The 66451-nt window shown below is 41.0% G+C and overlaps 2 protein-coding genes across 2 annotated transcripts; one reads left to right on the top strand and one right to left on the bottom strand.

The window, feature by feature from the left end:
* Positions 1-16060: 16060 nt before the first annotated feature.
* Positions 16061-16901, top strand: LOC109219742. Its single transcript, XM_019384215.1, has 2 exons — positions 16061-16265; positions 16381-16901. Exons 1-2 carry the CDS (start codon positions 16061-16063, stop codon positions 16899-16901), a joined length of 726 nt encoding a protein of 241 aa, XP_019239760.1.
* A 31758-nt stretch (positions 16902-48659) lies between these two features.
* LOC109219743 lies at positions 48660-51008 on the bottom strand. Its single transcript, XM_019384216.1, has 3 exons — positions 50351-51008; positions 49467-49788; positions 48660-49356 (listed from the first exon to the last, which is right to left on the bottom strand). Exons 1-3 carry the CDS (start codon positions 50904-50906, stop codon positions 48903-48905), a joined length of 1332 nt encoding a protein of 443 aa, XP_019239761.1. The 5' UTR covers positions 50907-51008; the 3' UTR covers positions 48660-48902.
* Between the last annotated feature and the right edge of the window lie 15443 nt (positions 51009-66451).

Here is a 66451-nt window from a genome sequence, read left to right as displayed (position 1 = left end):
GAAATCATCCTCCCGGTTACCGTGGCCGGCACAACTCAAGATGCCAAGTTCCATGTCATCGAGGGAGATATGAGATATAATGCCTTATTCGGACGACCCTGGATACACTGCATGAGAGCAGTACCATCCACCCTCCATCAGGTGATAAAATTTCCAACAAAGGATGGGATCAAGACCGTCTGCGGGGAACAGCACGTGGCAAGGGAAATGTTCGCTATACACGATGTAGTACCAGCGCTCACACTTCCACCCCCAAATGAAACCACGATCGGACCAGGTCTCGCCCCCGGTCGAACTTGACAAAGCAAAGTAAAAAATTCGCGCCGCATCTCCGCCCCCGGTAAGTTATAATAGGCTAAGTCCCGAGACGTCGCCTACACATGTAGCTTTAAGGTAACACTATTCCTTTTCGTATGTTATTTTTCAAATCCGAGATTAACCCTCGCGCAGACACCCAAACCGGAAGATGCCTAGACGTTAGTACAGCTACGGAACCCCGAAGCCCCAATGGCGCACCCGTTGCACTCTTTTCCTTCGACCGAGTTTTTATCCTAAAAAGAAAGGTTTTTACCGGCAAGGTTTTTAACAAGGCAACGTCTGCAAGCCACCAGGAGGGGAACTCCGCAAAATATTTAGAACAAACCCCACAGCTGTTGAAAAAGCGAGAAGGCATTACCCCCGAAAAACGGCCCGCTCATGGGAATTTTGGAAAACACCAGACAAGGTTTCCTGTAAGAAAATGATGCATCAAAACACCGGTGTATTCAGGCCTCGTCGGCAAAAATATGTACTATTGTATCAAACAAATCAAAAAATACTTTTTGGAGGAGGGAACTCCTTCCCAGAGTAAAAATAACGAATCTTTCCCCTGAAACATCCCGAAAAACGCAGGAACAGGTGCCAACAGTTCAAAGCTCCCCAAACGGCCTCCAGGTCGAGGCTATGAAACTGCAATGTTCTTCAGGCGGGACAAACCCGCAAGCAATCAGCCTTGGCCCGATATAGGTCGGGCCAACCCTATAAGGTATATTGCGCCAACGGAACAAAGGACGCCTTCCAGCACTCCGTTCTCCGAACGGGGAAATCACGGTGTATTCCCGGCAGGGTTCTCTTCACCAAATGCATCCCGAAATACTCGGAGACTTAATGCCTGCAATTGGGCACTCGCGTAACTTCAGGACCGGAACTCCGGGCTCGTAAAGCCCTGAAAATGCAGCTCTGAGTTTGCAAGAAGCAGTCTTCACGCTTAAACAACTTGATGACTCGGAGACTGACGACAATCGCCATGCTACATCACCGAAAAAACTGTAAGACCTCAATAGGCATGACAAAGCTGTAAGACCTCAATAGGCATGACAAGCTGTAAGACCTCAATAGGCATGACAAACTGTAAGACCTCAACAGGCATGAAAATCCCGAAGTTTAGGCTAAACGTCGCATTTGTAAGAATCCCGAAAGGGCATACCCTCGATGTAGACGCCTAAACTATCACTCGGGATCAAAAATGGCTACGGCCAAATGCACATGACTACGGTCAAAACGGCTGATACATCCAAAATAACGCGACTCGGGGACGCTCGACCGTCGCTAAACAAAAATCGTAGGCCACTACTTCGAATATACTTCGGAAAGAACCGGTTAAAACAGGCTTCCCTCAACAGGCAAACAACGGGCTATGAACCTTCCGAGGTGCTCAAAATATCGCCGATAACGACTTGAAATCGAGGTTCTTCCAGAACCGACGACGGGTCAGGCAAAAAATCTTTCAAAAGACCTTAACAAGCGAAAACCAAGCCTACGAAAAGCCCACGGGCAAAAACAGCGTAAGAGCCATTGTCGCCAACTAAGCAAGCCTACGGGCCACATATCAAAAGGTCTCTGCGACCAAAAGGCGTAAGAGCCATTGTCGCCAGCCAAACTGACAACTTGAGGATTAAAGTGAGCTCGAATCGTAACTCGATTCGGAGACCAGATCCAAAATAGTTAACTAAACAAGCCTACGGGCCACATATCAGAAGGTTTCTATGACCAAAAAGCGTAAGAGCCCTTGTCGCCAGCCAAAAGTGACAGCTTAAGGATCAATTAAAGCTCGAATCGCAACGCGATTCGGAGACTGGGCCCGAAATAAGTTAAACTACAACATGCCTAAGGGCACGGCGTAAGTGCCGCTGTCGTCGTCCGAGTAAAGCCTCCGGGCTGCCCACCCGCATGGTCATTTCGACCCAAAGCATGAAAGGCCATTGTCTTCCGCCCATACAGGCAGGAAAAAACTTCGGGGTCGATTAAATCTCGAATCGCAGCGCGACGTGGAGACTGGACCCAAAATAAGTTGGAACAACCAAACGCCCAAGGGCGAGAAATAAAAGCCGTCGTCGCCAACCCAGACGAGCGCCAAATCTCGAGGGTAAATTAAGCTCGAGTCAGATCCCGACTCGGAGACTGAACCCGACAACGATTAAAGCATACAAGCCTTGGAGCGAGTCCGGGAACGAATCGACCCAATTGAAATTTCAACAAGTAGAAATACAAAAGATATAAGTTGCGGGGTTCCCCCTCTTATCGCTACAGGCTGACAACAAGGAGCAACCCCAACCTGCGTAGAATATTGAAAACTGTGTATACATAACAAAGGAGGCAAGAAACGATCACTCCGCTTTTTTCCGGCAGTCATAGCCCAGCGGTCTCCTCCTCATCATCCTCGGCATCGGACAGCAGGGATTTGGCATCATGCTCCTCTCCTTTGGCTTGCTCGATCTCCCTCGAAAGATCAAAGCCCCTTTGCGTGAAACTCCTCAAAGATTTCCCTCCGATCCGCACCTTACGTACTCTCTGCTATTTTTGGCACGATCGAGGGTCTTTCGCAACTCAACTTTAGCAGCATCGGCGCTCCTCGAGTAAGCGCCATTTTCTGCCCCGACCTGGTATCATTCATCACAACCTCGGCTCGAACATTCGCCCGCACCAGCACAAAAAGATCAAAGGACAGGCAGGCTCGACAAAAACCTGACTCAAGGCCTGAAACAGCTAGACAGAACGTAAAGGTTCCGACGCCTGCTCACGTCAGCAAATCGCCGCTCAAAGGTCCCCTGACCTAAATAGATCGGTTCCGAACCCACGAGGGTCCCGCCGAAACACGGAAACCAGTCCGCCGGATCAAAAGCAATACAGAGGAGGTAAAAATTCATGACTCCTCTCATTTTTTATGTATATGTATATACGATGCGCTCTCCGTCTACAAGCATAGTCTGTAAGAGGCAAAACACAGAGTGGCAAGGTCGACGATCCAAAAAATGGTGGCCTATCGGCCCCGGCCTCGTTCTTCAGGGCATCAGCCGTAAAAGAGACGGGCACCACGCCCGACTACCTTCGCTCAAGCAAATTCTTCTGGAAAAACGATACCCCCGGCATAAGTCCCTGCAAGCAAACACTCCCTTCGAAGGCCCGCTCCGGCCTGGCTCAAATCATCGGCGATAAATCACCACTCCTTCACTATCCTCGAGCTTAGTGCTATGCCAGTCCGGGCACCGGCTGTTCTCGATCCGGACTCTTCGAAGAATCAAGGCACAGTTCTACAGCCATATCGACTCAAATCGAAGCTCAAAGATCCAAGATGCGGAGGGATCATGCCGAAACCCACCACAAAGCGAAGCCGGCAAAGCCTACTCAAACGACCAAACACCTTCCTAGTAGCCCAACCCTTGTTGGCCTTATGGAACCGCCGCTCCAAAAAAAACATCAGGCTCAGACAACGCACTCTCCTCAGAGGCACGGGTCAGTCTCGCCCCAATAAAAGCTACCTCACGAGTATGCAGCATATATCTCATCTATCGCCATGCCCGATTTATGCCATACCCCGAATAAGCAGCTGCTAAGGGCATGATCCGCCAAGCGCCATAAAATCAGCAAGCTCCGGGAATCCTAGGACGGAAGCAACTTCACAAGCGCATAAGAAAAAGGCCGGAACGAGCCAGCGCCAATCAAAGGCACCGACCCCCGACACCAACTCCGAACCTAAGGACTTCCGCCATAGCGAGACAATGCCCAAAGCAGACCGACAACGTCTCCACCAAATTGTCATACAGCCCCAGGAAGCCTTCGCCATAGAAGGTTGATTTACAGAGGGGGAGGCGTACTTAACAAACCCCCGTACAAAACGGGCTCCGGGTAATGACCAGGACGGCCCGAAGCACAGCCAGATCTCCATTCAGAGATCACCTCCGGGAAGTTACCGGTGTTCCGAGACCACGAATCCTCAGACGAGTCTCTTCTCAATGGCCATCGCGAGGCCCGAAGGCCTCGACCATACTTTCGCGCGGAGAAAGGGCCCCGGCAGCCCAAGGTTGTTGGCCCAATTTGGGCCCGGTTGGGGGAGTCACAAAAGGACCCCGCACGCAGCCAGTTCGTCAATAGGAGGCTGGATGCAACACTCGCGTCCGAGGCCAGTATCGCAGATGACATAACAGGACAATGCACTCGAAGTGGCCAAAAAATATAAAGGAACGCAGCAAATATCGAAGGAAAAAACCAAGAAAATGTCTTTTGTATTTGCACAAGTATTGACTTACAGCAATTCTCGAAAGATCCTTACATATGATTACATTATACACAAAAGAGCAAGAAATACAAGTAATATGCAAGCCTAAGGATCTAGCCTGTTTATGTTGCGCTTCCATTATCACCCTCTCAGACGTATGACCTCAGAGACAATATCTTCCGTGTCTGATCCCCTCGGGGATCTCATCCTAAATCCTCCTGAAATGGCATCTCCAAAAGGAAGGGTATAGAAGAAGGAGGCGGAGGAGAAGAGCAAAATGACGAAGAGATGCCGGAAGAAGACGGGAAGTGGCTGGGCGAAAAATTTGGCTAGTACGAACTCTGCCAGTACCACCATCTCGAAGCCATTTCTTGAAACGTTGCCTCGGCCCGGGAGGCAACAACTAGCGGAAACCGTCACCATACCCCTCAGGAATCCAAAGAGGATGTAACACACCAAGCCGAGGGAGGAGGGTGAGCAGCGGTGTGTAATCCGAGACCCCTCTTGAGCAGCGGTGCATAATCCGAATTTTTCCCCGGTTCGGAGGAAATCGACCTCCTACTCCATCGCTCCGAGCCAAAGGGGATAGTAACAGCAACAGCAGCAACAACAACAACAACAATAACATCACGGCGGCACAAATTCGTCCAACCAAAAAAGGATCGAGAGTTGGAGCATGGCATATATGGCATAAGATCTTGAGGCCGTGGGCCTCAAACATAGCAAAGACTAAAAAGTGGCAGGAAAGGAGAGAAGGATGGATATCGAAGGAAGTTTGAATGAAAAGGTGATCACAAGAAGCCCCATATATAGGGGGAGTGCAAAGTAACCGACGGCGCCATTACTACCCTCGAAAAGCGTAACAACAGGCGCAATTAATGCGTTCATGGAAGCTAAATCAATAAACAACGATATGACCCCGAAGAGCAAGGAGTCGCGATATTTATAAATGACCCTGGAGGAACGAAAAGGTGAAATGCCTCGACATTTGTGAGAGGGGCTACGCCATCGGCACGATGTCATTTCAAGAGCCCGTGGAATGGGGTGTTAAAAACATTTCTTATCGCTACCCTCTAAGAAACGCGGAGACTATCTGTGCACGGTGAAATCGGAGGACCGACTTCTCATTAGAAAAATGCTTCGACAGATCACTCCAGAGGTCCGGGATCTCGAGCCGGCCATTTCCCCTCGAGATATGTCGACATCCAGCCGAAGGTAACATCGACCGAAACCCCGACGAACGCAGAAAGTTCCCGAAGAATGTATCCGGGGTCGACTAAGCATGTTCGAGCAGCTCAACGTCGGCCCACGCACACGTCATAAAGCTAGTTGGCTGTCCCATCTCCTTTTCTCTATCACGCAACGTCTCTTGTACTAAGTTTGGGCTTCCCCTCCCCCCTTTATAAAAGGAGAGTCATTAATACCCTGTAAGGCAGAGCTCCAATAATTCTACAAAAGTGCAATAATATCTTCTCTCTCTCTTCTCTCTAAAAGCTTATTGGCTCCCACTGATCCGAGGATACCTCGATATCCTTCGCCTTTATATGTGTTCTTCATTTTTATATGTGTTATTCATCGTATAATTTAGTTTCGGCTATAAAGAGCTTTATTTGATCGTATCTCTAACTGTTATACTACCCTCGAAGGTCCCCGATAGCCCGAATTCGATCTCGAGGTCGACCCCGAAGCCCCCATCGACCAAACCTACATTCGGGTAGCAGGCCCTTCGGTTCGATCATGATCTCATTTTGACTCACGCTCCATCGTTAAATTTCATATTATTAGCATCATCTGCTCTAACAACTAGCTCGGGAATAGATCACGTATTTTTAGAGTCCCATTTTACAAATTCAATTGTCGTTACCATTTTCACGGTAAACAATGGAGTTGTTCCAATTTCTAGCATCGAATTTCGACCCCGATATCAATAAAGTCAACTCCCGGTAAAACTTTTCAAAAATCTTCTATTTTCCAACTTTTGCCAAAATGCGTCGAATTGTCCTACTGACTTCCAAATCCAAATCCGAGCATACGCCCAAATCCGAAATCACCATACAAAACTATTGGAATCATCAAAATTCCATTCGAGAGTCGTTTGCTCAAAAGTCAAACTCCTGTCAACTCTTTTCATTTAAGCTTCAAAAATGAGAGTTGTTCTTTCAATTAAATTTCGAATCTTCCGAAAATCAAACTCGGCCGTACACGCAAGTCATAATACATATTACGAAGTCCCTCGGGACCTTAAGTCGTTGAACGGGGCATAAATTCTTAAAATGACAAGTCGGCTCGTTACATTCTCCCGCTCTTAAAACATACGTTCATCCTCGAAGGTGCCAAGAATTATTCTGAGGACATTAAATTACTGAGTGTATTCTTACATACATACTCGTAGGTGATTTATGTCACCGCAATTTAACATGGGTCCGACAACACCATCTCAATTGAGATTAGTTCTTTTATCCTCATTTACAAACTTTAAGCCCAATTTTTTACACTCCAATTAATTTCAAAAAGGTCTGATTTTTATATAACACATTGTGTTAGTCTCAACTGGCTGTAGCAGTTTCGTGCCTACACACACATTATACGTATGCCCATAACTACATCTCTGATCATAATAGCTGTTCATAATTAATTCCAACATGTTCAATTAATCTCATATTAACCAAAACCTTGTTTCAAATTTTTCACAACATTAACAACAACACACAGAGGAATGAAGACCTCATAATTATTTACCCGAATTAACGAGTCATATTTAACGCCACTTGGGCACTCACCTCGTAGGCTACAACTCAATATTCACAGCACGAATATGGCTAAATATGCACAATAACACATAAAACAATTATCAAATAAGCCTAACAGGCATGAATCCCTATTAATTCTATAGTACAAATTTAAATTTCACAAAGGGAGAATTTAAACACATAAAATTTTCACCACAAGGACCTCGTCCTTATATAACTTCCACTGCGGCCTGTAGCCCGGTTTAAATATTTCACATCATATAAAAATTATGAGGATCTCGTCCTCAACTCTGCATCACAAGTATTTTGCACATTGTTCCAATTGAAATTTTCCATTCCCTTTCCTCTTTTTTAATAAATTCGGTGAAACAATTTCACAACACAAAATGAACCTCCATACCGGTAGGGCATATAATTCATAATTTCAATCAAACTATCCCGAATTTATATCAAAACCCACTGTAGTGAGTAACAGAAAGTCACTTTTGAACTCTTAGCCCTCAATAGTGTACAAAACAAAATGCTAGACACGGGCTAATACCATCAAATCTCCCAACAGGGATAAACACGTGAGTGGTGTACAAAATCACTAACTCACAATACATGGAGCATGATAGGAGGTCTCACCTCGATAATTAGAATTGAATCGAACTAAGAACAGTGCTCCTCTATTATGAATTAAATCATACCTGTAACGACACCATTTGGTGTAGCGGCCTCAGCCATACCATATCAATTACACCAACGGGTCGGGCCTCCCCCTCTAGAGCGCCCTTTTACCCGCCTGTCCTCCACCCCTAACTGATTGTGCATGTGGGGTAGTAACTGGAATAGAGCCTGTAGCATGAGTATTCTGATGAAATCCGCCTCTCCCAAGTCTAGGACAATCTCTCATGATGTGCTCAGTATCACCACATTGATAATAACTCCTCTGCAGGTTTAGCTGATCATACTGGGTCTGTGCCAGATAACTAGAATAACCATTATTGGAACCCTGTATCGGTGGTGCATTAAAAGAACTTACTGGAGCACTCTGAGTATTCTAAAATTATTTCCATGACCACGCTGATACTAAAATGTAGAATTATTAAAGATGCGGGAATACCGCAAGTCCCAGCATCATCCCATACAAATCTCAGCTCTTAATCATATACAAGTTTCGGAGAACCTTTCAATACCACATAAATACATCTCAGGCCAAAACTGATATAACACATGACCCCGCAATCTGATCGTTGATAGTGGACTCCCCTCACTTGGCGCGAAGCCATAGGACACATTCCGATGAGCTACAATACTAACCTTCATCTTCATACGACACCCGTAACATAACACAGACCTGCTCGAGGCCTCAAATCACATCAAACAACATCAAGACTACGAATCGCACCTCGAATCGAATTATGAGTTTATGAGTTTTTCCAAATTCTATAATTTGCGCCGAAAGGTATCAAATCAATCCGGAATGACTTCAAATTTTGCATGTGAGTCTTAAATGACATAATGGAGTTGTTCCAATTTCTAGAATGGAATTTTAACCCTGATATCAATAAAGTCAACTCCCGGTAAGACTTTCCAAAAATCTTTTATTTTCCAACTTTTGCCAAAATGCGTCGAATTATCCTATGGACTTCCAAATCCAAATCCGAGCATACGCTCAAGTCTGAAATCACTATATAAAGATATTGGAATCATCAAAATTTTATTGCGGAGTTGGTTGCTGAAAAGTCAAACTCCGATCAACTCTTTTCATTTAAGCTTCACAAATGAGAGTTGTTCTTTCAATTAAATTTCGAATCTTCCGAAAATTAAACTCGAACATACACGCAAGTCATAATACATATTACAAAGTTGCTCGGGACCTTAAGTCACTGAACGAGGCATAAATTCTTAAAATAACAAGTCGGGTCGTTACACTGAGTCTCCTATGTCACCAATTCAAAACCCTACACCAGACCCTCAACCACCTACTACTTCCTCTCCAACCAAATAGAGTTCTGGTTCTCTCCGAAGTCGCAAGACTCACAACCCCAAAAGGTTTATTGCTATAACCTCGACTTCTGCCTCGTCGGAAAAAATGGCAGAGGGAGAAACAGTAGATGGAGATGAAGGTTAGGAAGTCTCCAATCAGAAAGTTGATGAGTGCATGAGACCCAACCGGATGTGGTTCGCTGTAGTGAAGGTTCAACAACGACCATTCCAAGCTTTGATTTGAATGTTTCCAACCTTACATGTAATATTCCTCATGTATCTTTTGATTCTGGTTTGGGGTTAAATAAATAAGAAGCCATTGAGAATATGTTGTTAATAGCTACTGAGGGAAGTTTGTTTGGTGGTTATGAGGGTGTAAATAAGACCATTGGGTCCCAAGGGGAAGGTGAATGTCCTCAAGAAGAGAGTAGGGAAATGGTGGACGAGGGTAGGGAACTGGTGCCCATTGAAAATCCTTCACCTGACACTACTACTGGGGAAACAAATGAGGGACTGATCCCTCAACCCAAGAGGAGCCCTCTGCTCCTACTTGGGATGAAACTCCCTGCTCGTCAAAAGAGCCCCAGGTCAGTACTGATCCTGCCCCCTCTCCTCACATCTATGTTGAGACATTACACATCATCTTTCCTGAGATGAGATCTCCTTCTGAGGAAGAAAATGAGAACAAAGATGAGGATTATGACAATGTGTCTATTGCAAGCTTCATTGCGCTAGGAGTGGAAAGGCAACTCCAAAGAGCCCACTCCTAAAAGACCTACTACAAGGCTACAAAAGAAGGAAGCTCTTGAATCAATTCTGAAGAAAAACAAAGAAGAGAAGAAGAAGATGAGGTTGGTGAAAAGTGGAAAGGTGGTGAATGAAGAGGTAGTGCCTCCAACGCTTGTTGTTGATGTTGATGAAAAGGTGAATGAGGAACCTGGTTCTGTAATTCGTAAGTCCTCTAAGAAACCTACTGTTCCAAGACCTAGGAGAGAGTCATCTGTGAAAATGGTGGAAGTAAAAAATGTTGAGATAGAAGAGTCTGGTGAGAAAGTGTCTGAGAAGTCTGGTGAAAAGGTGTCTGAGAAATTGTCTGATAAATCTGCAGAGAAAGGGAAAAGTGTGAGAAAGTCTGTGAAAAGAAAGGCTGGTGTCAATGAGGAACTTGGTTCCTCTAAGAAGGCCAAGGTGGGTGTGGCCAAGGATAGAGCAAGAGAAAACCTGAGAAACCAGAAGGTGTTGTGGGGCAGAACATTTGCTCCTCATATTCTTGACATGACAGGGATGCGCCAACTGGTTGATATCTGTGATTTTCAATAGTGGACACATTTGTTCACCAATAAGAGCTCTAAGGTCTATGAGGAAGAGGTGCGCAGTTTCGATGCAGACATGTTCACAATAGAAGATGACAACATCTTCCTAAAGGTGAATGGTGTCGACTTTGTGATGGAAGAAGCTATGTTTGGAACAATCTTGGGAGTGCCTACTGGAGGAATATCATCCATTGAGGGGACCTATTCTCCAAACTTCAGAAATTCCATTTTGAAAGATGATGTAGTACAACAAGGGGAACGAGTACACAAGAAGGCCCTCCTTCCAGTGTACCAACTGTTGTTTGAGATGGTGAACAAGGTTTTGCTCCCACGCGTAGAAAGGCGCTCCATTACGTCATGAGCAAACCTGTTCCTCTTGGAAGCACTGGATGCCTACTCCACTATCAATTTGCCGGGTATCATGATCGAGCACATGAAGAAGGTGGCAGACTTTAAGGATGGTAATCATGGGTTGCCCTACGGGTTCCTACTCACTATGGTATTTAACTTCTTCAAAGTCCCATTGGGAAAGGATACAGTGGGTACTCACAAGCAAACCTTCTCCAAGACCACCTTAGAAGAGTGTGAGTGCATTGATAAGAAAGGAGGGGTTGGCAGCAATTCCAATATTTCTCAACTGATTGAGGCTCAGAATGTTGCCAATGAAGAGATAAGGAAGTTGAGGGCACGAAATGTTATTCTTGAGGGACAACTTAGTCAGGCCCAGGAGGCACCCGGTTCCAGCAGTACACAAGGCACAGAGGTTGCCCGTCTGACCAAGGAAAATGCTGACCTCAGGAAACAGGTTGAGGACCTGAAGGAGAGGCTGCTTAATGAGCAAGTGTTAGCAAATTCTTGAATAGATATCCTCCTTATAACCCTTGCCTCTTCATCTCTGCCTCCCCTTTCCAATGCTCCTTAAAACAGTTTCCCTTCCCAGTGTCCAGTTCAAAGTTGTCTGTCCTCTGTTTTGGTCCTTTTGTTTCGCTGTGTTTGGTGGATGGTAGTTTTTAAGTTGTTTTATTTTGTGAATTGTTGTGTAACAAATGGTACTGCTGATTCTGCTCCCTTTCATTTATAATTAATGAGTATTCCGTCCTTTTGCTATGCATGCTTTACTCTTATGCTCTGTTCTTAGCCATGTTTGTGTGCACACATATGGCATGAGTTAACCATGCTAGACTTTTTTTTTTCTAATTACTTGTAACTAATCTTTTAATGATGCCAAAAGGTGGAAAACTAATTGAGGGGGAACAAGTTCAGGGGAAATACAAGAAATATTCATGGTACTCTGGTTCTTAGGGGGAACTTCAATTACAAGTTTGTCATCATCAAAAAGGGGAAAATTGATAGGTTATGTGCTCTTTTATATTTTGATGATCTAACAAACTTAATGATAAGAACCAGATGGGGAACCTGTTCTATATCCTCAAAGTGCTCAAGAACAACGAGTCTCAAGACTGGCACATGTTCCAACATTCAGAGTCAAAGAGACAACAGAGGGAACAGATGGACATCAGTTCTTTTGCTTATTGTACTAGTCAACTCCCCACAGCTGTAAAGTTGCTGCAACTGTTCCTCTGCACACATGTAACAGTGCATACAGTGCAGTGGTTACTTTATGGGAAATGTCCTTGTACCCGATATGCTTGCATCATCCTAGTGACATCACTTAGGTAATATTAACATGAAGCAAAGGAAAAATACACACTTGCACATCCAAGAATTAATCAAGTTTTCTCTCAAGTGTTTTGCCATCTAGCAAGTGACTTTCAAGGCTTCAAGAACAAAGAACAACATAACGAAGGACCAATTTCCTGCATTGAGTTATTGTATGTCCTTAGTTGTGTTGCACCTTTGTTAAAGTGATTTACTTGTAATTCCTACTTAGCTTATCCAGAAGCATTGTGTAGGAAATATTTTGTAAAATCATAAACCTTGTGTTAGTGTATTGGCTAGAGTTAGTCGAGTTGTAAGCTTTGTAATAGAGTTATTACAAAGGGGCTTGTAATAGAGTTGTTACACGTGAGTGAGAGATTAAGAGTTTAATTCCTAGGTTACAATAGTTTGTAATATGAAGTTTGCTCAGTAGTGAAGTTGAAATCTGATGGTATAATCTCATATTTTAGTCACTTATTCGCACTCTAATTTACTGCACTTTAATTAAGTTGAAGCTTTAATCGCTAGTGTTTTGCACTAATTATGTGTTTTATGCCTTGTAGGGAGTGATTCCGATCTATGTAGATGTTATAGAATGAATTCAAGCTATTCTGGAGCTTTGAAGTTTAAGTAAAAGCCCAAGGATTAAGTTGGGATCGAGTTCGGGGATCAACGGATGATAGTGGAACGAAACGAAGAATCGAGCAGGCATATTGCGCAGTGTCCAGTAAAATGCACATAACGTTTCCCCTAGAACTCCATTTGGGCTCCACAATATATCGTTGGAAAGCTAACCCAACGGGATAAAACTTTCATGTTTAGCATTTTCCTAAATTCCCAACTAATGCGGCGCACCGAGCGACACACAGTGCGACGCATCAATGTAAAAATCTGTCAAAAAATAGCAAACTTCAGAGACTGGGATTTTGGGGTTTGTCAGGAAAAAGCACTAATGCTATGCAGTGCGACACTGTAAAGCAATAAGTTTGCAATTTTTCCTATTTCGGCTAGGAAAAGGGAATTTCGTCTAGGCCCGACCCTACTTGGTATAAATACATGGAAAAACAGTATTTTCTGGACTTTTTGACACATCTAAGACCTAAGGAGGCTAGAGAGAAGGTGGAGAAGATAAAGCACAAGGAATTCATCATTCAATCCTCACTCAAGACAAGAGTTTGGATCGTTTTATGCTTTTCTTTATATTTGTGATGAATTACTGCATATCCATGGAGTAGTTCTCTTTAGGATTTGATAGATTTAGTGTATTGATACTTTTTTGTGGATAAATAACTCTAGTTTTATGTATTGAATTGTTTTGGGTGCTTTAATCATTGCATCTATATCCACTAGTTCATGTAATCGAGAGAGGTATAACTTGTGATATTCTTGCATTATATTTTGTTGGTTGAATTCATTAATTCTTCTTAGTAATCGAAAGAGGCTAGTTGAATTGTTGATTAGACTAAGTTAGGAGGATAATCGAAAGAGGTTCTTCTAAAGACCAACCCACTACGAATTCTTGCATATCTTCACCAAGCTTAACTTAGTTCATCTTGTGAGGTTGAGACTTAATCGAGAGAGGAGTTTCTACTAAAAAATTGAATTAATAACCAAGTGAATTCGAGAGACTGAACATTAAAAGTGAATTATCTAGAGTTAAATCCCAAACATTTATCTTGCACCTATCCTATCAACCTTATTTTCTCCATATAGATATCTTTCTTTGCCTATTACTTTTGTTGTTTGTCACTAGTCAATAGTTTAGATTCTTAGTTAATTTTAGTATTAAACACAAAACCCTAAATCGTTGATCATCTTGGATAGCAATCAAGCTACAAACTACGATAATAACTGTTTAACTCCAATCCCTATGGATACGATATTTTATTTTACTATATTCGACTAGCGAGCATATTTATGTGTGTGTTTTAAGCTCGTCAAATTTTGGCGCCACTGCCGGGAATTGGCAATCAATAGTTTTTGAAATAGTTTGTAGTGCTAATTCAGGAATTTTTCTTTTTATTTTTATTTTATTTTTCTCTTTTTACGTTTGGGTGTTCTTTGATTGTGTGCCGGCTATAGGTTAGATTGGTGCATGACCCGATCTTCTGGGAAGGAATTGCTACCATACGAACCAGAAATCGAGGAACATCTACGACAGTTGAGAAAGGAAAGAAATCTTCCCGAGAATACAGAGACGGTTGGGCAATCCTCAACCAAAGAAAAGATGGCGGGAGATGATGATACTGTTGATTTGGCTGCGAGAGAGGCAACCCAACTCAGAGAGAAGGCTGCAAGAGATGCTGAAGAAGCAGCACACAGAGATGCACACATTACTTATGAGGAGGAGACAACTCGAAGACTAGCTCAGAATCAGCCTTTGGTTCCATGCCAGTTCGGAAACATAGCCCCAAGCCAAGGGAGACCACTTGGTGATTACGCTAGACCGGCTTAAAACCAAGGTTTATCCAGTGTGAGACCACCTCCAGTTGCATCCAATAATTTTGAGTTAAAGCAAGGGTTGCTCCAAACCCTCCAAAACAGTTGTGTCTTCAGAGGAAAGATGAACGAAGATCCAAACAATCATCTGATGGACTTCGAGGAGATCATGAACACCTTTCAATATAATGGTGTGCCACAAGATACAGTTTATCTAAGGGAATTCCCCTTTACTCGAAAAGATGATACAAAACACTGGCTAAGAAGCTTGCCCCAAGGATCAATTAGAACATGGGAGGAGATGACTAGAAAATTACTTGCTAAATATTTCTCCTCAGCTAAAACGGGCAAGTTTAGAAGGGAAATTCACAACTTCTGTCAGAATGATACTGAAACTGTGTTTGAAGCTTGGGAGAGATTCAAAAAAATAGTGCGTAAGTGTCAGCATAGTGGAATAGAACTCTAGATGCAACTCCAGGATTTTTGGGATGGATTGACACCTACTTCACGCAGGACATTGAGCAACGCAGCGGGTGGTCCATTGATGAAGAAGACTCTAGAGGAGATAGTCACTATTCTAGATGAGTTGTCTGAAGATGCTAATCAGTAGCCCTCTGAAGTTGCTGAAAGAAGAAGAAGAACGGGTGTTCACCAAGTTGATGCTAACATATATGTGCAGGTACAGCTTGATGCCATGGCAAAAGAAATAAGGAAGCTAACCTTAGCTTCAATACATAATGAGCCTCATGCAGCATGTGATATATGTGGAAGAGGACACCATACTCATGAGTGTCAAGCTTCAATGGAGGAAGTTAATGTTGTGGGTAATTACAACTTCAATGCAATGGGTCAGAAGCACCTCGGTTTTCATGGAGTTCACCTAGGGGTACAGCAAATGCATGGCAACAAAAAAACTCCAAATTTCAAGGAGCTCCTGGTTTTGTGAATCAACAGAGGCCGCAGTTTCAGCCTCAACATGCAATTCAGTCTGGGTTAGAAGATATAATGAAGTCATTCATTGTCAAGAGAGGTAAGAGATTGGATGCTCATGGTGCAGTTATCAAAGAACTGGGGACAGGTTTGCTAACTTGGAGAGACAAGTGGGACAAATTACAACTATATTATCTGAGAGGATCCCAAGTACTCTGCCAGCTCATACTGAAAAGAATCTCAAAGAAATGGTAAATGATGTGACCTTGAGAAGCGGACAAGTGTTGAAAGATCCCACTCCAATTCAAAAAAAAAAGCTGCGCCTGAAAAAGAAAGTGGGAAGGAGCTAAAAATTGAAGATGATGATAAAAAGACTGAGAAGAAGAAAGGCAAGAAGGGAGCTAAGAAAAAGAAAAAAAGAGGAAACCTCAAGAAGGGAGGAATCCAATGAAGAGAGCAGGCACATGCCTGCTTTACCTTTTCCCCAAAAGTTGTATAGAGAAAAGCTGGACAAGCAGTTTGAGAGATATCTAGATATGCTGAGACAGGTTAATGTAAACTTCTCATTCACAGAAGTTCTCTCACAAATGCCAGCTTACGCCAAATTCTTGAAGGAGATTCTTACAAAAAAGAGGAAGATAGAAGAGACCTCAGTGGTCAAACTTACAGGCATTGCAGTGCTATCTTGCAAAATAAACTCCCACAAAAGTATGGAGATCCGGGGAGTTTTACTATAACTTGCTCTTTAGGCACTCTTAACTTTGATAAATCTTTTGTGATTCAGGTGCCTCAATTAATTTAATGTCATTATCTATTTACAGGAAACTAGAGAAGGAGATTGGAGAGATAAGGTCAGTGCCAATATCTTTGCAGCTAGCAAACCAAACAACTATAACACCCGAGGGGATAGTAGAAGATGTTTTGGTGTGGGTGGATAAGTTCGTATTTCCTGTAGATTTCATAGTGGTGAATATGGAGGAGAACAAGGAGGTCCCCCTCATCCTAGGAATACCATTTTTAGCAACGGATAGAGCTATACTGGATATACATGATAGAAAACTTATGCTTAGAGTAGGTGAGGAGACGATGACCTTTGAGATGAATGTAGCAGCTGGAGTTAAAAAGGAGAAGCCAGCTGCAAGTGTAGAGTGGAAAGTGAAGGGCGTGAAAGAGAAGGCAGCAACTAGTGGAAAAGATAAGTGTGGGGTGTACCCCAAAAAGGCTGAGAAGAAGATGTCTGCATGGATGTGTGCATTGGTTCGGGCGCGTGGAATGGAGCCCGACTTCGACTCAGAGCCCGAATAGAGATTCAGGGAAGTTTCCTCTACCTTATACTTTTTAATTTTGTGTCGTGGAAACATGGCACAACTTAAAGTATGGGGCGGGGGATATGTTTGTATGTATGTTGTATGTATATTAAGTTGGTTAGTTTTTTTTTTTTGGTTAGTTGTGGTAGTTTGATAGAAAAATATTGAAAATCCATAAAAGTTTTAAAATTTTCATCTTTTCTCGACAACGGATATCGTTCGACAGGTTTCTTGAGGGATTAAAGTCGAAAGAAAAAAGACAAAAAGATTTTCTTCTGTAGGTAGTGTAATAATTCCCCCTTGGTTTTTCTTTGTGCCGCGGTTCTTTTCCAAGGGTTTGGTTTGAATCGGGTATAGTTAGTTTTTGTTTTTAGGAGTGGAGAAACCTTGTGCTATGATTTGAAATAGAAGAAATATCTCTTGACTTGATCATGCCTTGAGAATAGTGAGTGCTTTAGTTGTGACGCTTAGGCTCAGTTTTTGACTCTTGTATGAGTGCCTTAAACTATATGATTTTAATTTTTCTTAATTGCTTTGACTAGAGTGTCTTGATAGTCCAATCCTGAGTGAGTTATGTGCCATGTGGGTGTGAGGTTTTGTATTATTCTGTGCATTGTATTTAATGTCTAGAAATTGCCCCGTGTATTTGCAAAATTGTAGTTTTGTTCAGTCTAGGAAGTGATATAGGCGTTTCTTTATTGAGTCAGTTATATGGTATTACCCACCTAATTATTTTGTATCTTAGTTAACCCCTTTGAGCCTGTAATCCTGATTCTTTGGCAACCACATTACAAGCCTTACCCATTTGTTTGAATTGACCATCTATTTGAACCTTGTACCTCTCGTGAGCACTTGAAATTATTATGAACTTTGTAAAAGTTAAAGTGTGGGGTAGTTGGTTTGGCTTTTGAGTGGAACTAATGAAATAAGGAGAAAGGTGCACTAGTTTGAAAAAGTAAGAGCCACTTGAATTGAAAGAAAAAAATGATAAAATAGTATGATTGTGAAAATTGTAAAAATTGATGTAATTGTGCTTAAAAAAATTGGGAGTTGATGTATATTGATGTGAAGGTGAATATGGTTTGACATAAATGTGGGGTTTTGAATGTTAAATTGTATGCATTAAAAGTGCTTAGGGAGGTGTAGTCACTCTTATATCTATATGTATCCTGCCTGTCTCGCAGCCTACATTACAACCAATTAAAGTCCTACTTGATCCTTGACTGAATGAGCTCGATTAGTAGAGTAGTACACTACGGGCAAGCCTATGGTACGTCTTTTGTGGCATATGAATGTTGTTTCTGAGAATGAGTGAATTCTTTCTATCTTGAGTTCCTGATTGTTCTTAAATTTTATTGTGTGTGAAACAACTCTCTATTGTTGTGTGAGGGCACTTAATTCACGAAGGAAAGGTAATGTCGTTGACCTCTATGTTAGAGTAGGTGAGTGGGTTGTGAAAAATGTATGGTGCTTTTGAGTCAAATCTTGAGGCGAGGATGTTACGTTAGAGTGCTTAATCTATATTAATTATTCTTGGAATGATGAGTTATGAGAATTATTTAAAAAGGTCGTGTCATTATGAAGTGTAGTATGGTTGCTCGAGGACAAGCAATGATTTATGTGTGGGGTGTTGATGGTAGGCTATAATCTCATATTTTAGTCGCTTATCACACTCTAATTTACTGCACTTTAATTGAGTTGAAGCTTTAATCGCTAGTGTTTTGCACTAATTGTGTATTTTATGCCTTGTAGGGAGTGATTCCGATCTATATAGATGTTATGGAAAATATTCAAGCTATTCTGGAGCTTTGAAGTCTGAGTAAAAGCCCAAGGATTAAGTTGGGATCGATTTCGGGGATAAATGGATGATAGTGGAACGAAACGAAGAATTGAGCAGGCGTATTGTGCAGTGTCCAGTAAAATGCATATAACTTTTCACTCAGAACTTCGTTTGGGCTCCACAATATATCGTTGGAAAGCTAACTCAACGGGTACTTTAATGTTTTGCATTTTCCTAAATTCCCAACTAATGCGGCGCACCGAGCGACGCACAGTGGGACGCATCAATGTAAAAATCTATCAGAAAATAGCAAACTTCAGAGACTGGGATTTTGGGGTTTGTCAGGAAAAAGCACTAATCCTACGCACCCTGCTATGCACAGTGCAACGCATGAAAAGCAATAAGTTTTCAATTTTTCTTATTTCGGCTAGGAAAAGGGAATTTCGTCTAGGCCCGGCCCAACTTGGTATAAATACATGGAAAAACGGTATTTTCTTGACTTTTAGAAGCATCTAAGACCTAAGGAGGCTAGAGAGAAGGTGGAGAAGCCAAAGCACAAGAAATTCATCATTTAATCCTCACTCAAGACAAGAGTTTGGATCGTTTTATACTTTTCTTTTTATTTGTGATGTATTACTCCATATCCATGGAGTAGTTCTCTTTAGGGTTTGATGGATTTTGTGGATTAATACTTGTTTGTGGATAATTAGCTCTAGTTTTATGTATTGAATCATTTTGGGTGCTTTAATCATTGCATCTATATTCACTAGTTCTTGTAATCTAGAGAGGCATACCATTAAAAATTTTATGGATTTTCAATATTTTTCTATCAAACTACTACAACTAACCAAAAAAACCCTAACCAACTTAATATACATACAACATACATACAAACATATCCCCCGCCCCACACTTTAAGTTGTGGCATGTCCTCATGACACACAATTAAAAAGTATAAGGTAGAGGAAACTTCCCTGAATCTCTATTCGGAGTCTGATTCGAAGTCGGGCTCCGTTAAACACGCCCGAACCAATGCACATATCCACACAGACATCTTCTTCTCAGCCTTTTTGGGGTACACCCCACACTTATCTTTTTCACTAGTTGCCGCCTTCTCTTTCACGCCCTTCACTTTCCACTCTACACTTGCAGCAGGCTTCTCCATTTTCACTCTAGTTGCTACATTTATCTCAAATGTCACCGTCTCCTCACCTACTCTAAGCATGAGTTTTCTATCATGTATATCCAGTATAGCTCTACCCGTTGCTAAAAATGGTCTTCCTAGGATGAAGGGGACTTACTTGTTCTCCTCCATATTCACCACTATGAAATCTACAAGAAATACGAACTTATCCACCCGCACCAAAACATCTTCTACTATCCCCTCGGGTGTTATAGTCGTTTGGTCTGCCAGCTGCAAAGATATTGGCACCAAGGGAACTTATCCACCTGCACCAAAACATCTTCAAGAACAGAGAACAACATAAAGAAGGACCATTTTTCTGCATTGAGTTATTATATGTCCTTAGTTGTGTTGCACCTTTGTTAAAGTGTAATTCCTACTTAGCTTATTCCAGAAGTATTGTGTAGTAAACCTTTTATTAAATCATAAACCTTGTATTTGTGTCTTGACTAGAGTTAGACGAGTTGTAAGCTTTGTAATAGAGTTATTAGAAAGGAGCTTGTAATAGAGTTATTACAAGTGAGTGAGGGATTAAGAGTTTAATTCCTAGGTTACAATAGCTTGTAATCTGAAGTTTGCTCAGTAGTGAAGTTGAAATCCTACGAGTGTAGGTCGTGGTTTCTAATCCCGTGAGCTGGGAGTCTTCCACGTAAAATTCTACTGTGTTATTTTTTACTGTTATGTGTGTGTGTATTCTGTGGGAACTAATAGAGAACCAGGTTCTCTATATAGTTTAGTGGACCCTTAGTTTCTATCAACAATTATTTATCATAAACACGGAAGGTTTCTTTTTGTTCGTTCTTTTATCCTACAAGATCATTGCAAAGATAATCTTTTTTCCTTTTTATATTATTAGTTTAGAGTAAAGATCTTAATCAAACACTTTAGAATTCTTGTTCCCCTTTCTTTTTTACAATATTTCAAGATATTTTCTTCATATAATTAGTGCCGAATAAAAGATGTCTAACCAAGCACTCTAAACTTGTGATGCTATAGTTTTAGATTGTAAATGGTGACAGGACTACTTTATAATTTCTTAATTTTTATAAAAGAAAATTCATATCTTTAGTAATAAACATATTGTCGTGATTCTGCTATGAACCACAACAATGGATAAGTTACCTATTACAACTGTTCAAATTTTATGCGAAGAATTTCTTGTCTCTTGAGACAAATATTATAGAAAAATTCTACCATTTCTTGAAGGATATCGAGTTGTATCCGCGGTTCTTGTGGAAGGACCAAGTCCTCTTGTTCCTTGGACCTTGGTGCTCTATTAATTACCTTCGATGACTGCGACACAAGTAGAGGAAAACAAATATAAGTTACAACATGATAGAAAATTTGAAAAAATAGATCGAAACTTAAATAGATATACCTGAAAATTAAACACCAACCAAACATGAAGCTGCAAACTATCCACGGGCTTCTCACTCGGAGCTTCCACATGACAGGTCATCACTTCCTCTCCTCCAACAATTTCTTCTCCATTGTAAAGGCACTGATGGGGCATATCAAATGAGAAACCAATATATTTTCATCTCAATGTACAATAAAAAATAGATTGATTAGGAAAGTAGATAATTATACCTTAATAGATGCTTGGCCACCAGAATTTTCATTCATCACAAAATAAGATTGAATAGGAGAAGGTTGAAATGAAGACTACTTTTTCATTCCTTTTATATATGGAGGAAGGTTGTAATAGTTGGGAAAATAAAGAAGGTTGTAATTTCCTTCCTTTGCTAAGTCAATAAACGTATGTCTTTCAGTTTTGAAATTGATTTTCTCTCTTCCCTTATTCATCATGGAGCTATAATTAAACCTTAGTGTTTGTAATAAATGAGTTCTTATAATTACAACAATATTTATTCTTATTATTAGATAAATAAAAAAGTAGTGAAAAAGGCAACAAAAAAAAGGAGAAAAAAATAAATAGAATTCTTGGCTAATGAGGGGTGCCAAGTCATCTTATATATATATATATATATATATATATATATATATATATATATATATATATATATATCATATTTTTTATAATATTGTAAGTTTATTCTTCATATTTTTAGTGTGTGGTATCATTAAGCGATGGTAAACAATACAATCTATCTAAATATTGTATTCATCAAAACCAGGGGCGTACGCAAGAATTATTGTAAGCGGTGTCAATATTTATTGAAGTACAAGAATAATAACTTCAATTATCATACTTCTAAACAAGAAATATTCTCTTTCAAATATTTGCAAAAAAACTGTGCTAGTTGAGGTTTGAAACTCTGATCTATTAGAGCAAAATAAAGCATATAATCAATGCACCAAGAGACAATTTATGTCAAGTAGTGTTATTTTTTCCTACTTATCCGTTTTCTCACAGTATTAATATATAATATCTAGTAAAAAAAATCGACGAAGCGGTGTCACCTGACACTGTTTCACTAAGAGTGCATCCTCCCCTGATTAAAACAATACAGTATAATACAATACATTATCATATAATGTAACAACCATCCAAACAAGCTATAAGCTAGACATTCTACTTTAATAAGCAAAATTAATAAATGAATAAATTAAAAGAGAAAAGGACAACTCTCCTAGGAATATAAACAAGAAGTCATAGTGAAAAATGATTGGGTTAAATAGAAGTTAAGTGAACAACTTTTTCCATTGATTATCGGCTTGACTATACATTGGTTAAAGGAAGGAAAATCGTCTGGTTGAAATTTTACATTGGCGATTGAATATTAGTATTTAGTACGATATGCCCTAAAATTACAAAAAATATAGGAGCTTTGGTTAACGACTTAACGTCGAAGCAATTGGGGTACATAATATGGTTAACGTCTTTTACTATTTAATAAACTAACTCCTCCGTTCCGCTTTATGTGAACCTTTTTTTTTTGGTCTGTTCCAAAAAGAATGACCCCTTTCTCAATTTGGAAATAATTTAGCTTAAACTTACCATTTTACCCTCAATGAGAAGCTTTTATAACCACACAATTACTCTGGGTCCTTTTTTGACTTGTTTAGGACCACAAATTCCAAAAGTTTTCATTTTTTCTTAAACTCTGTGCCCGATCAAACAGGTTCACATAAATTGGAACGGAGGGAGTAATTTTTTTCAAAAAAAAAGGGTCAAAGACATTGGTGCTTGTGAATTTTTTTTATGGGAAACTATCAACTATGTCCATTTATAAGTTGCTTATTATAAAAATTGGTCAATTCATAAAATATTACTAATATTGGCCAAATGTTACCAATTAGGGGTGGGCATAATACCGACCGAACCGAAAAAACCGACCGAACCGTAAACTTCGGTTTATTCGGTTTCTCGGGTTATTAAGTCGGTTTGCGATTTATGTTTTCTATAATTTCTTGTGACGACCCAAAAGGTCATCTTCTGTTTTAGAACTTGATTCCGTGTTTCGAGGCTGTAAAACCCTCATTTTATATCTCCTCAATTTGTGTGCACAGTCCGTGCGTGTATCCGGAAAGATTTTATATGAAAAATGGAAGAAATAATAATTTTTGGCCTAAAAAGTTGATTTTTGTTGACTTCGGTCAACGTTTTGGGTAAACGGACCCGAACCCGTAATTTGACTGTCCCGGTAGGTCCGTAGTAAAATATGGGACCTGGGCGTATGCCCGAAATCGAATTCCGAGGTCCCAAGCCTGAGAAATGAATTTTTGATGAAAATTGTAAGATTGAAAATCTGAGGAATTAAAGAAATTGATTAATGTTTGATCTCGTTGGTATCGAGCCCGTATTTTGGTTCCGGAGCCCAGTACAGGTTTAATATAATATTTAAGTTGTGTCTGTGAAATTTGGTGGAAAATGGAGTTTATTTGGCGTGATTCAGACCTTTGGTTGAGAAAATAAAAATTTTGAACTTTCTTAAAAAATTCCATGCAATTTGGTGCTAAATTCGTAGTTCTAGGTGTTATATTGGCGATTTGACCGTGCGAGCAGGTTCCTATGATGTTTTAAGACCTGTGTACATGTTTGGTTTGGAGTCCCGAGGGCTCGGGTGAGTTTCGGATAGGCTGCGGGATGTTTAGACTTAGAAAATCTGGTATTGGATAGTTGCAGAGTGCAGGTCTCGGATCTGGGAAGTGCGGCCGCGGTGGAAGTTCGCGGACCGCGGTAGAGGAACGCGGCCGCGGTGGGAACTCGCGGCCCGCGGTGAAGATTTTCCGGCCGCGCTGGGGATTTCGCGGACCGCGTAGTGAGGATCAGAGGGTGCTATATAAACGAGATTTTCCATCCATTCTTCAATTTTTCAAACCCTAAAACATAAGAGGCGATTTTCCAAACACTTCTCCTTCCCCAAAACATAAGTAAGTGATTTTTAACTCATTTCTTTCACTCTTTTACTTCCTTTTACAAGATTTCATCCTAGAATCTAGGGTTTTCATAGTGGAATTGGGAATTTTTGGGTAGAACTTAGGAAATTCGAAATTTGGGGATTTAGACCTCAAATTGAGGTCAGATTCCAAAAACAATTGTATTTCCGGGCTCGGGGGTGAATGGGTAATCAGGTTTTGGTCCGAATTTTGAGTTTTGACCAAGCGTGCCCGGGGTCGGTTTTTGACTTTTTGGGAAAAATGTTGGGAAACCTATAACTATGCATTGGAATTGATTTCTTTAGCGGTAATTGATGTTATTAAGTTAATTATGACTAGTTACGAATGAATTGGAGGTGAAATCTAGAGGAAAAGCGATATTTGGCTTTGAATTGGTCGTTGGATTGAGGTAAGTGTTTGGTCTAACTTTGACTCGAGGGATTAGGGATCCCCGACTTATTTGCTATGTGAAATTCCATGTGTGTGGCGTATAGGTATGGTGACGAGTACCTATGCGCCGCCGAATTATTTGTTTAGTTTATTCCCTTCCCTGTTTCTAATATATTGTCTTCTTGTCTTAACTGCTACATGCTTATTGATGCTTCCATGTCTAATTGATTCTTGTTAGGTATTGTTTTCTTTATTGTAGGTATTAATTCTTCCGTAGTTTCATTGTGTTACATTATTGGTCTAAGTTGGTTTATTGGTGTTTCATGATACATTTTGCTTGGTCTCGCTTTGTAGTAATAATTGATGAGATTTCATAATTGTATAGATTCCGTTTGGTTTGGTTTGAGGTATAAACGTTGTGGAGGGTGATGTTTTATACTTCAATACCACACAAGAGGGGGTGATTTGTGTGGTGCCCGATTTTTCGCTTAATCTGATTATAAAAGGACCTGGTTCTTCTATGTGTTCCAATTACTACTGTTGCGGAATAATAATTACAGAAATTAAAGAACATTTACGTGGAAAACACCTGGCTCAAAAGGTGAAAAAACCACGACCTACTTTCCAGTAGAATTTTTCCAAACTCTCCACTAAAATCACTGAGCCAAAAATGTAAAGACCCGACCAGTCGTTTTGAGCTCTAGCGCGCCGTTCAGCAGTTTGAGGCCATGAGCAGCTCCATTTCAGGCATTAAGACTTGTACGCGTGGTCGGAATTGAATTTCGGGAAGTTCGGGGTTGATTCGGAAGGAAAATTCTCATTTCGAAAGCTTTAAGTTGAAAGAATCAACTAGGATTGGATATTTGAGTAAACGACCTCGGAATCGGGATCTTAAGGTTCCAGTAGGTTCGTATGATGATTTCGGACTTGGGCGTATGCCCGGATCGGGTTTTGGATGACCCGGGAGCGTTTTGGCGCCTATGGTGGAAGTTAGCATTTTGGAAGAAATTTTATAAGTTTGGGTTGAAGTGCATTTCAGTATTATCGATGTCCGTTTGGGATTTCGAGTATGGGAGTAGCTCCGTATGGTGATTCTGGTATGGGGAGCGCGATCGGAAGTGAATTCGGAGGTCCGTGGGTCATTTTGAAGCCATTTGGCTAAAGATAGAAATTTGAAGGTTTTTGAGAAGTTTGACCGGAAGTGGACTTTTTGATATCGGGGTCGGAATTCGACTACGAAAGTTGGAGTAGGTCCGTAATGTCGGATATGACTTGTGTGAAAAGTTTGAAGTCAATCGGACGTGATTTGATAGGTTTAAACATCGAAAGTAGAAGTTTGAAATTCTAAAGTTCATAAAGCTTGGATTGGAGGTCGATTCGTGGTTTTAGCGTTGTTTGATATGATTTGAGGCCTCGAGCAAGTTCGTAATGTGTTTTGGGAATGGTTGGTATGATTGGTTGGGGTCCCGGGGGCCTCGGGTGGATTCCGGGTGGTTAACGGATCGAAAATGGAATTTTTGAAAGGCTGAAGTTGCTGCCGCAGAAGCGGCCAGAGGAGCCGCAGATGCGGTTTTGGACCAGAAATGAAGGGACCGCAGATGCGGTCATGCAGCCGCAGAAGCGGGACCGCACCTGCGGCGGTCGAGTCGCAGAAGCGGAAAGGAGGGGCTGGTGAGAAACCGCAGGAGCGGTAGAAGGGCCGCACCTGCGGAACAGCAGAAGCGGTCAAGGGACCGCAGGTGCGGAAGTGCTGGAGGCAGTAAGTTCTTTTAAAATTGGGGGTTGGTCATTTTTCCCCCATTTTTCATTGGGTTTGGACGATTTTAGAGAGCTTCAAGTGGGATTTTTCATCATCAACGACAAGGTAAGCTAATCCCACCTATCTTGAGTTAAATATATCGATAATGTATGGATTTTAGCATGTAAATTGGTAGAAATTTGGGGATTTGAGGAAAATCTAGAAAATTGATATTCTTAGAATTTGACCACGATTTTGGGTATGAAATTGAGAGTAAATTATATATTTGAGTCCGTGGAGTTATGGGTAAGCTTAACCTTCCAAAATTTTTGGAATCCGGGCACGTGGGCCCGAGGGCGATTTTGTCAACTTTTCGATCGGGATTAGGAATTGTAATAAATTGGATTGTACTGAGTAATTGAGCATATATTAATGGATTTGCATAATTATTGGCTGGCTTTGGAGTATTTAGCATCGATTCGAGTCTTTGGAGGGGCGTGGAATGCCGATTATGGATCTTCGGAGCGAGGTGAGTCTCCTTTCTAACCTTGTAACAGGGAATTGTCCCCATAGGTGAGTTAATTGGTTATATGCTCCTATTTGCGGGGGCTACGTACGCACGAGGTGACAAGAGTCCGTGCGTAGCTACTATTATGCTTTAGTCCGGGTAGTTTAGGGACCAAAAGCATGTTTTCTTATAATACTTGCAACCTTGTTGACAGACTTAAAATGCTTAAAACATATCGAACGTGTAAATGAATTTAAAAAAAAGGGCTAGATATCATTTCTTGACTTTTAAAAGAGAAACTTGCCTTTTCCTGAATATTTGCTCCTTGATGAATAATTGATTTGATTGTTTGGATGTGTTTATCTATTGTGGAACGGGCCGAACGCCTCAGTAGATTAAATAGATGCATCTATGGTTCGTGCCGCTCGACCCTCGGCAGTGCACATTTTTCATTTATGTTGGATCGGGCCGTACGACCTCGGCATGAGTTGTGCATGCTTGTATTACTTGCCTTGAGATTTATTGATATTGCTCTCTGCTCTCCCGACTTGAGGTAATTGTTAATTAATGGATTATGAATCCGGAGACTTTAACAAAAAAGGAACTTTCACCTGTTTAGTGACTCATTTGAATCTACTGTTGTTCTTAATAAATCCATGAGTCATCGCATTAATAATATTATTACTGGACCTTTAGTAAGTGTCGAAGTTACCATCTCGTCTCTACTTCTTCAAGATTAGCGGGATACTTACTGAGTACACGTTGTTTTCGTACTCATGCTACACTTGCTGTGCATTTTTTTGCACAGGTGCAGGTACTTCTAGTGGCCTACTGGGCGTTGCAGTATGGGTGACACGGAGACTAGGTGAGCTGTATTTCCTCGAGGCGACCCGCAGCTAGTATAGTCTCTCTCAGAATTTTATTTACTTTCTGTCCAATTTGTATTCCGGACAGCTGTTGTACTTTATTCGATTTCTTAGAAATTGCTCATGCACTTGTGACACCGGGTTCTGGGACGGTTATGAAGTATTTTGTATTAATTGCTTATCATTTAATCTGAATTGAAGCGATTATCTTTTTATTTGTAAATTTGGAGGAAAATCATAGATTTCAAGAGTATTGAAAAGAGAACTTAATTAAGTATTTTGTTTGGCTTTCCTGACAGTAGTGTCCGGCTCCATCACGACCCTTAGTGGATTGTAGGTCGTGACAGAAAACTACATTTACAAAAACTCTTTTGTAAACCTAGGATTAACTCTAATCCCGTTGTAGCACACAGCCTCAACTGTTGCGACTACTTCAAGTTAACTCAAACTTGAAGACTCTGAGTACCTAATACAATTGCTTCTAGATAAAGCTGAAAGGTACAATATGAAAACACCTACTACAATTGAACTAGAATAAAAGACAGACACTTGGAACTGGTTCTTCTATCTGGTTCAAGTAGCTTCAGGTTTGCACGCTTGAATCACACACAAATTGCTTGCAAAATTGCCTTGCTATTTTGCTCTCAATTCACGTTTAACTTCTGCTTATGTGCGTTACCTGTAAAAGAGAACAACACTGATATTTATGGAGTTAGTAAATAGAGATTAACTAGAATTCTGATGCTACTCTTCCTTGGTGGAAGAGTTCTAGTTGATCTCAACCTCTAACTCTATCCTTCTCTTAAACCGTGTTCTCTCTGGTAAGGAGTCTTTCTCCTTATCCAATATGCAACCTTTTCGATCTGGATCAGGAGATATCACTTCTGGTAAGTTAGGTTTATCTCCTTCACATGCATCTCACATGCTTGACTTGACCATATCTGTGCTTCACTAGGATGGACCTGGTCCATGTCTGAGTTCCTTTGTCAGTCTTCAAAACTCACCTTTACTTGGGCCAACGAATTCCCCCTTTTTGATGATGACAAACTCTGTGCTTTTAACTCACAGGTCCTGTCAGAACTCAGCTCAATCATCAATGCAAAGTTAGAGATTTTATTACTTATCATCAAGGACCGGGTTCATTAGGTTATAAACATCACTTATTCAGAATATAAAGCACAATATCTCTTCCCCCTTTTGGCATCATCAAAAAGTTGCATAAACACAGTGTGATCCCCAGAATTTTAAAAATTACTCATGGACACTAGTGCAACTGCAAGTGCAATCATGGATTAATCATCAGTAATCAACCCAACATATTCAAACTATCAAGGAAATATAAACAGTCAACAAGAGCAAAAACAGCAAACTTCATTGATAGATAATATGATTCTGCCACAATCCACAAAAAGAAACAAAAACAGTTAAAACATGAGCAAAACAAGAAAAATCCCTAATCTGGGTCACTGAAAGGTCTAGACAACTATCAAAGAGTGAAGGCTAAGGAAATTAAGGCTTGGAAGAACTGGAGGGTTGGGTTTTGGCTTGGAGAAGGTGCAGCATATCTTCAAGAATGCCATCATTCTTCTCATTTTCCTTTGTGAGCTCAGTTCTGAGAGCATCTCTCTCAGATTCAAACTTTGCCAAACAAGTCTGCAGCCTAACTATCTCAGCATCCTTTGCCCCACTCTCCTGCAATAGAGCTCTGACCTTGCTATTGATAGGTGTCTTCTTAGATGAACCAGGTTCATTGGGAATGGCATTGACCTCATAGTCACAAGCAATCAAAGTGTTTATTCCAAAATGATCTTTACAGTGTGCAAGGACAGTAGTGAGAATAAACCCATAAGGGGTGGCATGGGCCTTGGAGCCATTGATAACCCTATCAAGCAGCTTGATCATAAATGCAGGCCAGTTGATCTGCCTTCCACTTTCAAGACACTCCATCAACACCAAATCCATGTAGTTAGCAATGTGTCTTCTTTCCTGCCTAGGCAGCAGACACTTGTTGACAAATTCAAACAGGACTTTGTGGCATGGCTTCATTTCATTCTTATACACGACCTTGGCTTCATTCACATTTGGGACATCACAGAACCTCCTAGTGATGGCAAGGGCAGTGGGAATATAGAGTCCAGACTTGGCCATTTTTGCCTTGTGTAGTCATCATACCCTTCAGAGGGAATGTCAAGGATTTCACCCAGCCTTTGTGCATCAAAGGACACAGAACCCCTCTCACTTAGCTGGTGACTCTGCCATCCTTTACCTCTGCATTGGCCATGAACTCTATAATTTCATTCCTTGCCAGCCTGCCATCCAACTGAAGGACCATGTCCTTCCAAGCCTGAGCAGCAAGAGCATCAATTAGTCGAACCATCCCTGGTTCCTCCAAATCCTTCAGAAGTCTACCCTTTAAAATGGTTCGTTTGCCAAATTTGGCTAGCTTGTCTTGTTCAGCATCAGATTCACTGTCTTCTTCACCACTCCATTCCTCCTCCTCAGTAATTCTAACTTGCTTGGCTTTCACGGCAGACCTTGTCCTTTTAGCCAATGAAGGTTCAGCAGTCTTAGATACAGATGAAGACTTCTTGGAAGAAGTCTTGGTCTTCTTAGGCTTAGGGGTCTGTACCTCCACAGTTGTATGTTCTTCCTGATGGACCTGTTCCATCTCATCCACATCAACAGCCTCAGCAGGCTCTACAACCTTAGCTTTCCCTTTGTCTATTCTCTTCTTCTTGCTTTCCGCCATAGCTTTTGTAACTCATTCTCACTCTGCTTCAACATACTCCTTGTGGCCCTTCCTTTTGGTAGGGGAATCTCAGCAGTTGTTGTTCTTGGTAGTTTTTGCAGTGCTGGGGGCTTTTGGTGTTGGAGTTCTCCTTTTCTTGGGGTTATAACTTGCACCCACTTTCTTCAGAAGGTCTGCTAGGGTCTCCTCAATAGATGAACCGGGTTCATATGCATGTGAACTTAGATTAACCAGCCTTTCAGCAGCCTCCCCTGAACCACTCCCCCCTATTTTCTTGCTACTTTCTACCACATTTTCATCCTCAGCCCCACAGATAGATGGTCTACTCATTTCTGAAGTGGGTGAAGAATCAGCCACTTCTTTCCCTTTTCCCCTCACATCACTACTCACACCCTCACTCTCCTTTTCTTTTTCACTTTTATTTTTACCTCCTCTCTTTCTTGACTCAGGCATTTCCACATTCATAACAGAACCAACCAAAACAAACCGATTGTCTAGATTTTCAACTAAAACAGAAGTTATCTCAGAAGGGGGATTCTGCGCTTTCTCAGAATCAGAAGACCCAGTTCCTTCCCCCTCACTCGCAGGCTTGAAAGAGTCATCAGAATTTTCAGAATCTTGGGCTTGACTAGCCTTTAATTTGGTGTTTAGTTTCTTTGAAAGAGCACCTGTAGCCACAGTTTTGCGAGCAAGCATCTTCACTCGCCTTCTCCTAGGTTGGAGGGTTGTGCTAGGTTGAGGAGAAGTGGAGGAATCAAAGGGGGTAGGTTGTAGATGAGTGCCTGGGTTATCTTGGGGGTTGGTCATCCTTGCTAATTCTGGAAGAGGATTTTTGAATTGGGTTTTTAGAAGAGAGAAAAGTAGAGAACGAAAGAGAATTGACGGTTTAGAGAATTATGAGAGTGGCAGTGATGGTGATGATGGTTTTTAAAGAGAGAGGGTTAATTAATGTCTAACAACAGCTTTTTGTAGTCAATTAGAAGTCCAATCAACCTGAAATTTCAGGTTGAACGAGCGGTTAAGCTTCCCTAGATTCTAGGCATTTTATGTGGTGAGGATTCTAATAGAGACGGAACTGGTTCAAACTCAAAAGGATAGGTTTTTCTGACGTTTTTGAACATAGGTAGGACTCTGCTCATGAATTAAATCTTAATATTTTTAATTGTGCAGAGTGTAGAAAACATACCTCGTTATTCAGATGAACCAGTACTGATGAACCAGGTTCTTCACTAAGAATCCTCTTGATCATGCCTCAATTTACCAAAATAGAAAAAAATTTGTTAGAGATCAGTGAGTCATATCAACACATCTCACAGGAGTATACTATTTACAGTATGAAACTGAGCAAAGATTAATCTAGATATTTACACAAGTTCCAGATTTTCTAACAAAAAAAATTATTTTTTTTCATTGAGCATTCTGAACTGATTCCATTAGGTGATCTTAATCATCCCTAGTTCTAACCTGTTCCTTTCAAAGCTTCTCTACTCAGTGCTTTTGTAAAGATGTCAGCAATCTGTTTATCAGTAGCACAAAATTCTATAGAGATCAGTCTTTTCTCATAGTTGTCCCTCAAAAAATAGTGTCTAACATCTATGTGCTTAGTTCTCTTATGATGAACCGGGTTCTTAGTCATACTAATAGCACTAGTGTTATCACAGAAAATAGGGGTGCAACCAACTTCAATACCAAAATCCATCAACTGCTGTTTGATCCACAGCAATTGAGCACAACAGGAAGCAGCAGCAACATACTCAGCTTCAACAGTAGATAGGGCCATTGAATTTTGCTTTTTAGTAGCCCATGACACAAGACATGAACCAAGGAAGTGTGCTATACCTGAGGTGCTCTTCCTATCCATAAGGAAACCTGCATAGTCAGCATCAGCATATCCCACTAGGTTAAAGTTACTACCTTTTGGATACCAAAGGCAAAGATCAGTAGTGCCCTTCAAGTATCTCAATATTCTCTTGACAGCAGCCAAGTGGGATTCCTTGGGATTTGCTTGAAATCGAGCAAAAAGCCCTACACTGAAAACAATGTCAGGTCTGCTAGCAGTAAGATACAAAAGTGAACCAATCATACCCCTATACAACTTCTGATCAACAGATGAACCAGGTTCATCTATGTCCAATTTTGTAGCTGTTGCAATAGGAGTGTCTATTTCCTTTGATTCTTCCATTTTAAACTTCTTAATCAACTCTTTTGCATATTTCTATTGATGGATCATGGTTCCATTTGAGTTTTGTTTAATCTGTAAGCCTAAGAAGAAATTAAGCTCACCCATCATACTCATTTCAAATTCACTCCCCATAAGTTTAGCAAATTCCTTAATTTTTCAGTGGTTGCCCCAAAAATTATGTCATCAACATATATTTGTTCTATATGAAGATCCTTACCTTTTTCCCTCAGAAATAGAGTGATATCAATTTTACCTCTCTTGTAGCCATGTTCAAGCAGGAATTTGGATAGTCGTTCATACCATGCTCTAGGAGCCTGCTTGAGTCCATAGAGTGCCTTGTCCAATTTGTATACATGATCCGGACACTCCTTGCTTTCAAACCCTGGAGGTTGTTTGACAAACACTTCTTCCTTTAAGTAGCCATTTAGTAAGGCACTCTTGACGTCCATCTGGTGAAGAGTGAATTCCATGTATGCAGCAAAGGCTATGAGGAGTCTTATAGCTTCCAACCTTGCAACAGGAGCAAAGGTCTCCTCATAGTCTATGCCTTCCTCCTAGCTATAACCTTGAACCACCAACCTTGCCTTGTTCCTTATAACAGTTCCATCTTCATCAAGTTTATTTTTGAAGACCCATTTAGTGCCAATTACTGATCTATCCTTGGGTCTTGGAACCAGATACCAAACTTGACTCCTTTCAAAATGATTGAGTTCATCTTGCATTGCATTTACCTAGTCTGCATCCTGCAAAGCCTCAGCAACATTTTTAGGTTTAATAAGAGATAAGAAAGCATCAAAAGTACACAGATTCTTTAATTGAGATCTAGTTTTAATTCCAGAGGTTGGATCGGTAATTATGTTCTCAATGGGATGAGAACTTTGATACTTGTAAGGTTTCACAACCAACTAGTTTCTATTTGATGTTTCTCCCATGTTCTGTTGCTGAGGAACAGGCTCATGGACAGGTTCCATTTGGGAATTAGATTCAGTTCTTGTTTGTTCAGTTCCCCATATCAGGTTGCCCTGGATGGAAGAACCTGTTCCTTCTTCTGGTGCAGCTTCAGCTAGGGCTGTGACTTCATTTAAACCTTTTACCAGCCCAATAGCTTCATCTTCATATTCCTGTCTCTCAGAAAGAATGTTAGTTTCATCAAAAACTACATGTACACTTTCTTCTACACACATAGTTCTTTTGTTGTACACTTTATAAGCTTTGCTATGTGAAGAATATCCCTATAATACTCCCTCATCACTTCTGGATCAAACTTACTTAGGGAGTCCTTTCCATTGTTGTGTACACAGCACTTGCATCCAGATGCCCTAAGATGGGATATATTTGGTTTTCTCCCTTTAAGTAACTCATAGGGAGTCTTATCTACAAGAGGTCTAGTCATGCACCTATTAATGATGTAACATGCAGTATTTACAGCTTCTGCCCAGAAGCTATGGGGCAGTTTACTAGAAAGAAGCATAGTCCTAGCCATATCTTCAAGTGTCCTATTCTTTCTTTCAACTACTCCATTTTGTTGTGGAGTCCTAGGGGCAGAAAAATTATGATCTATGCCATGCACATCACAAAATTCAGCAAACTTAGCATTTTCAAATTCAGTTCCATGATCAGACCTAATTGATGCAAGTTGATTACCTAGTTGCTTCTGAGCTTTTCTAACAAAAAAAGTAAACATGTCAAATACTTCATCTTTAGATGTTAAAAACAATGTCCAAGTAAACCTAGAGTAATCATCAACAAGCACCATCACATATTTTTTACCACCTCTGCTTAATGTTCTCATTGGACCACAGAGATCCATATGAACCAGTTCCATCGACCTGGTCGTGCTTACCATTTTCTTGCTTTTGAAAGAGGATCTTACCTGCTTCCCCCTAGCACAAGCCTCACAAACTTTGTCTTCCTTAAATTTGATGTTAGGCAGCCCTATCACCAGGTCCTTGGAGACTAGTTTGTTGAGTTGACTTAGACTTGCATGTCCAAGTCTTTTGTGCCAAAGGAGGGGATCATTGTTCAACACACTTAAGCAAGTGAGTTTATTTTCCTAAAGAGTGGACAAATCTACAATGTATATATTGTTTACACTTTTTCCCTGCAAAACAATCTTGTTAGTGGTAAGATTTATCACAAAACATTTGGTAGAGGTGAATGCTACCAAGTTACCTCTGTCACACAGTTGTGATACACTAATTAGGCTATATTTCAAGTCATCTATCAAGTAGACATTCTCAATGGAATGTGAGTCTGTCTTACCTACCTTTCCAACCCCAATGATCTCACCTTTCTTACCATTTCCAAAGGAGACATTACCTCCTTTTAGATCCTCAAGTGAAAGGAACTGGTTCTTGCTTCCAGTCATATGCTTTGAGCAGCCACTATCCATGTACCATATTTGGTTGTTCCCCTTCACTTGGACATGCGAAAGGAAATCGGGGGTTAGTCTTAGGAACCCAAACTAGTTTGGGTCCCTTTCTATAGGCAAAAAGGTGAATTAAATTCTTTTTAGCCCATCATGGCAGCCTAGTTTTTCCTTGAACAAAGGCTTTTTTCTTTTGACTGGCCTTTTCTTTCGCATTACATTTACTTTCGTAGTGACCAGTCTTACCACAGTGTGTGCAGATTTTGTTCTCAGGAAGTGTGGTGTACTTGCTTTTGGGATCCCACTTACGTGCAGGGGTCGCATAGCCAAGTCCTCTCTTATTGCTACTGTGATGTTCTTGTAGCCATGATAGTGCATCAAAGGACTTATTGCATTTGCAAGTTCTGTCTAGTTAATGCTTAACCTTGCCTAGATCTTCTTTTAGGACTCTTATCTGCTCATCTTTTTTGTACAACTCATCCTTCATTTTTCCTAAATTTTCTTCTAAGGTGAGGTGTATGTGATCATCTTTCTTTTTACCTGTTCCTAATTTCAGTTTTAAATTTTTAGATCTAAGCTCTAACACAGTGGTGTCAAGTTCAAGAACCTGGTTCTTCAACTCAGTATTTTTACTATCACTTTCACTAGCCCTGTGTTCCAGATTTTTGCACTTAGCTTTCAAGATTACACATTCCTTAGACATCTGTTCCTTTTCATTGTTTTTGACCTCAGACTCATCAATGAAATCTAGCAGAAACTCATATAGCATTTCTTTAGACAAAAATTTAATCTTGTCTTTGAGATGAATCACACATACCTCTTGTTTATCATCTGATTCTCTAATGGCCATAAGTGCTTGTTCATCTCCATCTTCATCTTCTGAGTCCTCATCTGAGCTTTCTCCCCAGGCAGCAACCATAGCCTTCGTTGATCCTTTGTTCTTCTTGGAATGAACCTGTTCCTTCTTCCTGTTTCTTCATTCAGCCCTTTCCTTCTTCCATTCAATTTCCCATTGAGGATAGTTTTTGATCATGTGGTCAGTCTTACCATATTTATAACAGCCCTCGTTGGTCTATTTTTCAGGGACCCTTGGTTTGTTGTAAGTTGCACCTCTTGAAGAACCCTTTCCTCTCATTAGATACTTCTTGAAGTCCCTCGTGATCATAGTTATTTCATCTTCCTCTAGATCTGCACCTTCAGCGATTCTGAGAACCAGGCTTCTTTCTTTCTTGGGAACATCCATCTTCATGGTTTGCCTTCTCAGTTCATAGGCAGTGAGAATTCCAATTAACTCGTCCAACTTGAGAGTGGCAATGTTCTTTGATTCCTGAATAGCAGTGATTTGCTTTCCCAAGTAACTGGCAAAACCCTTGTCAGAATTTTCTCAACCTTGTCTTCTCAAGGATAATCCTTCCAAGAGACTTAAGTTCATTTATTAGTGTTGTGAACCTTGTATACATATCTTGGATGGTTTCTCTTTCCTTCATGGTGAAATTCTCATATTGAGAATACCGTGAGTTCCTTCATGAGCCACTTGTAAAGTGTCCCAAATTTTCTTAGCAGTAGTACAGCTTTGAATTCTGTTGTACTCGTCTGGACCAAGTCCACACACAAGCCATTTCTTGGCCTTAGCATTCTTTTCCCACTTCTTCAAGTCCTCACCAGTGCAGTCAGCTCTAGTCTTTGGCACATCCACTCCTTCAGCATTCTTCTTCATGGTAGCCAGGGGACCATCAGTAACAATGTCCCAGAGTTCATAGTCCTCTCCGATGATGTGATCTCTCAACTTGTTTTTCCACCAGGAGTAGTACTGTCCATTAAAGAGTGGAGGCCTAGCAGTGGATTATCCTTCCCAGTTTCCAAGTAGTGCACTCATCTAGATCTATTCCTAAGGTGTTAGCCTCTTCAAGGATAACCTGCTCTGATACCAATTGATGTTTTATACTTCAATACCACACAAGATGGGGGCTGATTTATATGGTGCCCAATTTTTCACTTAATTTGATTATAGAAGGACCTGGTTCTTCTATGTGTTCCAACTACTACTGTTGCGGAATAATAAGTATAGAAATTAAAGAACACAAAGATTTTACGTGGAAAACACCTGGCTCAAAAGGTGAAAAAACCACGACCTACTTTCCAGTAGGATTTTCCGAAACAATCCACTAAAATCACTGAGCTAAAAACTGCATTTACAAAAACTCTTTTGTAAACCTAGGATTAACTCTAATCTCGTTGTAGCACACAGCGTCAACTGTTGTGACAACTTCAAGTTAACTCTAACTTGAAAACTCTGAGTACCTAATACAATTGCTTCTAGATAAAGCTGAAAGGTACAATATGAAAACACCTACTACAATTGAACTAGAATAAAAGACAGACACTTGGAACTGGTTCTTCTATCTGGTTCAAGTAGCTTCAGGTTTGCACGCTTGAATCACACACAAATTGCTTGCAAAATTGCCTTGCTATTTTGCTCTCAATTCACGTTTAACTTCTGCTTATGTGCGTTACCTGTAAAAGAGAACAACACTGATATTTATGGAGTTAGTAAATAGAGATTAACTAGAATTCTGATGCTACTCTTCCTTGGCGGAGGAGTTCTAGCTGATCTCAATCTCTAACTCTATCCTTCCCTTAAACCATGTTCTCTTTGAGTAAGGAGTATTTCTCCTTATCCAATATCCAACCTTTTCGATCAGGATCAGGGGATATCATTTCTGGTAAGTTAGGTTTATCTCCTTCACGTGCATCTCACATGCTTGAGTTGACCATATTTGTGCTTCACTAGGATGGACCTGGTCCATGTCTGAGTTCCTTTGTCAGTCTTCAAAACTCACCTTTACTTGGGCCAACAGAGGGTTTGAGCTAAATTGTGAAACACTTGTTCTTATTGTGTGATTGGTACTGATATGGTGGGATCGGGTTGCATGCCGCAATAGGAGGATTAAGGGTGAAATGTGATTGTCTGGTGGGATCGAGTTGCGCACCGCAACAAGGAGTAATAAGGGTGGACAGGTGGGATCGGCTTGCACGCCGCAACAGGAGGAATAAGGGTGATATATTGAGGAGTAATAAGGGTGGACTGGTGGGATCGGGTTGCACACCGCAACAAGGAGTAATAAGGGTGAATGTTTATATTGTTACTGATTATATGGTGGGATCGGGATGCGCGCCGCATCATTTGTTGTTTATGTACTCTTCTGCTGTGATTTACTCCTGTAGTATTGTAACTCTCTTAAGGATTGGTTATAGCTGAGTACTGGCAAGATGTTTGGGTTCCGTATTTACTTTTTTGCAAGTTAGTGTTCCAATTCATTCCGTATTTCCTTTTTGCTTTATTATATACTATTGCAGGTTATATTGTATATGCCCCGCCGTAGCCTCGTCACTACCTCGTCGAGGTTAGGCTCGGCACTTACCAGTACATGGGACCGGTTGTACTGATACTGCACTCTGCACTTTCTGTGCAGATTTTGGAGCTGGTTGTGGCTGATCGAGTGGTCGGTTGCAGGCATTCATCTAGGAGACCCAAGGTAGTCCTGCAGGCATCCACATGCCTTGGCGTCCCCTCCTGTGTTTCCATATTTCTATTTTATTTTCCTTCGAGACAGATGTATTTTTCTTCGGACCCATACTTGTAGTTATTCATAGAATTTTCGTGGGTTGTGACACCAGTTTCTGGGTATTTGCTAATAGTATATAGATGGCCACTTTATTATTTACTTCCGTAATTATTTCCGTTTGATTTAGTTTTGTTAGTTTTAGCTATAAAATTTAAAGGAAAAAGGTAAATAGGACTCTAAAGTTGGCTTGCCTAGCGAGTGCGATGTTAGGCGCCATCATGGTACCGACGGTGGAAAATTCGGGTTGTGACAAGTTGGTATCAGAGCACTAGGTTTCCTATGTCTCACAATTCATGAACAAGCTTAGTAGAGTCTAAGGGATCGGTACGGAGACGTATATGCTTATCCCCTAGAGGCTACAAAGTTAGGAACAATTTCACTTCTATTCATCTCTATCGTGCGATTTGATCTCTCAATGCTAATTGGACTCTCTACTCTGTTCCTTCATAGATGGCAAGGATGCGTACCGCTTCATCAGCTGATCAACAGCCCGAGCCCCCAGTGGCAACTCCTACGAGGGGCAGAGGACGAGGCCGAGGCCATGCTAGAGGCCGAGGCAGGGGCAGGGCTCAACCCAAAGCTCGAGCAGCTGCACCAGCGGCGGAGCCTCAGGTAGAGTTTGATGAGGAGGCTCCGGCCCAAACTGTTCCAGCAGGGCCAGCTCCGGTTCCAGAGGGGTTCATTGCTACCCCGGTATTTCAGGATGTCTTGGTCCGTCTAGTGGGCCTTATGGAGAGTGCTACTCAGGTCGGCATGTTTCCTGTAGCACCAGCTGTCTCTCGGGCTGGGGAGAAGCACAGACTCCCGCTACTCACACTCTGAAGCAGATGGCTCCTCAGTTTCAGACTCCAGCAGCTCAGCCAGTTGGGGTAGTCCCGCCGGGTATTGCAGCATAGACCGGTGATGGATCAGCTATGTCTTCTGATGCCTTGTGGAGATTGGATAGGTTTACCAAGCTTTTCACCACTACCTATGGTGGTACATCTTCATAGGATCCCTAGGACTATATGGATAGTTATCACGAGGTTTTACGGAACATGGGGATAGTAGAGACCAACAGGGTCGACTTTGCTACTTTTCGTCTGTCAGGTTCTGCCATGCACTTCTTATACTTCCCACCGAGAGAGAGAGGGTGAGGAGGTTTATTGAGGGACTTGCTCAGCCTATCAGATTGCATATGGCAAAGGAGAAAGGGAGTGAGATTTCTTTCCAGGATGCAGCCAATGTGGCCAGACGAGTTGAGATGGTTTTGGCTCAGGGGAGTGGTTAGGGGTCTGACAAGAGGCCTCGTAACTCCGGTGGATTCAGTAGGGCCTCATCTGGAGGCCGGGGTAGTTTTGGTAGGGGCCATCATCCCAGGCTGTTTCATTTAGCACTTCAGACATCCCATGGAGCTTCAGGGGGTCGTGGTCCTTATGTACCTCCTTCAGGGCAGCCAGCTTATAGTGCACCGCCAGCTCCTATCAGAGCACCTCCTTTTCAGAGTTATTATCGCGGTCAGCCCGCTCGTCAGAGTTAGTCTCAGTTTCCTCAGCTGCAGTATTCGGATGGATGCTTTAAGTGTGGTGAGTACGGGCATGTCCGGAGGACTTGTCCGAGATTAGTGGGTGTTCAGTCACAGCAGGAGAGTTCTCGTGCCATGATTCCGGCATCGCCTGCCCAGCCAGCTAGAGGTAGGGGTCAGGGAGCCAGAGGTAGGGGTCAGCCCGCTAGAGGTGGAGGTCAGGCCGCTAGAGGTGGAGGTCAAGCCGTTAGAGGTGGAGGCCAGGCCGTTGGAGGTGGAGGCCAGCTAGCAGGAGGTTGTCCTAGGGATATGGTTTAGAGTGGTGGGGCCCACCCTCGATGTTATGCTTTCCCAGCCAGGCCTGAGGCTGAGTTATCCGATGCTGTTATCACAGGTATTGTTTCGGTTTGTAGTAAAGATTCTTTAATTCTATTTGATCCAGGATCTACATACTCCTATGTGTCATCTTATTTTGCTCCATATTTGATTGTGCCTCGTGATTCTTTGAGTGATCCCGTGTATGTGTCCATACCGGTGGGGGATTCTATAGTTGTAGATCGTGTATATCGTTCGTGTATGGTTATTATTGAGGGTCTTAAAAGTAGCGTAGATCTCCTACTTCTCGATATGGTTGATTCTGATATTATTTTGGGGATGGATTGGTTGTCACCTTATCATGCTATATTGGACTATCATGCCAAGACCGTGACCTTAGCATTGCCGGGGTTGCCTCGATTGGAGTGGAGAGGGACTCCTGGTCATTCTACCAGCAGGGTTATTTCTTATGTGAAGGCTCGGCGTATGGTCGAGAAGGGGTGTTTGGCTTATTTGGCTTATGTTCGTGATTCTAGTGCGGAGGTTCCTTCTATGGATTATGTGCCAGTTGTTCGGGAGTTCCCAGAGGTGTTTCCTGCAGAGCTGCCGGGGATGCCACCCGACAGGGATATTGACTTTTGCATTTGATTTGTCCCCAAGCACTCAGCCCATTTCTATTCCTCCGTACCGCATGGCCCTGCCAGAGTTGTAAGAATTGAAGGGGCAGTTGCAGGATTTGCTTGATAAGGGCTTTACTATACCTAGTGTCTCGCCCTGGGGTGCGCCGGTGTTGTTTGTAAAGAAGAAGGATGGGTCGACGAGGATGTGCATAGACTATCGGCAACTGAACAAAGTCACCATCAAGAACAAGTATCCATTGCCGAGGACTGATGACTTATTCGATCAGCTTCAGGGTGCCAAAGTGTTTTCGAAGATCGATTTGAGGTCCAGTACCATCAATTAAGGATTAGGACATCCGATGTCCCTAAGACAGCTTTACGGACTCGATATGGGCATTATGAGTTTCTAGTGATGTCATTGGGTTGACAAATGCCCCAGCAACATTTATGGATTTGATGAACCGGGTGTTCAAGCCCTACCTGGATTCCTTCGTGATTGTTTTTATTGATGATATCTTGATCTACTACCACAGCCGAAAGGAGCATGAGCAGCATCTTCGGATCGTTCTTCAGACTCTAAGAGACAGCCAGTTATATGCTAAGTTTTTGAAGTGTGAGTTTTGGATGAGTACAGTTGCTATCTTGGGTCACGTTGTATCAGCAGAGGTTATTCAGGTGGATCCTAAGAAGATTGAGGCAGTCAAGTACTGGTCTAGACCCATATCAGCTATAGAGATCTGGAGTTTCTTGGGTTTTGCAGGTTATTACCGTCGGTTTGTGGAGGGGTTTTCATCTATAGCAGCCCCAATGACCAGGTTCACCCAGAAGGGTGCCCCGTTCAGATGCTCGGACGAGTGTGAGGCGAGCTTTCAGAAGCTCAAGACAGCTTTGACTACGACGCCGGTGTTGGTGTTGCCCAGAGGTTCAGGGACCTATACAGTATATTGTGACGCATCTCGTATTGGACTTGGTGCGGTGTTGATGCAGAATGGCAAGGTTATTGCATATGCTTCACGACAGTTGAAGATTCACGAGAAGAATTATCCAATTCATGACTTAGAGTTAGCAGCCATTGTTCACACGCTGAAGATTTGGAGGCATTATTTATATGGCGTGTCGTGTGAGGTGTTCACGAATCATAAGACTTTGCAGTATTTGTTCAAGCAGAAGGAGCTCAATTTGAGGCAGAGAAGGTGGTTGGAGCTATTGAAAGACTATGATATCACCATCTTGTATCATCCCGGAAAGTCCAATATGGTGGCCGATGCTTTGAGTAGGAAGTCGGCTAGTATGGGTAGCCTTGCATATATTCCAGTCGCGGAGAGACCGCTTGATTTGGATGTTCAGGCGTTGGCCAATCAGTTCGTGAGGTTGGATGTTTCTGATCCCAGCCGCGTTCTAGCTTGTACAGTCGCTCGGTCTTCCTTGTTTGAGCGTATCAGAGATCGGCAGTATGATGACCCTCATTTGCTTGTCCTTAGGGACACAGTGCGGCACGGTGATGCCAAGCAGGTTACGGTTGGAGATGATGGAGTTTTGATAATGCAGGGTCATGTTTTCGTGCCTAATGTGGATGGGCTTCGTGAGTTGATTCTGGAGGAGGCTCACAGTTCCCGGTATTCTATTCATCCGGGTGCCGTTAAGATGTATCAGGACTTGCGGCAGCATTATTGGTAGAGGAGGATGAAGAAGGATATTGTTGCATATGTAGCTTGATGTTTGAATTGTCAGCAAGTAAAGTACGAGCATCAGAGACCTGGTGGTTTGTTTCAGAAGATAGATATTCCTGAGTGGAAGTGGGAGCGTATCACTATGGATTTCGTTGTTGGACTCCCACGGACTCAAAGGAAGTTCGATGCTGTATGGGTTATTGTGGATAGGCTGACCAAGTCAGCGCATTTCATTCCTGTGGCAGTTTCCTATTCTTCGGAGCGGTTGGCAGAGATCTATATCCTTGAGATCGTTCGTCTTCATGGTGTGCCTGTGTCTATCATTTTTGACCGAGGTACGCAGTTCACCTCGCATTTCTGGAGGGCAGTACAGCATGAGTTGGGTACACGGGTCGAGTTGAGCACAGCATTTCATCCTCAAACGGACGGACAGTCTGAGCGTACCATTCAGATTTTGGAGGATATGCTCCGCACCTGTGTTATTGACTTTGGAGGTTCTTGGGATCAGTTCTTTCCGTTAGCGGAGTTTGCCTACAACAACAGCTATCAATCGAGCATCCAGATGGCTCCCTATGAGGCATTATATGGTAGATGGTGTCGGCCGCCGGTTGGGTGGTTTGAGCCAGGGGAGGCTCGGTTATTAGGTACAGATTTAGTGCAGGATGCTCGGATAAGGTTAAGATCATTCAGGATAGACTTTCTTACAGCTCAGTCCAGGCAAAAGAGTTATGCCGAGCGTAAGGTTCGTGATGTAACATTCATGGTCGGAGAGAGAGTGTTGCTTCGGGTGTCCCCCATGAAGGGTGTGATGCGGTTTGGGAAGAAGGGCAAGATAAGCCCTAGGTTCATCGGGCCATTTGAGATTCTTGATCGAGTGCAAGAGGTGGCCTATAGACTTGCATTGCCACCAGGCTTATCAGCGGTACATCCAGTGCTTCATGTGTCCATACTTCGGAAGTATCACGACGATCCATCCCACGTGTTAGATTTTAGCACTATCCAGTTGGACCATGATTTGACCTACGAGGAGGAGCCGGTAGCTATTCTAGACCGGCAGGTTCGTCAATTGAGATCGAAGAGTTATCCTTCGGTTCGTGTTCAATGGAGAGGTCAGCCTGTTGAGGCAGCTACCTGGGAGTCTGAGTCCGATATGCGGAGCAGATATCCTCATCTTTTTACCGGCTCAAGTACTTTTATATGTCCGTTCGAGGACGAACGGTTGTTTTAGAGGTGGAGAATGTGATGACCCAAAAATTCATCTTCTGTTTTAGAACTCGATTCCGTGTTTTGAGGCCTTAAAAATCTCATTTTATCTCTCCTCAATTTGCGTGCGCAGTCGGGGCGTGTATCCGGAAAGCATTTATATAAAAAATGGAAGAAATAATAATTTTTGGCCTAAAAAGTTGATTTTTGTTGACTTTGTCAACGTTTTGGTTAAACAGACTCGGACCCATGATTTGACGGTCCCGGTAGGTCCGTAGTAAAATATAGGACCTGGGCGTATGCCCGGAACCGAATTCCGAGGTCCCAAGCCCGAGAAATGAATTTTTGATGAAAATTGTAAGACTGAAAATCTAAGGAATTAAAGAAATTGATTAATGTTTGATCTTGTTGGTATTGGGCCCGTATTTTGGTTCCCGAGCCCGGTACAGGTTTAATATAATATTTAAGTCATGTCTGTGAAATTTGGTAAAAAACGAAGTTTATTTGGCGTGATTCGGACCTTCGGTTGAGAAAATAGAAGTTTTGAACTTTCTTAAAAAATTTCATGCAATTTGGTGCTAAATTCGTAGTTCTAGGTGTTATATTGGAGATTTGATCGCGCGAGCAAGTTCGTATGATGTTTTAAGACCTGTGTACATGTTTGGTTTGGAGCCCCGAGGGCTCGGGTGAATTTCGGATAGGCTGCGGGATGTTTAGACTTAGAAAATCTGGTATTGGATAGTTGCAGAGTGCAGGTCTCGGATCTTGGAAGTGCGGCCGCGGTGGAAGTTCGCGGACCGCGGTAGAGGAACGCGGCAGCGGTGGAAGTTCGCGGACCGCGATAGAGGAACGCGGCCGCGGTGGGAACTTCGCAGACCGTGGTGAAGATTTTCGCGGCCGCACTGGGAAGTTCGTGGACCGCGTAGTGAGGATCAGAGGATGCTATATAAACGGGATTTTTCATTCATTCTTCAATTTTTCAAACCCTAAAACATAAGAGGCAATTTTCTAAACACTTCTTCTTCCCCAAAACATAAGTAAGTGATTTTTAGCTCATTTCTTTCACTCTTTTACTTCTTTTTACAAGATTTCATCCAAGAATCTAGGGTTTTCATGGTGGAATTGGGGATTTTTGGGTAGAACTTAGGGAATTCAAAATTTGGGGATTTAGACCTCAAATTGAGGTCGGATTCCAAAACCAATTGTATATCCGGGCTCGGGGGTGAATGAGTAATTGGGTTTAGGTCCGAATTTCGAGTTTTGACCAAGCGGGCCCGGGATCGGTTTTTGACTTTTTGGGGAAAATATTGGGAAACCTATTATAATGCATTGGAATTCATTTCTTTAGCGATAATTGATGTTATTAAGTTAATTGTGACTAGATACGAGTGGATTGGAGGTGGAATCTAGAGGAAAAGAGATATTTGAGCTTTGAATTGGCCGTTGGATTGAGGTAAGTGTTTGGTCTAACTTTGACTCGAGGGATTAGGGATCCCCGACTTATTTTCTATGTGAAATTCCATGTGTGTGGCGTATAGGTGTGATGACGAGTACCTATGCGTCTCCAAATTATTTGTTTAGTTTGTTCCCTTCCCCATTTCTAATATATTATCTTCCTGTCTTAACTGCTACATGCTTATTGATGCTTCCATGTCTTATTGCTTCTTGTTAGGTGTTGTTTTCTTTATTGAAGGTATTAATTGTTCCGTAGTTTCATTGTGTTACATTATTTGTCTAAGTTGGTTTATTGGTGTTTCATGATACATTTTGCTTGGTCTCGCTGTGTAGTAATAATTGATGAGATTTTATAATCGTATAGATTCCGTTTGGTTTGGTTTGAGGTATAAATGTTGTGGAGGGTTTGAGCTAAATTGTGAAATACTTGTTCTTATTGTGTGATTGGTACTGATATGGTGGGATCGGGTTGCACGCCACAACAGGAGGAATAAGGGTGAAATGTGATTGTCTGGTGGGATCGGGTTGCGCGCCGCAACAAGGAGTAATAAGGGTGGACAAGTAGGATCGGGTTGCACGCCGCAACAGGAGGAATAAGGGTGATATATTGAGGAGTAATAAGGGTGGACTGGTGGGATCGGGTTGCACGCCGCAACAAGGAGTAATAAGGGTGAATGTTCATATTGTTACTGATTATATGGTGGGATGGGGATGCGCGCCGCATCATTTGTTGTTTATGTATTCTTCTTATGCTGTGATTTACTCCTCTAGTATTGTATTTCTCTTAAAGATTGGTTATAGCTGAGTACTGGCAAGATGTTTGGGTTCCGTATTTACTTTGTTGCAAGTTACTGTTCCAATTCGTTCCGTATTTCCTTTTTGCTTTATTATATACTGTTGCAGGTTATATTGTATATGCCCTGCCGTAGCCTCGTCACTACCTCGTCGCGGTTAGGCTCGGCACTTACCAGTACATGGGCTTGGTTGTACTGATACTGCACTCTGCACTTTCTGTGCAGATTTTGGAGCTGGTTGTGGCTGATTGAGAGGTCGGTTGCAAGCATTCATCTAGGAGACCCAAGGTAGTCCTGCAGGCGTCCGCATGCCCTGGCGTCCCCTCCTATGTTTCTACATTTCTGTTTTATTTTCCTTCGAGACAGATGTATTTTTCTTTCAGACCCATACTTGTAGTTATTCATAAAATGTTCGTGGGTTGTGACACCAGTTTCTGGGTGGTAACAGTTCGGTATTTGCTAATAGTATATAGATGGCCGCTTTATTATTTACATCCGCAATTATTTCCGTTTGATTTAGTTTTGTTAGTTTTAGCTATAAAATGTAAAGGAAAAAGTTTAATAGGACTCTAACGTTGGCTTGCCTAGCGAGTGCGATGTTAGGCGCCATCACGGTCCCGATGGTGGGAAATTCGGGTCGTGACATTTCTATGTTCGATTCGGTGCTCGGTTTTGCAACTTCGGAAAAACGAAATTTTCTAATATTGGTCCTAGCCTCTGGGCTCCTCTTAAGTTGTCTAGCCCAACTTTTTCACATATTCACATTATAAGCCCAAACCCAAATAAAGTCTCACATTCTAAAAATTATCCCTTTTATTTTGCTAATGCACCTTTCATCTTTGTTTGCTTGCGCGTCACTAATGTTGCTGTCTATGAGATAGTTATATTGTAAGTAATATCTGTCAAATAAATTTATATTTCCTACATCAACTAAATGGTTTGGCTAGTCATATTATAAGTATCACATTTTTAAGTTTTAGTTGCACTAAAACATGAAATTAGTCATATTTTTTAGTAGAAAATGTCCGATTTAAAAGCTCAATACGACAAGATCAAACCGACCGAATTGAACCGAAAATCGGCCGAACCGAATTAGCAAAAACCGAAGAAAACGAACTAATGTTGGTTCGGTTATTGGTGCACCAAATAAAAAATCGAAAACTGAACAAACCGAACCGAACTTCATGAATCGAACCGAACCGGCCGATGCCCACCCCTATTAGCAATATTAGTCAATTAGCTATTTGTAGCCAAAAAATGCCAAATTCTTACTTTCTTTTGAGTGGGTGTTATTAGAATAGATTGGGTACATCTTAAGGAGTTTGAATCTCAGTTTTTGGATGATTTGACGGAGTTTTGAGGTGGTTTCAATTGAAAATTCGAAGTAGAAGATGAACATGAAAAAAATAATATGTGTATCACACTGCTTATCACATATGTATCATATTTATATCAAATGTGTATCACATGTATATCCATGTACACCTGTGTGTGTGATACATGCGTGATATATGTTCGATACATATGTCGCAGAAGTATTTTACGAACTCGATTTTAACTATGAATTTTGATTCCAAATCGCCTCCAGTCTTCCTCAAATTTTGTATATTGACTCATCTATATGTTTTAAATGATTTCAGTCATACCCATTGAAAAAGTCCTTTTTTGCTTAGATTTTTTGGAATTTTTTTGGATATATTTTTTTTATTTCATTACCTTGTTTGCTACCTCATCCATGAATTTCCTTTTCATCTTGCATCTAATGTTTCTGATTGCGCTTATAAATATGGAAGGAGATCTTTGCGTGTGATTCTTGAAGAGAAAGAACCTTATTTATTTGGATTTTTATTTTTTATATGTGTTTTGCTAGTTTTGGTAAGTCTATGATTAATGGCTAGTGGTTGGTAAGTTAGGACTTATCTTGGACATTTATATGAGATTCCCTTTTTTTATATTGTAATTTTGATTACCGCGAATAATTACTCATTTCTTGCATTAGGAAAGTATGAATTAGTATGTTTCAAGGAATTTACAGAGTTTTTTGAGTTGAAACGATTAGTTGTCTTAAGATGCTACTCCGTAGTTAACAACAGCATGGGGTGGTGGGCGCAGTTGGGTTGCGCTTAGGTCTCATAGCCTTTGAGTTGAGTTATCCAGAGGTAGCCTTTCTTACGCCCACAACTCTGTTTCTTTAGACTTTGTCATTTTCCATGAATAAATTAGAAATACTCCTTCCGTTTTATATTAAATGAGGTACTTTCCTTTTTAGTCTGTTCCAAAATAAATGACACATTTCTAAATTTGGAAATAATTCAACTTTAAACTTCTCATTTTATCCATTTTATCCTTAATGAGAAACTTTTATAGCCACACAAAAGCCATGGCCCCACAAAGCTTTACCCCTTAAGCTTTTAGGATCACAAATTTCAAAAGTCTTTCTTTTTTTCCTTAAACTCCGTGCCGAGTCAAACTATGATCTTATTAGAAGAAGAAGTATAATACAGTATAATTCTTTGCTCTTTTCCGTGAATTACTTAGAATACAACTTTCCAACTACAAAAGAAAAACAATGATCTTATTCTTTTTCGCCAACTTAATACTTTTCCATTGAGCAATAGTTCTTGTTACATTCCCATGGTTTCTAACCTTATTCTCTTTAGAAATCTTTAGTCAGTTATTAGCAACAATGCTCAATCAAGAAACTCTAGCGCTTGCAAACAACTCCACGTCCATAAATCCCACTGTTGCATCTCAAGCTAGGCAGCTCCAAATTCAACAAATCCTCATTCCAAGATTCTTCTGCTTGAAATTTAGCTACAGAGCAATCAGCTTCAAAAAGTCCTGAAGCTGCAAAGTCTTTGTCACCTCCCATTACCGGCATCAAAGCACCCATTTTAACTCTGCTCACGTAGTTCCTTCTATAAGTTTGGCCCAAAACACCACTCACTTCATCACTGAGTGACAAAAACTTGAATCCAAGCTCAAGATGAGCAAAGCAATCGTCTTGTGTTATGCCATAGTTATGAACTTTGGATTCTTTCTCTGTAATTGGCACCACCTTGGCTGTAATCTTGAAAATGTTTTCAACTTCGATCACGACTTCGTTGGTGCTGCTGGTTCGAGTAATGGAGGCTGTTGGTCCAGTTTCTGACTCCCACCTGTCGAGATATAAGATAATTTAGTAGCTGCTAAGTGTGAACAAAGCTAATTTCGCATGCTTGATTCATGAAAGGAAAACAGCCTCATGCGTAATATAATTAAATACTACCTTGCGCCTTCGTTGTCGGGAAGAACAATAGTTTCATCATCAAAGTTGAGGAAGAGGCGATCATTGGCATTATCCCATGTTGCTGTCTTAAGTGCCCCAACAGAAATCTTGTGAGTACCAAAAAGGATACCAATGGATTGAACCCAAGTAAAATCTCTCTTCATGTTCTCATTTCGTTTTCCTATGAAATGGGCATTGATGTGGAGGTTAGAATCTGAAACCAGGCAAAAATCTTTGTCCTTCTTGCCATGGAAATAGAAGGTAATTCCATCTGCTCCAATGAAACGTGGATCTTGGCAAACTGCTCCTGGAGTGTCACAACCTGTGTTTCCAATAAGTTAAAAAATCTTGTAATCGAATATTTAGCCTAGCCAAGAACAACAAATATATACTGAAAGAAGAGTTTAAGTTATGTGAACTAATAATGTAAAAAATTTGCATAATTAGGGCACTTGTAATACTTTCTACGTAAGCATTAACTAGTAACGTGAATAAATGATAACTAATAACTTGCTATGGTAAGTTAAATTACATTGATATGCAACGTTAATCAATAGAAAAATAGTTTAACTTCTATAATGCACTTAAAACGTTGTCGTCTAAAAAATAATTACAGATAAATGATCATAACAAGTGGAACTAATTACCTCAAAAATAAGAAAAACAACTTACTGCAACAGGTTAATTAGATTGATACTGTAAAAGATTATATTTACTTGTTTTTATAGGACGGTTTTGAAGGAGAAGGGCAAAGTTAGCGGAAATCGAACCCACACCTATTTACTTATACCAAATATTATTTATATTGTCAGCGGATATAATGGTTAAACCCGTATAAAAGATATAGTGTACTGTGAAAGTATATATGGAGTAGAGAAACTTACTGCAAACAGGTTTGCAAGAGACACAATCAACTTGACAAGTGCCAGGGCAAGTGGTAGGGCATGTATGTTGTTGATTATAACATTTTGGGTAACTCTTGTTCTTGCACTTAACCTTCTTTGGAGATGTAGTTGGACTCGGAGGGGTGTAGGGAGGTGGGGTTGGGGTAGTTGGAGGGGTGTGGGGAGGTGGGGTTGGGGTAGTTGGAGGGGTGTGGGGAGGTGGAGTTGGGGTAGTTGGAGGGGTGTAGGGAGGTGGGGTTGGGGTAGTTGGAGGGGTGTAGGGAGGTGGGATTGGGCCATCAATGCAAATAGGTTTGCAAGAACGACACTCAGTTATGCAGCCATTAGGACAGAACTTGGGACAAACATGAGGTAGATTTTTGCATTGCTTAATTTCATCATCAGAGCAATGAGAATGGCTCGGATTGTTAGCAATCCCAGGTGGAGTAATTACCGGGCCGCCGGGGGCAGCCGTTAAAGAACTTCCAGGAGCTGTGGCCATAGCCATTGATACGAGCATTGATAAGAAGAAAATGGCAGATAGTGATCGAGCCATTTTCTTCCTTTTTTTTGAATATATGCAGAGATATTTAGTAAATAATGTGTTGTTGAAATACTTGGAATTGTATTTGAGTTGATGCGATTTACACTAGGGACAACACCTTTTTATAGGAGTTGAGAATGAGAAAAGTGAGCCTATTGTTTCGTGTTATAATGTAAATGTTTTTACGTACAATTGCATATTATTTCTTTATAAGTCATCTTGCACATGGTTGTTTTATCTAGTCAACGGTTAATATTCTCTATCAAATTCTAGTACATGGCGTCACTTGGCCATAAAGCTGCGTAAATACATACCTTACATCTTTTCTTGAACTTTGGGGGGGGGGGGGGGGGGGGGTTGGATTGGGTCCTTTCCTTGTCAATTAATTTGGTTATATCAGGAGTTTACGTAATTCAGTTAGTACGTAAAGAACCACATCTACAACGAATATGGCTGGTCTGATTTTCGCAGGCTCGTAATATTGGAAACACGAACAAAATTTGGTAGTAAATTTTATAGGTTTAAGTTATATACACTCGATCCATGTTATTATTTAGAGTTATATGTAATTAACTTTAATTTAAGACCTGATACAACGTCAGCGCATAGAATTTAAACTCTTGTTTTATTCCTTCACGCAAGCAACTTTCTATTTATATGTAGCTATAGTTAACAATAACACCTGTAGTAACAACAATTATTATCATTGTTATATTTTCTGCTTATTGTGTGGAAACTATTTTCGATGTCGATTGTGATAAATTGATAGCTAGGAGCATGAAAATAAATACAATGGTAGTGTCTATCAAACTTAAAGTTGACATTTCATAGTTACGTTACGGTGAGGCTAATTAAATTTATCCTCCCTTCACATTTGATACGGTTTGAGACGTTACGTCTCATGTGATGGTTATTGTATTAAGCAGACATACATTTAACTTGCGTATCATAAACTCAGTCAGTGGTCGGTACGAAGTTTATATTACAGAGTTTGCTTTATGTTTTGAATTCAGTTCTTAATTCATGCTGCATAGCGCAATTATAAAGCAAAATCAAAATTATTATTCAAAATCAGTAATAATTTGAGTGGTATAAGTTCTCAAATCACTTTTCTTGGTTGGCGGGGTATTGAGGTCGTGGATTCTGCACATTTAGTTTTAGGCCAAATACACCGATATCCCTTTAAAGTTGTCCACACTTTTTACTTAGATACTCTATTTTAAGTCCGTTCCATTTGAAAACTCCAATCACAGCTCAAAAATTTATATTACAGAGTTTGCTTTATGTTTTGAGCTCAGTTCTATAATTTCATGTTGCATTGCGCAATTATAAAGCAAAATCCAAATAGTAGGTGTTTGATCAAAGTTTTAAGCTTTTTGTTAAACTAATTAATGATGAAATAGAGGGTGAATCCTAGTTAAATATAATAAATTCTAGATCTTATACTGAAGGTAAGTGGGATGAACAACGTTCGAGAATATTGGATACCGGGTATGCACTCAATGATTATCAATAAATATTATGATATGGACATACAATAAATGTAGATGATGGCAATAAATGTAATAAGGAGGGATTTATCACCCCAAATGGTGGATGACTTGGATGATTCTTTCTCCTGACAGCAACGTGGAATGATGAAAAGTGAGGATGGATAAGGAATCTTTGGATCTAACAAACAAAGAATGAATAATATATGTTGAGCAAAGTAGTCAGTGAACAAGACAATATTTGTATATTCTCTTTAGTCAACTCTTTACAAAGTGCTCTTATCAAGAAGTGAAGATCCCCCTTTTGTTCTCTATCTCTTCCTATTTATAAGGGATATTCCTAGGAAATCCTAAAAAGTACAACATAAGGAATATTCCTTATATCTATTGCTGAGCTATCCTACCGTTACTTCCTTGCTACATTCTCTTGACCTCGGCAATAATCCTCCTTGAGACGACTCCTCGCCGTTGTGCAGTGGTCGACTCCTCCCTCGACCCTGTTTATATGCAATTATCAAGCCGTCCAAATTTAGACCAATACAGTTAGTCCCTCCGCTTGTTGAGGTCGATCTTGCACGTCCTCGATGAGCGGATTCGGTTTGCGTCTATTTAGAAGAAATTTGGTCACGTTGATCGAGTCGGCTCGGCCGAGGTCAAAAGAGAACGGCGTAGCCAGCGAGGCTGCGATTGGTATGACCTACGTGGGGTGACGTCATGGCCACGCGCGTCATCATTACGCGTCTTCCCAATGTAATGTCTGTGCTTCTGCTGCTTCGATTTTGGTGCCATCGACGGTCTTTTTGCTTCGATTCTGGTGCCACCCAACCCTATAAATAGATGGAGGGGGTTTCTTTTTCGAAGATTTTCATCATTTTTCATTTCGTATGTGTATTGTTTTCTTTGATCTTCTTCTTCAATCTCCGCTTTCAATATCTTGCAGCCTCTTCAATTCCAGTCCCTGGTTTCTTGCCCAGTTGATATCTTCTTCTTCAGACTTTGTTGCTTTCGTTTCACCATGTGAATATGTCAACATCCCCTCATATTCACGACAAAGTTTCCGATATCACTCCTTTATCGGTGGACCTTCCTCCCGGCAGTGAGGAATTCATAGTTGAAGAGGAAGAAAGCCTTCCTACCGTGGAGGAGGTGGTCCCCAAGAACCCTTTGGTCAGACACGACTTCCCAAAGGAACCCGCTCCCGCTCCTGCTTAGAAACTCTCTAAGACGGGACTGCCTCAAATAGCCGATCTCCGGTCTAAATATTGCATTCCTCCTCACGTCGAAATTGTTCCGGCCGGGGGCGACATCGTAGAGGTTTATTAACCCGGATATTGTGCTTTCTACGTCTATCAATTCTTAATCGGTTATTCTCTTCCTCTCCCCCATTGGCGGAGGAATTTTGCCGATTTTACAACGTCTGCCCGGCGTAACTCTCCCCTTATTTGTACAAAGTTTTTCTGATGTTGGCGACGTATACAGAGTTGGCCGGTTGTGAGGTCAACATTCGCCACCTGCTGTAACTTTTTTAGCCTAGCTTTTATAAAGGTACATTGATACACCTGCGGCATCGTGAGATCAAAGGGTTGGTGGCCGGGATGGATGATAAGACGAACCGGCGGTTCTGGCATAAGTACTTATTCGTCAAGACCGAGCACTTGGTGGCGAATCCCGCTGGGTTTCCCGAACAGTGGAACTATAATCGTAAGTATCTCGCCGTATGCTCGTCATTTTCGTTCATTCCTTCATTTTCGACTTACTCGCGGCTTCCTTGTTCTTGCAGCTGAGAGGCATGCACCTTCTCCCGTCTTTGATATTTTAGATTGGGTGGCTCGAGTGTTACCCCATACCGTGGGAATTCGTGATTGGGCGTCCTTTCACAAGCGTTTTGGACCCAAGACCCCGTCCAGTAAGTGCCATTTCTACATCAGCTTATCGTTGTTTACCAGTTTTTTATGCGACCTCCCTTTGATGCTAGGTCGGCGAGTTTCCAAGAAGACGAGGGCTCCAGTGCCTGCATTTCGCCAAGCTATCGCATCGGCTGGAATGCAATTTACCTTGGCCAAGTCGGCTCGAGGAGGTCGGACTCAAGCTTCGCCAACGACGGACTCCACCCCTCAAACGTGCGGGATGAGATTTCCTCTCAGCCCATCTTTCACCTTGTAGATGAACCATCTAATGGTGAGGAGACATTGTCGAGAAAAAGGCGAAGGGTAGAGACAGGGAAGGCCATTGTCGCTAATGTTGAGCCGGAAAAATTCGTTGCCTTGGAAGCGGAACCTGTGCTTATACCAGACGTTGAGGCCGTTTCTACGGTAGGTGTCGTCGTGGAGAGGAGACCCTCTAGGGTTGAGGGGGTTCGTGATGGCGGAGATCTTACTCGGGCGGCAGAAGGTGGCTCATCGTCGGCGGTCGGGGGGGAGCGAAGTTGTTCCTGTAGGGGAAGACGACTCTGGCTCGAACATCGACCCTGAGAAGATTCGGATCTTTATGGAAAGGGCTACTCGCGTGGAGGTAAGGACGGAGGGTCCTAATCATCACATAATCATCCCTGCGGACTACGATCTTTTGGCCAACTCAGAACGGGCGGTGCTGGCTTTTTCTCCTCTGTGCTCGGATTCTGAGAATACGGCGCTACAGACGATGAATGATGTGGACTTGTCGTTGGGCATGTCTGGCATGGCCATGCAAGTGAGTGCTTTTCCATGTTAGGCTAGGTTTATTTCGTACGTGTAATGTGCTTACACTGACTTCCCTTTGTTATTTTGTATCAGACTCTTATTATGGGGATCGAGCGCGACCGGCGGGAGGAGCGGAGGACGACCATTTTTAAGAAGATGACCTCTAAGTACAAGGAATACCGTAATAAGAACCGAATGCTAGCCAACTTCCTTAGCCAGGATGGCGAGTTTCAGTCGCTTCGTGATGGGCTCAAACAGAAAGATGATGAGCTGACGAAGAAAGATAAAGAGCTAAGGGAGAGGGACAATGAGCTTATGAAGGCCATCAATAGGTGCTGCGAGCTTGAGGCAGTGCTAAAGACCAAAGAGGACGAGCTCGAGGTGAGTAAGGGGGTAATAGCTGTAGACATGTGATTTTTGACCCTCCCCAAGATTTTACATATTTTAACATTTAAATATTTAGTTTAGGTCTAATATAGTTATTTCAACTAAATTTGACTCTTTTACTTTATTTTATCACAAAAATAAAAATTACAAAAATATTTTCTCTTATTTAGCTAATTGATCTTTATTTAGTTACTTTTAGTTTATCTACCTTTCATAAGATTGAAAAATACAAAAATAGCACCTTATATTTATGTTTATATAATCTTGAAAATAAATAAATAATAATTACATGTTTTAATATAATTTAGTTTAATTAGAATTAGTTTTTGCATTGTGTAGTATTTTTTATCTTATATTAAAGGGAGTTAACTAAAGATTTGGACCACAATTTTAAGAGTCTTAGAGACTAATTTTAGGACCCAATTCAAACTTAGCCCATTCCCTGAGCCCAATACCCTTAAACCCACATAATAACCTAGACCTAACCCATTAAAAACCCTAGACCCTCTTTTCTTGAATCAGCCGATTTCTGATAAAGAGGACACCCTTCAGCCGTTTGAACCCTACAGACCTAACGCCTAAGAACCCTAGTGTGAGCTTCAACCATTTTTCCCATGGAGGACCCTTTCTTCTTCACCTAGAACCCTAGTCTTGAAGCAGCACACCCTAACGCCATTGCTCCTCTAGCCATGCCCAGACGCCGAACACACCAGCCTTCAACACCATTAGCTTCTTCATCTTCGTCACAAGAAAAAACCTAGAGAGACCTAAGACCTAAGCAGAACCCTATCTCTCACGTTCCTGCTGCTTCATCTTCAATCAACAACACCGCTGGACCTTCTTCTTCCTTCTATTTTTCAGCCGGAAAACACACCTTAAGAACTCCTCCCAGCTACAGCGACCACCGGCAACTATCTTCAGTCCAAAACGAGAGCAGCAGCAGTGAGGAAATGTTTCTGCTTTCTCTTCTCGTATTTTTGATTTTCGTCGGAAAACAGAGGCAGAGAAATTAAAAAGGTGCAACACCAAGGGTCGATTTGCTTCAATGTTGGTTCGAGTTTGTTTCCGGTCGCCGGTTCTGCTTGTTGTCGCCGGTAAAATCTCCGGTCCAGAATAGTCCAGTTGCTAATTAAGCTTGTATTTACAACTCAATTCATTTAATACAAAGGCTTCTAAAAGGTTTCAAAGCTATGATAAACATGGATACACACAAATCAAAAATTGGAATAATCTGATTGCATCTGCAAACGCTGATGAACTTGATTTAGACATGGATTTTATTCAATGTGACATTAGAAACATAAAATGGAAAGGTCAGGTTGTTGAGATGGTGGTGATGAATCCACCTTTTGGTACACGGAGGAAAGGTGCTGACATGGAATTTCTCTGCGGCTATGAAGGTTGCTTCTCAAGTAGTTTATTCGTTGCATTTTGAGTTTAAAATAGTGAAACAATCAATTTTCCGTCTATATTGAGGTCCAATTCTCTCATCCTCTATCCGTTTTACTCAAGCTTAATGTTAAATGTTTGTTCGGTGATATGATCCCGTTGTTTCTGTAAGTTCTCATTGGTTTTGAATTTGCTCGCTCGGTTATCTGCTCGTGTTTACTCGAATTGGTTATAGTTGAACACGATTTTGTCATAGTATAGAAATTGGGTTGCTATTCATCAACTGAACTACGTCAAATTAGATTAAAGGGACTTGGGTGCTAAAGTTTATGAAATCGAGCTTTTAATTGTTTATAGCTTTGTTACTTGCTTATATTCGCTAGTAGTATGTTTTAGGCCGTTAATATTCATAAACATTAGTAGTTTGCTTTAGGCGCGTTTATAATAAAACTATCATAGCTACGGGTACGGTACCCGTGACGTAGTTGTGATACATAATTTTCAAATCCGGGGGTACAACTTCTAATGATGTTAATAAATTAAACATGTTGTAGATCGTGGGTACGACTCCCGTGGCGCGACGCAATGTGTACAAAGCAAATGTGTGCGCGACATCGTGATTTGTTCCGAAATAATTAAAAGCGGTTGAAAGGCTAAAAATGCACATAGGTATATAAACATGTGATAAATCAGATAATTAGGCTAATAATAATAGTTGAGCGACCGTGCTAAAATAACGGAACCCGGGAATGCCTAACACCTTCTCTCGGGTTAACAGAATTCCTTACCCGAATTTCTGTGTTTTGCGGACTGTAAAACAGAGTCAAACTTCCTCTATTTGGGATTTAAACCGGTGACTTGGGACACCATAAATTATCCCAAATGGCGTCTCTGAACTAAATAAATAATCCCGTTTCGGTTATTGTCACTTTAATTGGAAAAACTCCCCTATACCGCTTCTGGTGGTAGAAAAAGGAGGTGTGACAGCTCTGCCGACTCTGCTGGGGATGTTCATGAACCCAGAATCTCTGGTTCAGGGTTCAAGAATTCGAGCTTAGAATAATTGTTATATTTGGCTTTTATTTATTATCTGATTTTTATTACATGTTTGGGCCTAATGTGCTAAATGCCACTTTTTACCGCTTTGATATTATTTGAACTGTATATAAACTGCTGCGAAATCCTTCTCTTCTCATCTTCGGGGAAGTGCACGCTGGCGTGACTTCTTTTCTGTTAGTGTCATATCCTAATTTAGAATGAGGTTCGGACAAGTTACAAAGTCGGATGGCCTTTTGGTTCCCGGTACGTAGCCCCCCCCCCCCCCCGGCTCGAGTTGTCCGCTCGGGTAAACCAAGTCTAGAACAATACACCTAGGGTTTTAAACCTAGAATAACATAGCCTCATGCCGGATTCCTAGTAGTAATGCTTGTTTGCATCACGTGCATTTGACTTTGGGGACTCAACACAGGGGTTGGGTCCGTCTAGGACAGGTGTACCTAAAAATAAAAGACCATCCTGATGCATCCTATGTGCTACATGTTGCAATTTTCAAGGGTAAAAAGGGTCATTTGGCGGACCAATGAGGCTTGAGTATAAATGAGAAAAAAAAGAGTGAAGTGTAAAAAATAAAGCAAGTAGGGCCCAATTATATTTTTCTTTCACATTTTTTTTAAGAAAAAAAAAACATGAAATCCAAAAAGATTTTTCACTTTCCCATCATTTTCCAAAAAAAAAAAGTCAAAAAAGAGGAATAAGAAAATCCAAAAAGAGTTTACATGTTTCACCATTTTTCAAAACAAAAGACAAAAAATATATTTTTCTCTAAATTAGTTGTTTTTTTTAATTCTCGTCGGTATCCAATCTTCCCGAACTACGCGAACCTGATTCTCGTCTCTCGGGGTGGGATACATAGGCAACCCACATAGAGTCCGGTCTTCCTAGCAAGTCTTAGGTTCTTGGCTTCGAGGATCGTAGCCAAATCTTGCATGTCTAGCCACTTTTGGCCACATCGTTCATTTTGCAAAATAGGGCTATTTTCGCAAAGTGGTTTGTTTAATTGTGTCTGGAGAGTTTTCAATCCATAATTAGGTGTTTCTTTACTTTAAAGCCCATCCTTGTCGAATTTGCATCTCTAGCCGTTTTTGGCCACATAGGCCGTTTGCAAAATGGGATCATTTTCGCAAAAGTGGTTCAATGACCCATGTTTTAGAGTTCTAGGTCCACAACAAGGTGTTCTCTCTGTTTAAGGTCCATTGTGTTGAATTTGCATGCTTAGCCATTTTTGTCCACATAGACCATTTCTGTAAAATGGGTCATTTCTGCAAAGTAATATTTTCATGTCTTGGAGGTCACTTTTGTCGAGTTTGCATTTCTAGCCACCATTTGGCCACATAAGCCATTTTGCAAAAATAGCCTCAATCATGTCTTGCATGTGTCCAATAGGGAGTGTCATTGTCTCACATAGTGTTCTAAATCTTTAACTCTATTGCGTTTTAGTTTTCTCATACAGGTGTGGATCTACTTAACGGAGTTTGAGCATGACAAACACCCCGGGACCATCCAGTCAGGACCACTGCGTTCACGAGTTGCTTAAGGATTTTTTTTATTTTTTTATTTTTTTATTTTTGGAGTTTTTTTTTGTCTTGTACTTTATAGTCATGTCCAGTAGTAATGATTCTTTTAGTTGCTGTCGGAGTTTGTCGTAGTATAGTTGAGTTGAGTCTCTCGTTATCATATTTCCTGTTTTGTATTTGAAAATAAAAAATAAAAATAAAAACAGTTGTAAATGAATAATCCAAAAAGATTTTTATTTTTTTTATTTTAGTTTAATTTATCCATTACTTTTCCCAAATTACGCAAAGATCTGATTCATGCAGCGTCATGATACATAGGCAACCTACATAGGGTTCGATCGAATCATTTTAAAATTAAAAGAAAAGAAAAAAACGGAAAAAAGAAAAGAAAAAAAAGAGAGGTGAAATTATGGGATGTGAAGAATGAGAGGAAAGAAAAGAGTGATAATTAGAAGAACAAAAAGGAAGACAAATGAGCAAGCCAAAACTGCTAGAAAAGAAAGAAAAGAGAAGATTGAAATGAACAAAACTGGAATGATTCCATGTGACCTTGTGACCCTCGAAGTCATTCTAGAACCGTTAATTGTTGCTAGCTGCATTGCACGCAATGTGATATTTTTAGCTGTTCATTGCCCTAATGCTAACAGGATGACCCCATTTTGTTCCTTTTGTGATCTTCATTGAGCAGGAGGGTGGTTGGTTTGTGGTTCTTAAGTAACTCATCCATACAACACAAGGTCAAAGAGCAAGGTAGCCATGCAAAGACTTGGACACATGGGTTATAATCCGTCTAAGGAGATTGTTGGGTCAGAATCTGAGTTAAAAGAAGAGGTCTTAAGGTTGAAAGGACAGATGGCCGAAATATACCAAGCCTGGATTAGTGGGCGTCCTCCACCATTATTTCCCACCAACTACCCTGAAAGCCTTGTCACCGGTCCGCCATTGTCACAAATCCAGATTCCCACTGCTGCTGATATCTCCCCACAACCTTTTCACACTCCACCCGCCAAAACCACCTCATATCCCGCTCCTTTGACCACTCATGTTTTGTAGCTCATCCACCAGCTACCTTTCCTCGATCCTCTAGCGGGACTGTGTTCAAAATCCCCGAGGCCCAACACTGTGCTCCAGAACCAACTTTCATTGTCTCGAATCCATACTCTTACGCTCCTAATTTTGAACCTCCCGGTGAAACTGAAAATCCTGCTAAGACGGTGGAGCAAGATGAAATATCCAGGAAGGTGAAAATCTTAGAGCAGTCTTTAAGAAACATGCAAGGGATAGGGAGCCAGATGAGCGTCTCTTACAAAGACTTGTGCTTGTTTCCCGGTGTCCAGTTGCCTGCTCGGTTTAAGATGCCAAAGTTTGATTTGTATGATGGGCGTGGAGATCCAGGAGCCTATCTAAGGGGTTATTGCAGTGAAATGAGAAGTGTTTGCGGGAAAGATGAATTGTTGATGGCACATTTCAGTGAGAATTTGAGTGGGGAAGCCTTGGAATGTTTTACTCGTCAAGATGTCAGTAAGTGGCATGCATGGGGTGACATGGCTCAAGATTTTGTTTGGCACTATCAGTACAATGTAGACATTATCCCAGACCGCTCCTCCCTATCTCAAATGGAAAAGAAACCCGAGAGAAGTTTTAGGGAGTTTTGGATCAGATGGAACGAACAAGTTGCTCGGGTCAGTTCTCCGATTGATAGAAAAGATGTTGCTGAGTTCCGCTAACGACAGGATCCAGTGGGCATTCTTGCTAAATGCTTTCAGCCTCAATACCGACCCCATGAATATCCTCGTACTCTAGATGATCCTCCCCAGTGCTACTTTCCTCCACAAAATCCCCATGGTCATACCTCACCTTCCCAGTACTCTATCCACACTGCACCGCCATATGCTGCACTCCCGCAAGACCCGCAATTGCCTGCACTGCCTCCACAAATGTCTTACCTGCCTCCTCAAACATATCAACCACCTACCCGCAAAAGGTTCCAACCGAGGCCAGAGTACAAAATAAAAGGTAAGAGCAAAAAGAAAAGACTTTCACTCATATTGGAGATTCATATGCTAGTTTGTTCCAAAGGTTGAGGCAATTGGACAGGTTGAAGCCGATTCAGATAAAAAGGCCGAACCACATTCCAAAGAATTTTGATTTTTCTCAAAGAATCCAGATGCGGCGGATACTAGCCAAAGTCCATTGCATGTTCATAACGAGACGCATATGGTGGGCATGATTTGTGTTGAAAATGAATATGAGAACTCTTCTGAGCTTCTTGGAGGGCCACTTGTCGCAAAGTTTTCAGCGCTAGCAGTCTCAGTTCCAAAAGTTGATCTTAAGAACGAGTTGGCAAAAAGGGACCCAAAAGCTATTTGTTGAGGTCAATGTGATTGAAATTGATAATGGTATTGGCAATATTGATGCGGATCTCAGTGGCTAAGATGCCGAGCTTGGTAATTGGAAAGACGCTCCCTTCTTGGTTACCCGGGGAGAGGTCTTGGTGGTTTATTTTGTTGTCATTTCTGTTGTGTGGGTTATTTCAGGGTTGTAATCCAGATATTGTCTTGTGACTCAGACCCTTCTATCCTTTTATTTTGCCTAGTTCGTTTAGTCATAGTAACTCGTTTAGTGTTGTCTAGGTTTGTTCCAGGGTTGTAACCCCAGTTTATTTTGCTTGTTTTGTTGTTCAAACCCTTTCACCGCATGTCTAATGCAATTTTCTATTTTCTGTCATTTCTAGTCATTTTTTTATTTAGTTCTCTTCCCCTTTTATAGTTCTTTTCATGCTAGCTCTAGGGACATGACATGCACGCATAATTCTAGGCCTGGTCTTAAAAGTTAGTTTAATGATGAAGCAATGAAACAATTTTGAAGATGATAGGGACACTTGAGGTAAATAAGTATAGATTTGGACATTTTGAGATCATTTGAAGCCCGAACTGTGTAAAACTGGGGCAGATAATTTGGAAAGTTAATAGGATGACAAGAATTCGTTAAAGGAGAGTGCATCCCAAACAATTTGAAGCGAGCAGTTTTGAGTTCAAGTGCACCTCAATTTACAAGATAAAGTCAAGAGAGTTTGCTCCGAATTGACGGAGGATATCCATTGTGAAGAAGAAAGTACCCAACGAGAGTTCTGTACTTGACAAGGTGCTAAAGAAAAGTGGAAGGCATATCAGTGATATCAATGCCGAAGCTGCAAAAGAAATGTTGTGCATGATCTTCTTTTCATTCTCAAGTTGAATGTGTTGTACTTGGTATTTTCAGGGATTGGGAGGCCCTCTTTCAGCTACCCAAACACTTATATCATTCGATACCCTTTTGAGCCTGTACTGATTTCTTTGACCTCCCCTCTTTTGGAATCAAGTTAGAGTCATACGGAAAAAAAAAGTTCATGTCCCCATAGGTTTATTTTTTTTAAAATAAGTTCATTCCAAAAGGAAAGTTCAAGAAAAAGAAGAGAAAAATAGAGATAAAGAAAAAAGAAAAGGAAAAAAAAGAAAAAAAGACGAAAAAGAAAAAAAGGAAAAAAAAAGAAAAAGGAAAATAGTAACAAAAAGTAGTCTTGTGAACTACATTCGACCAGATTCTTGTCACCACAAGATACGTAGGCAGCCTTACGGTTCGGTCGCACCAAATAAAATATTTCATAATCCCACGAAGTCAAGAGTGGGGCAGTCTTTCTTAGAAATTCCATCTCAAAAAGAAAAAAAGGGAATCAAATTTCTTTTGTTTTAGAAATTGGGACAAAGTTTTTAGAATGGATTCCAAAAGTTGTAGATAAATTAACCCTGTTGTCTCGGTTATTTTGAGCCTTTATGATATCCTTTCTTTCTAACCCTGTCCAAAAGCTACATTACAGTCCAAAAAAGACCTCCCAGATAATCTTTGAGAGTGCTGAGTCAGACATGCAAGGAGCATATGATATTTCTATCGTGGTTAATGCCTTGTCATCTGCAGAATCAGAGGAAAAAAAAAGAAAAGAAAAAATGAGAGAGTCTTATCGGTGAAAACCTTCGCAGGCACCATAAGGCGACGGTAAGTTGAGAGAAAGAACAAAATGAGAGAGGCTTGATGGTGAAAACCCTTCGGGAACTACAAGTCGAATAAGGACCGTGAATCAGATAGGATAATCGGAGCATGGAAGCCCAGTTTCACGACTCGGAGGTACAACAAGAGTTGAACATTAGATTTGCTTGACAGATTAGGCCACTTAATCCAAAGGTGCATGTCATGGTCACTAGAGTTGGTATCCACATCTAATAAGTTTCTACTTTGTATTTTTCTTGTTAGGTATCATCTCTTTCCATTGTCCCCTACTCTATTCTTTTGTTTTGTTTAATTCATCTTCTTGAGTCTGTTTGGTTAGAACAAGTGAGGAATGACTTCAAAATTTGCTACCAGCTTTCCAATTGCACAAAGCGGAGTCTGGCTAGTACATCAAAGTGGTATAAGTCAAGAAAGAGCAATATGCGCACATGAGTTGGCGATGTTTGGCGTGCTTTGGGATTCATGTGAGAAACAAAGGTTCGGTATATGTCAATTCATGAGCATAATGCAACAGATAAAGGGTATTGGGTTTGAACGGATCAAAGGTATTTTCTATGATAAGGGTGACAGGGAAAGTGGCTAGTCAATAAACAAGCAAGGTCTTTCGAGTTGAAATCAAAGTTATCATGGGAAGTGAAGCCCTCAAAGTCAAGGCCACAAACCAACTACCATGTTTGAACTCACAAGTTTTCTTTGTTTGAAATAGGGGCAGAAAATTTTGTTTGTTCCGGAGGAATCCTCCGTGAGGAAAGCATGTGCCAGACAGGTTCGGCCGTAAATTTTTAGGACCCACCTGGATAATGGGAGTTAATTTAAAGGTTCAGGACCCTCCTGGATAATGGGATTTAGATTAAAGTTTTCAGGATCCGCCTGGATAATGGGAGTTAATTTAAAAGTTCAGGACCCTCCTGGATAATGGGATTTAAGTTCAAAGTTCAGGACCCTCCTGGATAATAGGATTTAATTCAAAGTTGCAGGACCCTCCTGGATAATGGGAGTTAGTTTTAAGTTTTTAAGACCTTCATCGATAATAATTTTTAGAATAAGTCTTACCTGTAGGAAATAGAATTTAGCTTTGAAGTTTTCACTCTTAAGATGAGATTTAATTTTAAGTTGTCAGGACCCTCCTAGATAATGGGATTTAGCTTTTAAATTCTTGTAGCTCTTTTGGATAACATGATTCGGTTAACAGTCACAAATGTTCCCAGTATCAAACTGGGGCAGAAAAGTTTCTTTTGTTTTGTTTGTTTTGTTGTAATGACAGGCGCCCACCTGGAGAACAAGGGAATTCATTTCAAAGTTCAGCATCAGGAGCCCACCTGGATAAATAGGGAATTCACTTTCAGTTTCAGCATCAGGCGCCCACCTGGATAACAAGGGAATTCATTTTCAAAGCTCAGCATCAGGCGCCCACCTGGATAACAAGGGAATACATTTCAAGTTTTTGCATCAGGCTCCCACCTGGAAAACAAGGGAATACATTTCAAGTTTTGGTATCAGGCACCCACCTGGATAACAAGGGAATACATTTCAAGTTTTAGCATCAAGCTCCCACCTGGATAACAAGGGAATACATTTCAAGTTTTTGCATCAGGTGCCCACCTGGAAACAAGGGAATACATTTCAAGTTTTTGCATCAGGCGCCCACTTGGAAAACAAGGGAATACATTTCAAGTTTTTGCATCAGGCGCCTACCTGGAAAACAAGGGAATACATTTCAAGTTTTTGTATCAGGCGCCCACCTAGATAACAAGGGAATACATTTCAAGTTTTGGCATCAGGCGCCCACCTGGAAAACAAGGGTGATGTTCTAAACGTCAATACCACACAAGAGGGGCGGTGATTTGTATGGTACCCAATTTTCGCTCTAGAAGAACCTGGTTCTTCTAGGTGTACTTACTACTACTGTTTGCGGAATTAAGAGTGCATAAAATAAAGAACACAGAGATTTTTACATGGAAAACACCTGGCTCAAAAGGTGAAAAAACCACGACCTACTACTCAGTAGGATTTTCCCAAACTTCCATTAAAATCACTGAGCCAAAACAGCATTTACAAAACTCTTGTAAACCTAAGGGTTAAACTCTAATCCCAGTGTGGCACACAGCCTCAACTGTTACGACACCTTCAAGTTAGCCTATAACTTGAATACTCAAAGTACCTATTACAATTGCTTCTACAAAAGCTGAAAAGTACAACTTTAAATCACCTACTACAATTGAACTATAATAAGAATAAACACAATGGAATTGGTTCTTCTATCTTGTCCAAATAGCTTCAGGAATGCACACTTGAATCTCACATAAATTGCTTGCAAAATTGCCTTGCTCTTTTGCTTTCAATTTAGTTTAACTTCTCCGTTTGTGCAATACCTGTAAAAGAGAACAATCACTGTTATTTAAAGAGTTAGTAATCAGAGTTTGATTGAGACTCAATTGTTGATCTTCCATCGAAGTTGAGTCCTTGAACAATACAAACTCCAACCCTATCCTTTATCCGGATTGTGTCCTCTTCCCATGAGGATACTTTCTTTCCTTATCCAATATGCAACCTTTTCGATCAGTTAAGGAGATATTGTTGCTTTATCCTTGAGACTTATTTCCTTCACGTGCATCTCACATGTACAAGTTGATAGACACTGTGTCTCACATGATGGACCTGTTCCATGAGGCATTTGTCATTCTTCAAAACTTCACCTGAACTTAGGCCAACAAATTTCCCCTTTTTGATGATGACAAATTCTGTGCTTTTACTGATCAGAAAACCTATAAAACTCAGCTTAATCATCAATACTTTAACTTAGAAAGTTTAACTTATCATCAAGGACCAGGTTTAATTAGGTTATAAATATCACATTAGTCAGAATAACAAGTAAAGCACAATATCTCTTCCCCCTTTTGGCATCATCGAAAAGTTGCAAATATTGTGAGTCCCAGATGTTAATAATTACTCATGGCCACTAGGGCAACTGCAAGTGAAAACATGGTTCAATTAAT

Source organism: Nicotiana attenuata, unplaced genomic scaffold (assembly GCF_001879085.1).
Source record: "Nicotiana attenuata strain UT unplaced genomic scaffold, NIATTr2, whole genome shotgun sequence".
Lineage (NCBI taxonomy): Eukaryota > Viridiplantae > Streptophyta > Magnoliopsida > Solanales > Solanaceae > Nicotiana > Nicotiana attenuata.
This window is presented reverse-complemented; position numbering and strand designations above follow the sequence as displayed.

What these genes read in the sequence shown, in the direction of transcription:
- LOC109219742 (XM_019384215.1), top strand. Translation starts at nt 16,061, where the DNA reads ATGCCTGCTTTACCTTTTCCCCAAAAGTTGTATAGAGAAAAGCTGGAC. An exon ending in CTCAGTGGTCAAACTTACAG is followed by an intron (nt 16,266 to 16,380) that starts GCATTGCAGTGC and finishes TTTGTGATTCAG; the next exon opens with GTGCCTCAATTAATTTAATG.
- LOC109219743 (XM_019384216.1), bottom strand. Translation starts at nt 50,906, where the DNA reads ATGGCTCGATCACTATCTGCCATTTTCTTCTTATCAATGCTCGTATCA. An exon ending in CTCTTGCAAACCTGTTTGCA is followed by an intron (nt 49,789 to 50,350) that starts GTAAGTTTCTCT and finishes TTGGAAACACAG; the next exon opens with GTTGTGACACTCCAGGAGCA. An exon ending in CCCGACAACGAAGGCGCAAG is followed by an intron (nt 49,357 to 49,466) that starts GTAGTATTTAAT and finishes ATATCTCGACAG; the next exon opens with GTGGGAGTCAGAAACTGGAC.